Raw genomic sequence first — 72,089 nt, forward strand, 5'->3', positions numbered from 1 at the left:
GGGCATTTCCCTACTTTTAAGGGTTAGCTTTTTGAAATCTAGAGCATTGTAATAGCAAATCAAAATATTATTTCTCTCTTTAGTCCGGATCTGTGGATTATTATTGTTTAGCTACATTCTTCTAATATCACTATACTTAATCATCCATAGAGACATATGCAACGCATGTATCCAAGTTATTAACGCATATATTCATATCTACAAACCATTGTGCCCAAATCCATATATATATATATATATATATATTCCCTCAAAAACCAACAAAGATTAAAGTTCATCCATATATTCTCTACCTCACTTACAAATTCAATTGGTTGACTAAATTCGGGGTAAACAATAACGACACATATCAGAATAGAGGAAACACTTTAAGCACATAGTATCTTTCAATACCGCAATTACATTGCATAAATAATTAGAAACAGTGCGAAGCCATCATTCCTATAAACAATCACCATCCAAAAGTTCGTTGTAAGAAAGACAGCATATACGATATACAGCGTAAGAAAAACAATCACGACTCTTAAGTTGTACTGAAGGAAGAAACTAATGTCGAAAACCAGGATTAGACATTTTTATAGAAAGAAAAAAAACTGTCAGATAAAGCCAACAATCATCAATCTGTGCTTTGCTTGCAAATTGAAACTCTTGTTTAACAAACACTGTCGGAAAGAGAAGACTGCAAACTTTAAAGCTCTGTCTCCGATCTAGACGTCGGAATATGACATACTACAATGTCAATTTGCAATAAAGTGTATAATTTGTACGTCATAAATGACTAAAAAGGAAGAAAATGTGGAGAAAAGGAACAATAACAGAGAAATAAGAAAAAGGAAAATAAAAAAGGACGCACATTATTGTCAAAACGCTTGCTTATAATTTTTAAAAAGGAACTCCGCCACTGCTTCCTTGAAGAAGACATCTTATCATGAAGGAGTTGTTTTACTCTCTTTGCACTGTCATCTGTTGATTACAACCTGAATGTAGAAAAGCATTAACAACATTTCAATCATTTCTAATCTAGATTTCAAAATAGGATAAACCAACTCTTATCTTGATTTGAAATTTTCCAAATAATATAAGATCTAGATGTTCCATTATGACCAGTTGAGTATTTGGTTAATGGGTTACAATAAATGAGTTGAGCAATTGGGAAAATGCTAACTAGGAGGGGGGTTTGTGGTACGCTAGCACGGCATAAACCAGCTGAGCAATAGAGACTAGCAATCCGATAAGTGAGAGTACAAAGACAATGGTGAAGTAGTTAGAGACCCAGGGAGGGCGGTAAAAGCTGTTGATTTCGATTTTTACAGGGCTGAGACTGGTATCAGTTATTTTGTCATTGGGAGCAAGGTCTATAAAAATGGCTGGTAGCTTTTGCGTATACTTGCGGTTTCCTTTTATGATCCCATTGGATACTAGAATTTTGGCATCTTGAGCTGTGCGCACTAAATCGTGCATGAACTGCAAGTACGAGCTCACCTCTTGTAGGCTAGGATCAAGTTTTTGCTCGTACTGTTTGAGACATTCTAGAAGAAGCCGAGTATGAGATCCGACAAACAATTGAGGCAAAGAGAGTTTCGGGTAAATCAAACTGCTTTTGAACCTGATTCCTCTGATCCCTTCTTTTGTGACACGAAAGTGGACCCCTGCTTGTTTCAACTTTATGGCATTCTTTAACTTTTTGTCGTCATCATTATCATCTTCTTTTTGAGCTTTATCTCTAGCAGCACCACCGCATTCCGGACAACCGCTGCCTCCAGCTTGTGCATTATTTGTATCTCCGTTTTTATCGTCAGGTCCTATATTTTTTTCTTCCAGGTCGACATCATCATCGTCGTATTCTTCTTTTTCGGGATCAATTTCTGGCCCAAGGAGGAGTAAGTGGAGACCATGTAGCACATCAGAACATTCTTTCAGCTGTTGCGTCCAATGCATCAATCTTCGCGCGTGTTTTCGCACAGAAGGAACTTTTATGCGACGTTGGGGCTTGTCTAGTGCTGGTGAAAGTAGAAGTCGAAACAAGGCCATTTTAGCCAGATCTGACGAAGGCTCCTTCCACTTGCCATTTTTAACCACTTCTTGAAAGTACCTCTTCTTTAGTAGTACCCTAAGAACCACCAGGGGAATCTGGTTGCCTACATGAAACATAGACTCCACCCATTTGTGCCTGTTGGATAAGCTAATATTTCTCAGATGAGGAAAAGCATCCAACTTGTCGTCTCCGTGGAGAAGAGAGAACGAAAGTTGTAGGAATAAGCAGCTATCCTTTAGCATAGTATCCCGAAAATCTTTATTGGACAGTTTGTCCAGTACGGGGTCGGGGTCATAGGACGCTTTTGCTTTGTTTTCAATTTGTCTAAGGGAGGACATGTAGATCTCGATCACGGCCGCCTCCCTGGATTTGGAGGAGCTGACCACATGCTGCCATGCGTCTTCCTTGGCTTTTTTGACAAAGTCTTCATCCTGTCCGAATAGTGGGCCGAATTTAATGAAAGGGACCGTACCGTTGGATTTGGGATACCTACGTATCAGGCGAGCTGAAGAATTTTTGGGGCGATCATCATCCAAATTGTTGTGACTGCTGGCTGCTGCAGCTGCTGGCTGCTGCTGCTGCTCGAAAACAAGGCGGAAAATTTAATAAGCTGCTGTTGCTAAAGGGTACAAGGCTAACATTGCGGAATATAAGTGGCTACATATTGTCATCGAATACAAAAACGAAAATAAATGCTGCGAAAGGTGTCACCTCGCGTATCGCCCACGAGGGCTCAACAAAAGTGCGACAAAGAGTAGTATTGACAACACTATAAGCATCATAGGCCGACAATGATTAGATAACGCGTGAAGAAGTGAAAACTAACAAGTAGCACAGATATGGTCACGTATCATATACAAGTAAAGTGTAAAGGAATCATGAAATCAACCAAGACATATATAATTAACCAGATGATCAGTCAAATATGAGTGAATGAATGCAATGCAATGCAACGATCCCGCCTCTCTCTCCACTCTCGTACACGCGTTGCGGTGCCTCAAAGCCATGACGGAGACCCGCGAAGTCCTGTACCACTCATGCCTCCCAAGAACCCTATAGTGCTTTCAATCACGAGACAGGTCTTGAGTCTATCTCTCATTTCACTCTCGATCTGGCGGAGTCTAGTCCTCTCAATCTCGGCAAAAACCTCGGAGTCTCTCAATCACCACCACTATCATCACAAGAATAATATGGAAGGCATGTCATACATGATATCGGTCATCAATATCACCAATATACAATCAACAAATACAAGTCATATTAATGTTATCATTCCTTTTCATATAAAGGGAGCTAGCAGAGATACAAAAAGTGATAAGGATAGCAACATAATTGGAATCCACCTCCATTGGCTATATCTATCCCCGTCACTTTCTACAACTACATACGATTCTCTAATCGCAGTCTAACTAAAGTAGACCGTAACCTACCTCAATGCAGAATGCCACGAACTCTCACACCAAGCTTTTCCTGTAGATCAAATATATAACTTACGTTAATTACTAGTCTAAATCCTAACTTAGGATTTAATTCTCATTTTCCACAATTCAAATACCATGGATTTGAAGGTTTTCATATCATTCAATAATATAATCTTTAATTAGTTAGACCCAGTATATAAAGGTTGAAATTGATACATGCTAAACATCCAAAAAAAATTTTGAACCAGAAGCAAAATTCGAAACAGTGACCTACCACAAACAAAAAAATCACGCACATGACCCCTCACAATTCTGAACATAGTACTCTCATTATTGCTTTAGAAATATAGTACTGTCATCGTCATTTTTTTTTTATATAATAATGAGGAAAAGAAAACAAGACAAAGACTTTTCAATTCTCTGTACCCTCATTCTCAATTCCATAAACACCAGAAGCTTTTAACAAGTAGCCATATGTATTATATTATTTTTATAATCACTTGCATCATCATACCTATTTATAGCATAGGTGAGGACATCATTATTCATTATTAGTCAAACGTGGATCATAATACTTGACTTTATGTCATTTTTCTTATTTTGTGAAACTTCTACCAACTACCCTTTCCACTGACTTGCCATTCGGGAATAAGATATCAAGCAATTCAACACGACTGCTTGTGCCATGTGAGCCGCCATCATTATTCATATATTCAATTTTCTTATTAATGGGGACGGGAGGCCTTGAAATTTAGGATTATAATACTATTTTTAACATGGTTTCAAAATATTACTACAACTTTTACTTTCCTGTTTCAAGGAATCAATTATACTACACGAACTAATTTTGAATGGGACGTACCTGATGCCTTAAACTTTTCGTCCACCAAAAATCTTCTAGTTACTGCCGTCACTTGTCAAAGTGCTTCTATTTTCTTTATTTTTCATGCCCACAATATATGAATTATTTTTAAACCCTAGGCTTCTAATATATATGGGTCATAAGAAGTGGGTTAAGCCCCATAACTTAGCCAAATAATTTCTACAATTTACTTACTCACTTGACCTTTATAATAAATATAGTCATTCCATCAAATACTTTAATTACCAACTTAGACCTTATATGTGTGAAAACTCATATTCCTATAAATAACTATTCACACATATTAAATAAATCTATTTCTAAAAAAAATATCCGCCAATTAAATCACCATGCCACCAATTCCCGCAAGTCAAGAATGCCCTTTAAAACTACGAAAAGAGTATTTTAGCGAAAACGAGTTCAAAAGTGCTAAACAACCAAACGGTTCGTTACATGGCTGCTGCCGCTGCCGCTGCTGGCTGCTGCTGCTGCTCGAGCTGCTGCTCGGGCTGCTGCGGCTGTAGTGTGTTTGACGACATAATCTGAACTAAGATTATAATGCGATAGAGGATAGCAGTTGGCTCAGAAGGCTATAGAGAATCCAAGTTATTCAAACTGTAGATAAAAATTATTCATGCGACTGTTCGAAATTATGTAACACGCTTATTTTTATATTTGCACAAGTCAACAATATCAGACAACTGATCAAGGAAAGATTGATTCACTCGAACATTCTAGGGGAAGATATTGCTTGCTCTGCTTATGTTGCACACGAAAATTTTTATAATGGTAGAGACACAAACATAACATGATATGTGAGGAAATTTTTAATTAATATTTTAACTTGGGCAAAGACTTATGTGCTCCCTCTGTCTTCCCTTCTCATCCGTCTTATCTCTCCTCTATCCTCTGTCCTTTTTTTTTTGTCTTTTACTTGTGTCTTCACTCTCCTTTCTCCCTCCTCTTTCCTTTTCTTTTTTATTTTCCTCAGTTTTTATTTTCATCAATTTTAAAATTATTTCTATTTACTCATTGGCAAAAAAATTAAGATATTCTCGATTTCATTATCTATTTTTCAATTTTATCTTAAAAATTCAGTTAAACTCCAAATAAGTTAAAATAAAATAATTGGCGCTTAAAAAAATTAATATAAAAATTGATAGATAAAAATGAACTTAGGATACTTTTGAAAATAAAAACACCTTGAAAATTTATTAGACTACTTTTTTTTTTTTTTTTAACTTTTTCTTTTGGTAAATATTCAATTAAAAGTTTCGACATTATGTACCCTAGAAATTCAAAATTTTAAGTGTCATCAAAGTAAATCCTAAATCTAGGAGTATTAAAAGTTGATTTAACTGATAAACTTAACAAAAAAAAAAAAACTATTATTGGATAACCGATATCGAGTTGTTGGGTAATGATTTTTAAAAAATTTGTAATTTTTTTCTTTGACTGCCAATTCGATTTTTGATTTTCGATTTTTAAATTTACATGAACGATTGGACCGATAACCTAAGGTCTTATTAAAATTGTATTCTTAAGTATATTTCAGTGATATTTTTATGTGAAAGATGTGGAAGGCCAAACCAATTGTGATTGAAGATTTTGCTGGTTTAGTTTATCGATTAAACCAATTTTTAATACTTTTAGATTTAGGATATACTTTGATGACACTTAAAATTTTAGATTTCTAGCATACATTCTAAACTTTGAATTGAATATACGGAAAAGGCTCAAATATGTCATCAAACTATCAGAAATGGCTCATTTATGCCACTCGTCAATAATTTAGATTAATTATGCCATCGAACTATCAGAAATGGCTCATTCATGCCATTTTTCTATAAAGTCGGTTTTACAATACCAGATATGACACTTGGTCACCAATTAGAGGTCCATGTCGTTTAATTAAACCAGCAAAAATTAAATCCTAAATTAAACTAAAATCCGATCCACAAATTTGTGCTGGTTAAATTAAATGGCATGGACCTCTAATTGGAGGTCAAGTGTCATATCTGATATTTAAAACTTGCGTTAATGAAAAATGGCGTGAAAGAGTCATTTCTGATAGGTCAATGGCATAACTTAGCCAAACTTTTGACGAGTGACATAAATGAGTCATTTCCGATAGTTCAACGGCATATCTGAGCCTTTTTCGTTGAATATATACCAAAAGAAAAAGTGCAAAAAGGAAGTCTAATAAATTTCTCATGGTGTTATTACTTTCAGAAGTATCCTAAATTCATTTTTAACTATTAAAATTTAACTTTTTTTAAGGTGTCAATTACTTTCTTTTAAACTTATTCAGAGTTTAACTAAATCTTTAATATAAAATTGAAAAACTAGATAACGAAATCGACAATATCTACATTTTGTTTGCTAAAGTATGAAGTAGAAATAGTTTTAAAATTGATGAAAACAAAAAATGAGGAAAAAAAAAAAAGGAAAGAGGAGAGAGAAAGGAGAGTGAATACACAAGTTAAAAAAAAAAAAAAAAAAAAGGGACAAAGGAAAGAGGAGAGATAAGACGGATGAGAAGGGAAGAGAGAGGGAGCAAAAAGTCTTGGGTTCCATGTTAGGTGTTGGATTGGAGCATAAGTTCTTATAAATTATTTTTAATTTTTTGAGCGTTTTTCCTAAATTCATTTTTAACTTAAAATAAAAAATAATTAAAAAAATAAATTGTAGCTACCCCAACTTATTTTTTTTAACTTATAAGCTTTTTGCAGCTTATAAACTGCTTAAAATAAGTCTATCGAAACAGGCTCTTAAAGTATCAATTAAAAACTTCTTCACATACCAACCTGTACCACTGTAAAAAATTTCTGTTGCAGACATACTGTTGAGACTACATTGCATTTATTTGTTGTGTGTGCTTGATTTAAAAAGGTCAGCAGTCTAAGATTTTTGCTTTGCTTTATCAATAAAAAAAATTACTAACATAATTCTCACACAATTAATTTTATTTTTATTTATATCTAAATTATAATTTTTCATTAAATATTTACTCTATTTATGTATTATCTACAAAATAGAAAAAAAAATAATTATTTATCACAATTACTGAAAATGAGATCTCAAATTATTTATTATTTTAAAAATTTAAGACAATTAATTATTTTTTTCGTTTTATTTTTAGTAAAATATTATGATTGATAAAGATGACATATATAAATATAATGAACGTTTAATATATACTCATCATTACCATGTGATCAATTAGTGATGTCTTGTCAAATTAAAGTCGCCTAAATGAGGTATCACTATTTTGAAATCCAAGCTTTATTTTCCATCAATGTCAGCTGTGTAAACTTTATTTATGTTTGCTAATTACCAAAATGCAGTCACCATTATATTAATTATTTATTAACGACAAAGGGATGGCGAAAGATATAAATTTGCTTTAGCTGAACTGTATTAAGCAAACGGACACCTTAATTAATCAGGATTTTTAATTTTATTCACTAACAATATAAAAAATGCCTACACAATGTAACACTGCATAAAAAGCAATTACAAAGAACCATTTTAAAGTTAGCTTTCACCTTTCAACAATGATAAACATTTTAATTTGTTGTAAATTGGATAAATTTATTTAAATGAGAAATATTGTTTAGTCAACAACACATACTGTTGTCAAACTTTTTTTTTTTTTCTTTTCCTTCTAAAACAATAAAGTCCAAATGTAAATTTGTGCCCACTTTGGCCATTAAGAGATGAATGAATTCATAATGATTTCTTGATGGATAGAAAAGTTTTGGTGCTTGTACAACGCATCTGTTTAATGCATCATTGAAATATTTTTATTTTATTTTAAAGAAATTTTAAAGCTCAGATAACTGATTTTAACAGAGGTGGTTAGCCTAGTCATCGTACAACGCATAAAATTAATGCGCTAAAGATATTTTTGTAACTTATAATATATAAATAGACCCTCAAAATTGGTCTCATTTTTTAAATATGCCCTTCAACTTTGGGTGTGTACAAATAGGCACCTTAACTGGTCTCCACTTTTTCAGTTGAACACTTTAACATACAAAATGATCATTTAGACACCTTCAAAATTATGTGCCACGTCAGTGTCATGTCAATGCCACATCAACATTCGTGCTTATGTATTTAATTTTTTACAAGTTGAGGTGCCTACTTGTGCACACCCAAAGTTGGAGGGTATACTTAAAAAATAAGGCCAAGTTTAAGGACCTACTTATGTATTATGCCTTTTTTTTTTCTTTTCTTTTGATGAGATACTTATGTTACCTTGCTCATATGTGAGTCCGGAACCAAAATGACCCAATAAAAATCAAAGTAAACCAAAATACCCCCGAAATTTTTTTGGAACAAAAGTACCTTTAGCGAAATAAAATATTGAGCTAAAGCATTTAGCCGTGACGGAGCCATTAAGTGCTTATACTGCGCTAAATAAAATTTTCTCTCTCAAGAAAATCCGCCTATAGACGCTTATCTTCCCAAAACAACCTCTTAGTACATTTTCACACTTTTTTACGTATTTTAGCCTCATATTAATTATGCTTTGAGACTCCGAAACTTCAATATTTTATATAGAACCCTACTTATTTTTGTGCGATTAATAAGGTAGGCTCAATACATCAAAGATACGTAAAAGTTCGTATTGTCGTTTTAGTGGCTGAAGTCTATTTTTGTTTGAAGACTTATACTCCTTAGCTTTAAGTTATTTATGTTTTAGGGTTTCGTGTTATTTTTAAATTAATGCTTAACTTTATTTCAAATGTGTCATGTTTTTTTAATTATCAATTTTAGCTTTTGAAACTACAAACAATAATAAAGACTAAGATAATATTTATAAATATAAATAGAAACGCTTTAAATATATAATATTTACTAAAACTGTACAAGATTATTATATGTACTAGTAGGTCCCACATGTAGTATCTTTGGAGACTATCCCTAGGCCTAAGGCTCATACCATCCCCACTGCCCTCGCCATCGTCTCCATCGCCCTTTTTTCTCTTAATAACCGGGCGCTCCGCGACATGATTATCTCCTCTTCCCCTGGCCCGTGCGCCATTGATTAGAACGTACTTCTTTGGGATCTAGTCCCGCCGGCACTCTCAGAACCTCAGGCTAAGCTGGATCTGAAAACCCGACCTTTTCCTTGTCGGGAGTCGCCACCGCAGGCGCCGAAGGATGAACCTAAAAAATATATAATAATTAATATCATTTCTTATTTATTCAATTGAATACATTAACGTTTGTTGAATAATCAAACCTGTGTATCGACGAACGCCTGAGTATGTTCCTGAGGTAGGTCTGTAGGCATCTGAGAAGGGTCTGGTGATGAATATGATGTAGTCTTCGGGACGAGATGTTGTTCGAAGTCCAAATAAAGGTTATAAAAATTAAATAAATATTCACCTTATATTGAATAAAATTGATTTTAAGTAAAAATCTTACCTGTGGCTCGATAGTATCATGAGAAGACACCTCTGTCTAGGCAGGCTCATAAGAAGGCTCCTGAATGGGTCGCTCCTGTGGACCCACTGGCGTCGAATCCTAAAATATGAAAAAACGAAATAATAAGTAACATATATATTTAAAATAAGTACGTTAAATAATCAAATGTGTATTTTAAATACTAACCGGACAAGGGGTATAGTTATGCCTTAAGGCATAACTTCTATAGAGAGACTATGCCTTAGGCATGACAATATCTATATAGAAACTACGGGAAAGGCTCAATTATGCCATCGAACTATCGGAAATGGCTCATTTATGCCACTGGTCAGTAGTTTGGTTCATTTCTGTCATCGTCGTTACCAAAATGGCTCATATATGTATATGTATATGTGTGTGTGTGCGTGTGCGTGTGCGTGTGTGTGCGCGCGCGCGCATAAAAACAATGCAAACTAATAATGTCAAAAAAAAAAAAAAAAGTGTACCCCATATTAAAAAATCAAACAATATTCGTGTAATTTCTAAAGTATTCCATTAAGTCAATAATGATGGATTCATTGCCACATGCGTATCAACCCATTAGTGGGAGCAAATGAAATTATTGTACAGCAAAAAATATGGACCCCATATTATTGTTTTTCTTCAAAACATTAAGTAGCCAAACCATACAATTTTCTTTCTTTTTTTATATTAGCCTGAGATCTAATCTAGATATTGAACTGTTGTATTTGTTATTCCGTCATGTCATTTATTTGTTACGCTTACTAAAATAAATATACTTAAAATATTTATATTTTAAAATAAGATAGAATTTAATTACTTTTTCATTTTTATTCTTACTCTAATAAATGTGAAAAGAGATTAATGTTGTAAAAGAAAAAATAATATCAAATGAAGATCAAATAATGAATAAGGTAAATTAGTCAAATTTTAATTTTAATTGACATTTCCTTAAAAAACCATGCAAAAGATAACATGACTAGTAAAATAAGCTAAACCGAGAATATTTACCATAAATAAAAAAATAGTATTTCTTCGGTTAAATAGAAAATCAAATTTCTACTTTATTTCGTTTTAAACATGTAAAATTAATTAATAATTAGAATTAGAATTATCCAAATCAAAATTTGATAAAAAATAATAAGTATTTTACACCTTTAAATTAATCATATTAAAATTTAAAGTATCAACTGATGCTTAAATATTGCTATTGTTTTATCTCAAAGAGGGGAAAATAGTTTCCTTTTAAACAAGTCTTCTCTTTTAAAAAGTATTAATAAATTTTTGTCGACTTTGTATACACAGCAAACACTAATATAATAAAGTTTTAGATACGGAGCACAAATTAAAATGTTATATTAATCGTGTTTTAAGCATAGTATATATATATATATATATATATATATATATATATATATATATATATATATATATATATATATATATATATATATATATATATATATATATATATATATATATATATGTATATACTATGTATATATATATACTATAATCCAAAGTGTACATTATAATCCATACGTGCATACGCCGTCTAGTAAATAAATAAAGACTATAAAATGGTCGTCATGATGTTAAAATAATTTTCTATATATAATAAGTGCCAAGGAGGGACGAACACAACAGTCCCTCCTTGTACCCACTGCTTTTCAAATTGTACCCACAATGAATATTTGTACCAAAAGCTATATAACTTGTACATTTTATTCAATTATTTTTATATCCTACGTAGACATATGTCATAATACTTAATATTTATTCTCTTCTCATGTATAGACATATGCACTTCAAATTTAATTCTCCGACATATTTATTTCTTCCGTGCACTTTTACTTGTTCACTTTTGACTTTTCGTGTTCTAACTGAATATTTATTCTCTTCTCATGTATAGACATATGCAGTTCAATTTTAATTCTCCTACACAAATTTATTTCCTCGATGCACTTTTACTTATTCACTTTTGGCTTTTTACGTTCTTATAGAAAAAGTACCAAAAGCTATATAACTTATACACTTTATTCAATTATTTTTATATCCCATGTAGACATATGTCATAATACTTAATATTTATTCCCTTATCATGTATAGACGTATGCACTTCAAATTTAATTCTCCGATATATTTATTTTCTCCGTGCACTTTTACTTGTTCACTTTTAACTTTTCATTTTCTAGCTGAATATTTATTCTCTTCTCATGTATAGACATATGCAGTTCAATTTTAATTTCCTACACAAATTTATTTCCTCTATGCACTTTTACTTGTTCACTTTTGACTTTTTACATTCTTAACATATTTATTTCCTCCGTGCACTTTTACTTATTCACTTTTAACTTTTCATGTTCTAGCTGAATATTTATTTTCTTCTCATGTATAGATATATGCAATTCAATTTTAATTCTCCTACACAAATTTATTTTCTCCATGCACTTTTACTTGTTCACTTTTGGCTTTTTACATTTCTATCTATATTATTTTTCTATATATAATAAGCGGCTTGGGGGGGACGAACACGGCTCCCCAAGCTTATACCAATAGACGTCACAAATTTTACATTAAATTCTTGTACCATGAGCTATATAATTTGTACACTTTATCCAACTATTTTTATATCCCATGTAGAAATGTGTCATAGTATTTAATATTTATTCCCTTCTCATGTATAGACGTATGCACTTTAAATTTAATTTTCCGACATATTTATTTCCTCCATATACTTTTACTTGTTCACTTTTGACTTTTCATATTCTAGCTGAATATTTATTTCTTCTCATGTATAGACATATGCAGTTCAATTTTAATTCTCCTACACAAATTTATTTCCTCCATGCACTTTAATTTGTTCACTTTTGACTTTTCACATTCTTTGAGAATTAATAAATCCCACGTGGATATGTGTCATACCAAGATCGAATATTTATTCTCTTCTCATATATACACGTGTGCACTTCTATTTTAATTCTCCGACACATATTTATTTCTTCCGTGCACTTTTACTTGTTCATTTTGACTTTTCACGTTATTTAAGAATTAATAAATGAAGTACTCCTTCCGTCCCATATTACTTGCCCACGTTACTATAATTGACTTTCTACGTTCTTTAAGAATTAATAAAAATGAAGTACTCCCTCCGTCCATATTAATGTGTCATACGAATATTTACATATGTAATAAGTACTTAATATTTAATAAGCGGTCATCTACGTTCTTTAATATTTAATTGGGGGGCACGAACACGGCTCATAAGTGGCTTGGGGTACGAACACAAAATTGCCCAAACTTGTACCAAAAGCTTAACAAATTGTACACGCAATGAATGCTTGTACCATAAGCTATATAACTTGTACACTTTACCCAACTATTTTTTAATCCCACGTGGACATTTCTAATATGTCATAGTACTTAATATTTATTCCATAGACGTATGCATTTCAATTTTAATTCTCCGACACATTTATTTTCTCCGTGCACTTTTACTTGTTCACTCTTGACTTTTCGCGTTCTTGAAAAATATAATATGTGTGTGTCCAAATTACTTATTCATTTATAAAACCAAAATAAAATTAATCCTTTCTAATCAATATTCTTGAAAATAGTCTATTGGAGAGAGACTATGACAAATGTCTAAGTGGATAAAAAAGTAGTTGGTTAAAGTGTGCAATTTATATAACTTTTGGTACAAATTTGCATTGCTATTGTTCGTCCTCTTTTCACGTTTAAAGTATTAAGAAAGAAGGAAAACTCTTTGTCAATACTTTACTTATCTTACTCTCTTTTGCATTCTCTCGATTATTGTTTCTTTACATTTATAAAATGTATTAGTTTATATTTTATTTCGAATTAAAATTTGGTGATTTACGATATAACATATCGCATTTCTAATATGTCATAATACTTAATATTTATTCCATAGACGTATGCACTTCAATTTTAATTATCCGACACATTTATTTCCTCATATTTTTTAATTAATTTAATAAAAATATTTTATTAGTTTTGCTTTTAAAAAAACCAATATATACAACAATGGTTCTTATGTTTGGATCTGAACAGTTAATTAATTGAGATGGATATCAACTTATCAGTATACATATAAGTATTAAACAATTTAAAAGAAAAAATCTAAAATCTAAATATTAATTTTCCCTCACCTTCTTACTAATTTTCTTTTTCACATTGATGAATAACTTTCATTGTCATGATTATGACAAATTTTCAAAAATTATTTACAAAATACAAACATTAAAGACAACCTAATTAAAGTGAATAAATATGTTCGATTCGTGCATCGCACGGGCATATATGGCTAGTAATCTACTATGATTCGATGCCCGCCATGAAAGGACATCCACTTTTCACTTAAATAAAGTTGTTGAATAAATTAGAATTTAATGTGGATGAAGAAGGAGCCACTTGGAGTTGATAAATTAGAAATTTAATGTGGATGAAGAAGGAGCCACTTGGAGTTGATTAAGTCATTTGTTACGTACCGTGAGAGAAGCTAATGAAATTATAAAACGTGTAATATGCTTAGGTGGGATCTTGTTGACCTCACCTACTACATGATTGTAATTTCTAATAAAGATTAGTATTGTATTATTATTTATTCTCCAAAATGTCCTTATTATTTGTTGCCGTCACAAGAAACTTAAGGGTTTCGATTAAAAAAAAAAAATACCGCGGGCTAATCCCTTCCTTCCCAGCTCTCTAATTAAAAAATAGTAAGTATCTTAAAAGTTCAACTTCGACAAGTAAAATTTCATGATATTGGTTAGTTTTCAATTACAATGGTTATTTTTTTGCTGGTCATACTATTCTAAATCTAAAAATGGGAAGACCCTAAGTTGAAAAGTTGATTTACCTAAATGTCCATTAAAAGTTAAATGACATTTTTACCCCTCATCCAAATATTACTCTTATAATATTCTTGTACCAAAAAGTAAATTTATCCTCCAACAAATAATAAATAAATCAATTACTTAAATGGGAATTTAACCACTTGATTAATCAATTCATTATGCTCCAAGCTAAATTTTTGGAGTTGTTAAAAAATAATGTAGACCCGATTCATTTGATCTACTTTAATGGTCTTCTTCATTTGGATGTTTAATGATTCATTAAAGAAAGAAGTTTCAAAAGTCAGAAACGTTTCATGGATTGTAGAAATCGAAAAGTCGTATTCAAGTCTCATTGTTATTCGTTGTTATTTTGCGGTCTTTTTTACTTCACTAATAACATTATAAAACTATTTTAGTCCGGCAAAAAGATGCCAACGTATCCAACCAAACTGTCAAGCACTTTGTCCATGTAACGTTTTCTTCTTTTCTCCTTTTGTGCCTTTTAGTGCATAATTTCTGGGCTGTATGTGTAGAATTTTCAAAGCCTTGGTTGATTTGAGTCACTAGAAAATGTTGTAGCAATTATAGTAGTGTAATTGTTCTCCATTGTTATATAGTGTAAATTGTAATTTTAGTTTTATTTTATTTGATTCTTGATATATATATATATATATATATATATATATATATATATATATATATATATATATATATATATATATATATATATATATGATATATATATTTGTACCTTTTTGAATGAAAATTCAGTTTTATAGATTTTGGAAGCATATTTTGAAGATTTGAACACACACACATATATATATATATATATTTTGAAAACACTTTTTTGAAAATTTCACCAAATGGCCATACTCAAAGCATATTTTGAAGATTTGAAAATGGCCATAATTTTTTGATTGATTTTTTTGGCCTTTTCAAAACTTTTAAAAACCACCCCAAACTTTTATATTTTATAGAAAAAAAACCATCTATTTATTAACCAACTAATTCTATCTACCATGTTCCTCGATTAAAGCCGTATCTATCATGTTTCCACAATTAAAGCAATCTCTTCTATAAAGTTAAGATTGTTCGTACAATGTGGGAAATTATATTAAAGAATAGCTAGTTGCTACCATTTTTTTTTTCTTGCACATATGGATCTTTGTATTGGAATTTGAATTGTCGTAGATAGTAAGTGTGTTATTAGCAATTGTTATTAACATATCATGTTCTACATAATTTGAGATTAGCAAGTATGTATGTTTTGTATGATTGAGTATTCTTGATAGTTTTTAGAATTTATGAGTATTAAGTAATGTTTTATGTTTTCCAAAATAAAAAGTGAAATATGTTTTGAAAAAGGGCTGCCCTTTGAAAAATTATGGCCAAACACATTTTCAAAACCCGAAAAACTTCACCCAAATCAAATTTTTCAAAAAAAATATTGAGAATCTATGGCCAAACGCTAGCTCAGTTGATGATGTTCCATGGATGGTCATGTGAATAAGATTCGCGCTCAGACTATAAATCATAATTGAGTTTTTAATATCTGGGAAAATATGTTATTTTCCTTTACGTTTGATTGATAGTGGAGAACTTCTCCCAGATCAACAAATGAGGAAGAAAAAGGCATTTTGAATTGTTAAAATGACATCATCTAAATGATTTTGTATATTTAGCTATCGGTTTGTGTTTGTATAATGCAATTTTTTCGCTTCTAATTATAGTTTGTTTTCATCAGCCATTTACAACAAGTAGAAGGCACACCTTAATTATATTACTGAGGAGGGTTTTAAATCAAGAGTAAAATAATATAGGTTTTTTGAAGCTTCTTGTTTAAACGTTATGTAATCTGTACATTTGTAGTCAATAAAGCATCTTTGTTAGGCATTTTCCTGGAATTTTCTTGTTTATGTTTATTCCATTTCACATGAATAGCACTTTTGGAAGTTATTATGCACATCTTGTGACAATTGATGTGTACCATACAAGGTACACGTGCTCGAAAACTAGTATGTTGTATATAGTCATAATAAGGGAAAAAGGTTTTATTAGGTACTTAAAAAAATTAAAATTTAATAGAATTGGTCGGGTTGGGCTATGACCCGTTTGTTAGCTCATTTCAGCCCAAAAACTTTTGACCCGCCCATTTATTAACATAGCCCATTTGACCCGCTTAAATTCAGCACAAACCACTCGTTTGACACCTCTAGACTAAACGGCCTATTAGAGAAATTACTCTGCATCCGATCAAATAAGCACTTCTCTCTTTTAAAAAATTATTTAATAATCTATTTTCAACATTCATTGACCTGACTAATTTGGATTCGCGCTGGTAAGCCCACCATAAGAGATCAAACCTCCCCTACCAAGAAATTCTCGATCTGTAAGGCTCAGACCCGAAATCGTTGGTTAACGATTCCCATCATGGGTGGTAAGCCCCGTGTTTTAAGTAGAAACTAGTTTATTTAAGTTTGTATATTAAGTTGTTAGAGAGAGCACACTTTATGTACTTAACTATATGCTCAACAAGCCTCCTTACGTGCGGGCCTGATTCTTTTTTCATGGGCCAAGTACGTGGATATTTTTTATATAATAATGGGTGCTAGTGAGATTCAATCTCACGGGCTTTGTCTGCTCCGATACCATATTGAAGTGTGTGACAATCTAATCTAAAAGCTTAAGCTGTTAGAAAGAGCACATACTTTATTGATGTGGATGTATTTTGCTTTTTAAAATATACTTTATGCATTTAGTATCTGTAACTCGCATGCACGACAATGTCTCTATTTATAAGAATACACGAAGGAATACAAAAGTGGAGCAAAGGGCCAAATATACCCCTAATATATTTGATATAGAGTAAACTTTACCCTCCTTTTTAAATAGCCAGATCTGATGAAAACGGAGACTCCTTTTAGTAGTTCCTTGAGGACCACCTGCAAATTTGGCGTTAGGGTTTGCCTTGATTTTCTTATCATATTTGGATTTTATCTTTTCTTGAAGGAAGGACGAAGAGATTACCATAATTGTTTTTAAATTTTTTTCAAAACGAAAATATAAATCTTTCATCTTTGAATAACCCCGATTCTTGAAGGAAAAGTTTGGACTTCAATGAATTGAAGATCCGTCCTTCCCACTAGAACATAATATAGCATCCACAATGTAATCCCTTAGGGTTAAAGAGTCTTGTTTAGGGGAGATTATTCTCTCATATTTTTGTGCTTTCTTTTATATCAACTTTCTCATTGTAGGGCAATTGGATAAACCACATTAAAATATTATGTTCATTTTAGTAGATTTTTCTTTGTCGTCTGATTTATTGTCGCTAAAGTTTGAAATTATTAGCTTCCACATGATGTCTTCTTATTTTGATTCCAACAAGTGGTATAAGAACCAATGGTTTGGCAAAGTTCAAGGCTGGTTCAGATTAAGTTGCAGCTAATTTGACGATAGTGAAGAATTTTGTCAAAACAATAATGTTGTTAGAATAGTGCTACATGTGGAGACAATTTTCAACCATATCATCAACAATCTTGTTGTTTCATATTTAAAAAATAAAAACCAATTTTAACGTATGCGTTCTTTCAACGCATAGGGATCCAATTTGTAACCATGCAAGACAGCAGTGATGTGTACATATATATATATATATATATATATATATATATATATATATATATATAGATATATATATATATATAGGCGGTTCAAGTTTTGTCAAGAAAATCCAGGCCAAATGGGAGATTTGTTAGGGTTTGTCATGATCTTTTTTACCATATCTGGATTTTACCTTTTCTTGAAGGAAGGACGAAGAGATTACAATAATTGATTCTTACTTAAAAGAAAAATATAAATCTATCATATTTGAATAACTCCTATTTTTAAGAAAAGTTCGGACTTCTATAAATTGAAGATTTGTCCTTCCCACTAGAACATAATAGCATCCACGATGTAGTCCCTTAGGGTTAAAGAGTCTTGTTTAGGGGGAGATTATTATCTCATCTCTCAGTGGAGGATAAGATGCGGGAAGCGAGGCTGCGATGGTTCGGGCATGTGCAGAGGAGATGCACGAATTTCCCAGTGCGGAAGTGTGAGCGGTTGGCTATGAACTGTTTCAGGAGAGGTGGATGTAAGTCGAGAAAGTATTGGAGAAAGGTAATTAGACAGGATATGGTGCAGGTCCAGCTTACCGAGGACATGACCTTAGAGGAGAGGTTATGGAAGACAAGGATTAGGGTAGAAGGGTACTAGGTAGTTGAGCGTTGGCCCATTTATCCTTTTATACTAGTAATCGTAGTATGCTGGTAGTTTCTTGTCCTTCGATTTCTGCTATTATCTGTTGTTTCTTGTACTTCAATTATCGTATTATTTTGTGGTAGTTACGGCTCCTTCTTTTCAGACAGCTTTATCATGCTTGTTATAGTATTTATCCATGGCTTTTATAATGTCTTGAACAACTTGTCCTTGTGTCGAGGGTCTATCGAAAATAACCTCTCTACCTCCCAAGGTAGGGGTAAGGTCTGCGTACACTCTACCATCCCCAGACCGCACTTTGTGGGATTTCACTAGGTATGTTGTTGCTGTTGTTGTCGTTTTGTGCTTTCTTTTATATTAGTTTTCTCATATATATAGGCCAATTGGATAAACAATGTTAAAATATTATGCCATTTTAGGTTTTTTTTTTTTTTTTTTTTTTTTGTCTGATTTATCATCGCTAAGTTTTGCAATGGTTAGCTTTCACATGAGACCTTGTTAATTCATTCTCAACATTTACTCCCTCCGTTCACTTTTATTTGTCCACTTTGGACTTTTCACGCTGTTTAAGAAATAATAAATGAAGTGCATAATTTACCAATGTACCCATATTAATTGGTGCATATTTTTATTGAATTTGAAAAATGATTTGAAGTGAGTAATTAATACTATGGGTAAAACAGGAAAAAATAAATTGTCTTATCTTGATATGCTAAAAGTGATAAATAAAAGTGAAAATCTATTTTTGGAATACTGGACAAGTAAAAGTGAACAGAGGGGAGTAGTTGCCTACGAGAAACATAGACTTCAAAATCAGTTGTGCTTGTTCCATTAACCTTATATTTCTTAGATGAGGAAAATCACACAATTCGTCTTTATCTCGAAGGTGAGAGAACGAAAGTTGGAGGAATAAACAACTTTCAGCATCATCTCCTTAAATCTTTTCCAGTAGGTTCCTCATCTTGTCCAAAGAGTGGACCAAATTTAATGAAAGGAACCTCGTTGTAGAAAAAGTTCTAATCTTCCATTTCTTCACATTGTTTAATGAAAAGAAATTAAATGAGCACTGTAGACAGCGAGATTTTACCGAATTTGAAATAGGACTCTACAAGATGAGTTCAATCCATCTTCAAACTCTAAAGCCGGTTAGGGTTTCTTGGAGACTATTCTACCCTAAACCCTAGATCACGCCTATAAAAGGGGGGTACATATTCCCTTGAAAAGGCATCTCAAATATCCCATAAACTCATGGGTATTCAAAAAGAGGTCAATATGGAAGATCCTTAATATCCTTTCATCGAGATAAAATACATCCCAAGAAAGTCCACACATATTCAAATTTAGATCATCCTACGTTTGAGAAATACGCTACTAACGGTTCTCGAATTGCAGAGAATATTTAGGAGAGAAGAATCAAGAGAATATACAGATTTGTACTCACAATCTTGATAAATGAAATTAATCTTTTTCATTTATTTGTGATTGTAGTTTATTTTATGTATCTTGAGAAAATTTATTGCAAATATCATCATATTAATGGTCATTATATTATTTATTTGTTCTTCATTCCAAGCCTCTAACCCCTTCAAAATTAAATACTCTTATTATTTGTGATGCTGCTTGAAACTAATGACTTGCTAGTTGTCATATTTTGTCTTCTCACGAATATATCCAAGTTTGTTTTTGTCGTGTTTGAATTTCAGCAAGTGTTTACACAGGGGGGGAAAAAAGGCTAACAAAATTGGTTGGTGAGAGTGAAGTGGGATAAGAGGCGAAGGAATTTCAGTTTATGAGTTTTTTATTTTCCTTCAGAGTTATAACTCCACCCTAGTTAGTGCGACAATGAAAAATAAGTGAGTTATGCATCAGTGGAAGAATCTTTACATTATTAATTTATCCACAAATAAGGCTCCATAAAATATAGGAGAAAGTCGTTTTATTTTAAGTGACACACTTATTTTAAAGATTTGTGTATGACAATAATGTCATGCAAGTTGGCTTATTTAATATTAATTCACCTCCGTGACTTCTCTTTCTTTTTTTTTCTTTTTTTCAATAGTCTTTAACATTTGATTTTCCGTGTACTTAAGATTAAATAATTGGTGAAATGTCTTCACTTTAATAGTGGAGAAATTAATAAAATGGATGGCGGAGTTGTGTTCCCATGTGAAATACAATAGAGGAATATAAAATTGTTTGCCCTTCTTCTGAGCAGCGAGGAGTTAAAACTTACAATCAATTAATGTTTTTTTAAAAAAAAAAATGATACCAAGTCATCTTTGTTTAAAAAAATTAATAATAATTTGACTATAAAAAAGGACGTCACGGTATTCAAAAAAATTAGGTAATACTTTCGATGCCAGACATGAGGGTAGCGGGGACATCCACTTTTCACTTAAAATAAAGTTATTGAACAAATCAGATTAATGTTGATAAGAAGCCATTTGGAGTTGATTAAGTAATTTGTACCATGATTGAAGCTAATGAAATTATGAAAAATATAATATATCTTTATAACAATATTATCATCTTACTGACCTACTACATGATTGTAATTGATTAGTATTGTTTTTTACTCTGCAAATTGTCATTATTTGTTGCCATCACATCAAATTTAAGGGCTTAGATAAAAAAATTACGGGTCATTGGCACTTATGACCTATTACGACTTAGTCTTTAATTTTTGTGCTTCATAAACATTTTTTTGCGGGATATAAGTTTATACTTTTGCATCATAATACCACTAGTTATGATCCACGTGATTTTTATACTTAAAAAACTTATGCCCCACTAGGCATAAATTCAATTGCTAAAGGCCAAAAATTAAAGACCGGCACCTTTGAAGGACAAAAATTAAGGGAAAAAACATACAAAGGCCAATTTAAAGTAACATACAAAGGCCAATACAAAGTAATCTATTCGCATTGCCGGCCAGCCCAAAGCCAAAATAAAACGCCTTTTTTTAAAAAAAAAAAAAAAAAAAAGGACTTTTTCGGACGAGACTATTTGTGGCGACTTTAGTCGCCACTAAATATCAATTTTTTTTAATACATATATAGTAGGGATACATATTCTATACAACAATGATACATTTTCTATACATATACAGTAGGGATATATATTCTATACAACAATGAAACATTTTATATACGTATGATACGTTTTCTATACTTATGATACATTTTCTCTCATTTTCGATACATATGTGAATCATTATACATATGTGAATCATTAGTGTATAATCAATGTATAATGTACATACTAATGTATAATATATGTATGATCAGTGAGTATACGTTGATGATACATATTATGTATGGAATATGTATAATATGTGAATATGATACATATTATGTATATGTATACATATGCAATAGTGATACATATTATATACACATATGATGCAGTTTCTATACATATGATACATTAGTACATATATTATACATACTAATATATAATATATATATATATATATATATGATTAGCGAATATACGTTGATGATACCTATTATGTATGGAATATGTATATATGTGAATCATTAGTGTATAATCAATGTATAATGTACATACTAATGCATAATATATGTATGATTAGTGAACATACGTTGATGATACATTTATTATACACAAATTACACAATAATTATAAAAACCTATGATACATTTTCTATACATATACGTTCACGGGTTTGATGATGGTTAAAACCAAGCCAAACCAATTAAGTCGCTTTTTTTTTTAATATTCAAACCAAACCAAACCATTATAGCATAAATATTATCCGTTTCGGTTTTTATGTTTTATATAATACAAAGAACTTTTGAATTAAATGGTAACTAAATACGGCTTTGACGTGATCCATTCAAATCTAAGAATCTTCTTAATTAATTCATTAACTTTATTTAGTATACATATGGTATAGGAATTACGTAAACATAACATCTACTTTTCATGATTCTAGCTACCTTCATACATATAACCTTTTATATTACATATGAATTTTTGTTTTCTAGACTCATCGTGTTTACATATGAAAAGAATACATTAAATTAAAACGAAAAATGATAAATTACAAAGTCATCTACCAAATCTTTTTATATAATGCCATTTTCTTATGTTACGTATAAAATGGTAGTTTATTAGTAGTAATTCAGATGGCATGTAAAAGAGGGAACCATAAAACTAGATAAGGGGAAAATTTTTATTTTACCGTTAGCAAATTTTTATTTTATTTTACCTTAAACTTAAATGGGCTACACTTTTCTTTCTAATTATTTGAATTTATGGAATATGTATATATGTGAAGATATATATATATATATATATATATATATATATATATATATATATATATATATATATATATATATGATACATAGATATTTTAAAATTTAAAAAAATTACAATAATTATAAAAACCTATGTATGATACATTTTCTATACATATACGGTAGGGATACTTATTCTATACAACAATGATACATTTTTTATACGTATGATACATTTTTTATACATAGTTTGATCTACAATGGTTTTTACGAAAAAAAATGAAGTCACAATAAGTCGGTTTTAGTTTATTATGTCGGCTACACTTTGTACCAAAGCTACTAGGTTCGATCGAATTTTCACGCCGAAAGGCTATTTGAACCGCCCCTACATATCAGATGGTGAATGGTACTAAGTCCATTTACAAGAACTTTCAAGTAAACCTCTCTAATTCTTCGATTTTGTGAAAGAAAAAACTGCTCCGTTGGTCAATGTTCTAGCTGTTCACAATCACCCTAGACATGGGACTTTTTAGAGTATATACAAAACACACAATGAAGCCTAAAGTAGGCAAAGCGGTAGTCACAAGGAAAGAAAGTATTTTCAAGCATTTTCTATTTCTCTAACTTGCACGGGATTGAGGCATAGCAGTTGTTTTCACTTGCATCCCGATCTTAGTTTCCAAACATAGAAATAGTGAAATGATACAGGCATGCATTCCCAAGAGAAACAAGATCCTGCAGTTACCAAACAAGTTGTTCTCCAGAAATCTGTTGCAACTAAAATGTATGTGAATGGTACTAAGTCCATTTACAAAAGAAAAATATCAAGATAAATTTGATAGTGTGAAAATATTGTCCCTTGGAAAATGCAGTGGAGGTATTTAGTTACTAACAGACTAAAAAGAATGTGCGTCAAAGCAAATAACAACCATCTCAAGATGAAGGCCGAAGAAATGAGCAACTATCCTCGGCCTAACAACAAACACACCTTACGCCAAAAGGACAGTAGAAATCGAACCAACCAAATAACTTGAAAAAGTACGTGAAAGGGCAATCTCTACCAGTACAACAAGCAATGCAGAATTGAGTTCTAATTGGACGAAGGTAATATACTAGTAAGATTTCCTACTGTTAAATAGGCGTAAACAAGAAAAATTACGGTAGAAGCTGGTAAGTCAAATCATTCTAGACTAGTGAAGTGGCCTAAACTATGTTATTCTGTAACCATCTCCAGAAAAGAATCCATTGAATAACCGAAAACCGCCGAAAACCTAAGGAGATTTTTTTCCGAGTTAAACTGTCAAGTACCACTACCTCTATATTCAAAATCACCTGATACAACTAAACACCAGCTGGTCGCAACGCATACCATGACGTGGACTGCTGTTGGTCTTCATCCCGCAAAAGAACCCTCGTGCCCCTCTGCTTCACCATGAGCCAAATTCTATGTTCTGTCCTACTTAATAAATCCTAGCTAGCATGTATTTATACTACTAGGTCTAATCCTTTTCTAGAAAGGCTCTAAATCCCAATAACGCTCTCAAACCAACAAAGAAAAAAGGTTCCTTTTATTTCTTTCAGCTTTTGAGCAGGAATTGGCTTGAATATCTTCTCAAATTCACAATCTCCACCTTGAGATGAATTTCGAGCTTTCATGTGAACGTTATTCAGTCCAATGTCTCTAAGCCTACGTGAGCTAACTCCGTGTAGGAAACAAGAGACACTAACCGAAACCTTGTACATACTAGTAGCTCTACCTTGCCCTGCCGTTCTCCATCCTGTTGCATCAGTTGATGCGAACTACTGGCAAATTCATACAATGACTGAACTTGACAAGAGGAACCACCTTGGTCAACATATCCGTTGCGTTGTCCTTTGTGTCAACCTTCAAGACCTTAATTGTGCCTTGTTCAACAACATCACGAATAAAATGAAATCTAATATCAATGTGTTTGGTGCGATCATGAAATCTCTGATTTTTTATTAAGTGAATAGCACTTTGGCTATCACATTTTAGAGTTGGTTCATGTTGAACCCTACTCAATTCTAACACCAAAGCTTTCAACTGTATAGCCTCCTTTACTACTTATGTTGCTGCCATATATTCAGCTTCTATTGTGGACAAAGCAACTATAGACTAGAGAGTTGCCTTCTAACTCATGGCACTACCTGCAAGAGTAAAAATATAGCTCGTTGTTGATCTCCTTCTATCAAGATAACTTGCAAAATCAGAATCCACATAACTAAGGACCAAGAAGCCTTCATTTCTCATCCTACAAAAAGTTAGACCAACATTCGAAGAACCTTTAATATATCTCAATATCCACTTAATTGCTTCCCAATGTGTCTTACCCAAATCAGACATGAATGGACTTACCACACTCACTGCTTGAGCAATATCAGGCCGAATGCAAACCATAGCATACATAATGCTACCAACTGCACTAGAATAAGGAACTTTTGACATGTACTCCACCTCTTCCTTTGATTGCGGTGCCATCAAAGAAGAAAGTCTGAATGTTGTGCTAACGGTAAAGTAACGGGTTTACATTTATTCATGCCAAACCTCTGAACTACCTTCTCAATATATTTTTTCTGTGAAAGATGTACCTCACCGTTCTTCCTGTGACTCTCCGTTTTCTTAGCTTCATTAAATCTTTCATGTCAAACTCCTTACTTAGCAGTTTCTTGAAATCATTTATCTCTGTTATACTATTAGCAGCAATAAGCATATCATCAACATATAATAGTAAATAAATATTTGAATTACCAGATACCGTCATGTGATACACGCAGCTATCAAATGCATTTCTCGAGAAACCTTTAGTAATTATAAACGCATCAAATCTCTTATACCACTAGTGGTGACTGCTTCAAACGATACAAAGATTTCTTGAATTGACAAACCTGGTCTTCTTTTCCTTCAATAAGGAAACCCTCGGACTAATTCATGAAGATCACCTCTTCAAGTTCACCATGTAAGAATGCAGTCTTGACATCAAGCTGACGAAGCTTCAAGTCATAATAGGCAACCAAAGCTAGTAACAAATGAATTGAGCTATGCTTTACGACTGGTGAGAAAATCTCATTGTAGTCGATTCCCTCCTTCTGAAAAAAGCCCTTAGCAACCAATATCACTTTGTATCTAGCATCTTCTACACTCGAAATGCCATCCTTTTTTCTGAAGACCTATTTGCAACTAACAGTTTTCTTTCCCTTTAGTAGACACCAAATACCATGTCTGGTTTTTGTGCAGAGACTCCATCTCTTCGGTCATGGCTAAACGTCATTGATCAACTTCACCATATATAGTATCTTTCGTATAGCTTGAGGGTTCCAGATCATTTATTTCCGCCACGGCAGTAGCTAATGCATAGGTCACAAGATTAGCTTGCGAAGGCTGAGGATAATATTTTGAATTAGGCTTCGGAGTTCGTTTGTCCCTTCCAGTAGCTATACTGTATGGTTCACCTTCAAGTTCTACTGTGTGAGCTTTTTCATTATCTGACTCCACCTGAGTCACTTGATCCTCCTGCTCGGTGAGTTTCATATTTTCCTCCACCGTTTCTGTTGTAAGAACTTTCTGTCCTACAAACTCAATAGAAGTCTTTCCAGGATCAAGCATAGAAGCCTTATCAAAAGTAACATCTCTACTGATTACATACTTAAGAGGATCTAAACTCTATATTCTATATGCTTTTACCCCTTCAGCATATCCCATAAATAAACCTTTTCGAGCTCTACGTTCTAGTTTTCCATCACTTACATGATAATATGCGGGATATCCAAAGATTCTTAAGTACGAGTAATCAGACGTTTTACCTGACCATACCTCATTTGGAGTTTTGAAGTCAATCACCGACGCTGGAGAACGATTAACAACATAATCAGCAGTATTTACTGCTTCCGCCCAGAACCCCTTAGGCACCTTGGCATTAGAGAGCATACATCGTGCTTTCTCAAGAACAGTATGGTTCATCCTTTCAGCTACTCCATTCTGTTGTGGTGTATGCCTAACAGTTCTATGTCTCAATACACCATAAATCTTGCAAAAATTGTCAAACTGTTCATTGCAAAAATCCAAGCCATTATCTGTTCGAAGACACTTAATTTTTTTTATCACTCTGATTTTCAATTAATGTCTTCCAGTTTTTGAAATTCTCAAAGATATCACTTTTAGCCTTTAAGAAGTATACCCAAACCTTGCGTGAAAAATCATCACTGAAAGTAAGAAGATACCTCTTTCTACCCTTGGATGGATCCTGAGATGGACCCCATAAATTTGAATGAATGTAGTCAAGTACCCTTTCGGTTTTGTGCTTGCCCATGCTAAAGCTGACCCGTTTCTGCTTTCCAAGGACAGAATGCTCACAAAAATCAAGTGTACTAATCTTCTCACCTTTCAAAATGTTTCGGTTGCTCAAAATTGCCAACCCCCTCTTGTTTATGTGCTTATGCCACATTTTAGCCTTGTCATCATCTGATAACTGTGAGGTTGCAGCATTTGCAGTACCTAGAATGGTGCTGCCCATAAGTACATAAAGACCACCCTCTAATTTGGCCTTTAAAATGACCAGAGAACTCTTGGTCACCTTGCAGATTCCACATTCACCTGCACGCTTATATCCGAGCTTATCAAGAGTACCAAAAGAGATCATATTCTTTTTCATCTCAGGAAGATGTCGAACATTAGACAATGTCCTTATGATGCCGTCATGACACTGTATACGGGCTGAACCAATGCCTGCTATTTCACATACTGCATCGTTACCTATAAGTACAGTCCCACTCGTCTGCTCGTAGCTAATAGACCAATCTTTTCTGAAGCACATGGGAAAGGTACAAGCTGAATCTAAAATCTACTTATGTGTATGAATGTCATCTGTTGAAACAGTTAGCACATAATCTTCTCCAGATGTCTGAGCTACCTGAACCGTAGATGCACTGGCTGTTGTTTTATCAATCTTCTTATTCGGTAAATACCTCTCAAAGTGACCCTTTTGATGACAACCCCAACATTCAGCATCCTTCATACTCACCCTTTTCCATCTGTAACGTGACCGCCTCCTTACTGTACATCATTGAATTAACTACGTCTTTGTATGTCGATGATAATGAAAACAGTTGAGTGCACACTAGTTCTTCATCTCCTACTTTAATATCAGCATCAGTAAGATCCATAGCCAATTTATTAAAAGCATCAAGATGATCCTGTAAAGTTGTACCTGTCTTCATCTTGAAGGTGTGTAAACGCTGCCTTAACAACATTCATGATTTCTTCTGGTAGAGATCTTCAAGTTTCTTCCACAAACTCGCAATTGTTTTCTGCATCGACTTCACATAATACGCTGTCTGATAAGGATAATTGAATTGTCTTTGAATGCATCCATCTCAATCTTCTGCTTCTCGGCCTCTTTCGTATTTTCGGGATACGAGTCGTCCAAAGCATAGACTGATCCTTCTCTCCGTAACAACGTCATGATCTTGATCTTCCAAATGTTGAAGTTATTACTTCGCCCATCAAAATTCGCTACCTCAAACTTCATAGATGTCATAGTCCCCTTGTCTCCTAGATCTCACGACTTGTAGGCTCTGATACCAATTGTTAGCGCGGAAACGATAAAAACTCAATAATTAACGTGGTTCGGATCGATGTGATCCTAGTCCACGGAGAACGGCCAGCAATTTTATTAATATCAAGGAAGAAAGTAAGTTACAAGATTGAATGCTCTTAGGTTCTATGTTCTGTCCTACTTAATAAATCCTAACTAGCATGTATTTATGCTACTAGGTCTAATCCTTTCCTAGAAAGGATCTAAATCCCTAGGTCTAATCCTTTCCTAGAAAGGATCTAAATCCCAATAACACTTAAAAACCAACAAAGAAAAAAATTCCTTTTATTTCTTTCCGCTTTTGAGTAAGAATTGGCTTGAATATCTCGCTTTTGAGTAGGAATTGGCTTGAATATCTTCTCAACTTTACAATAATGCTTGTGTAATTCAATTTTACTGTTGAACCTTAAATATTGAACGAGAAATAAGATGAAACAAAGAAGTAAGGAAAGCTACTGTTGAACCTTAAATATTGAATGAGAAAGAAGATGAAACAAAGAAGTAAGGAAAGCCATCAAACAATTGTGTATAGATTCCATGTTTTGGCAAAGTATGGAACTACACAATCTTTTTTGTAGAAAAAGCTTCAAAATTATAATTGGCAATAATCCTTTATTTGGCATAAGTACCAAGCAAGCCTCTGCATTATCGATTCCACATGCATGGTGCAAACAACACAAAGAATTTTCTTAAGTATTAGGTGTTGGACCAAAAACAAACAATTAGAAAAATGGAAATCTGATAAATAATCATTTTTAAGGGGGCTTAGCACTGTTGGATTCTGATTTTGTTCTTCGTGATATATGATGATTCAACACATTTAACCTTCAATTAATTGAATTGTATGTTTTTAGTCCCTTTACGTAGGAAATATGTTATATTCGGATTATTTTTAGAAGCATATATCCTCAGATATGGAGTAATAGTGCAAACTTAATATAACATGTGTAATTAAATGTTGAACAGTTAATTATTCTTAAACTTTATGAATTCACAAGCAGAGGATCAAAAGTGCATATTTCAATTAATTGAAGGCTAAATATGCTTCGTGGATGACATCACAATGACTAAATTGAAATGATAAAAATTGAAATATTATAGTTTGTTCAGAAAAAACATTTTTTTTAAGAAAAAACATTTCTTTTAGTGTTATATTAAAGTTTAAGACTTGTATCGTATTCTAGAAAGCTCTTGTACTTATGACTTTCAGGTTTTGGGGAGTGTTGACTTGGTATTATCTTTATTAAGCTATTAAGACTATTTCAGTACTTTGGGCGTTTCTTTACTTTCCCGCACTTTATTTAGGTATTCGACTTGTATGTGTTGGCCTACGGGGTTAGGGTAGGTGCCAGCACGGCACAAATAGGATTTTGGGTCGCGACAGAAACTCTCAGGAGGCATTTTTGCTCTACCATTCTTGAGGTATCTGAGTTTTGAAGGATGCCTCCTAGAGGAGTTGCCCTCATCTATCAGCAGCTTGTCATCCTTGGAAGTCCTTGATTTGAGAATCAATGTTATGAATCAGCCTATTGGGCCGAGAAGAAGCAATAGGACCAGAAGGCCTTCACAAAGGTTGATATGGGATCCAGGCCCAATTAGCAATTGGTTAAAAAAAAGGACTAGGTGCTAGAAAGAAGGGATTATGCGTAATATGAAAGAAACTGTCTTTCCTCTCATCCCCTTTCTCTTAGAGTTTTAACTTTTCATCCCTATTCTTATTTCTATTATTAGTTACTTAATTTCAATAATTTTTCATTGTAATTTAGTAGTTTGAGTATTAAAGCTGTAATTTGTCAATCAGTAATTATATATATTTTTGTTGAGAATTCGGGTTTGTTTCATTGGTGCTTTCATCCAGAGGTCTTCAATGGAGGACCAAATATCTCGAACAATCGAAGATTCAATTAAGATCGTGAAAGATTCGTGGTCGAACGAACTTGCTGAAATTCGTTCAATGTTACAGGAGTTGGTTGGAAATCTTGCAACGAATAAAGCTACCCCGTTGGAATTCCAACAATTCTGTGGCAAGAATCCAGAGTTATGGATTTTTTAGGCTCGATGCTACTTTGACTTTTATGAAATTGCAGAAAACCATAAGTTATCTATCGCCTCATCCTATCTCGATGGAGCAGCTTTGACGTGGTACGAATGGCTTTTCCAAAACAAGCAATTGTCAGATTGGGAACATTTTACTGCGAAAGTATTAATTCGCTTTCGTAATTGGCATCTTGAATCGCCGGAAGATCGCTTGGCCAATCTCCGGCAAGTGACCTCGGTGACTGAGTACCAAAGTCGTTTTTGCCACATGTGAGCAATATAACACGTCACCTTTGGCGCAATAAAATGATGAGAAATCTGAATGCAAAAGCGACACTGATGCGCACCAGGTGTTTGATACTTTTCATCACAAGGCCGAGCAAAGTTTTCCAGAATTGTCTCATACGATTGATGTCTTAGAGAATATAGGTCCAGTTCTTAACAAAAATGTTGTGCCCGAGCCAGAATTTTGTGGGAATCCCACTCTTATTATTAGTGACTGTGAACTTCCTTTGGTTATTCCGGATAGAGGGGGTAATGTCACAAAATATGGAGATGAAGAGGACTCCAACACCCATGTAGGACAGGTATTTAATGGCTTTTCTTACGGAGCTGGGCACACTTTGGTTGAGCATGAAGTGTTCGAATCACTCGGGGAAAGGAGTGACTTCTTAATTTTGGCTGGCATCAGATTGATGCATGATCATATATCTATACACCTCCCGTTTGATCCCGGTGAGTCTATTCCTCCATCAATTCCGTTCAAGTGTGGGCTTAGGCAATTCGGTACGCTTTGTAGATATGCAGGTACTCCACTAATTTTGGAAATAGAATTTGTCAACATATTGAGAATAGACTATGTAGCTAGCGTGTTTGAACAAATTGCTTATCGGAATGCTGGCATATTTATTGTCTTTAATAGCTACTTGTCTGAGGATGAAGTGGGCTGGTTCGAGTGTGATTGCTCTGGTCTGCCGTACTTCCTTGCATGTTGCCTTGATCAATGTCTTTCATATCAATTTTCATTTAATCATGGTGTGAATCGCTTTGTTGTCACTGTTCGTGGAACTGCGCCGGATCTTTCCGTATGGGATCCAGGAATATGTTCCAAGTCCATGACTCTAACAGAGTTGGCAAGTAGGGCGGCTGTATTTCCTCGGAGAAGGACACTCCTTGTTTTGTTATTCGCATTGCATAATGAACATAAGGTGCGACACATGGATAAAAATGTGTCACGAAAATGTGTGCTGAAGGTTATAACAGTGTCGTCTCGAAGATATTTGACAGACTATTATTTTAAAGGTATGTCAAGAGCAAGGTATTATGATGAATGTCTTGGGACACTATTTGACTGTGAAGATTCAATGTTTTCTTGTTTTGTCTTGCACTCACCAGAAAATGACTTTGCGTTGGTTCTAACACTAGAAAGAGATGTTTCAGATTCATTGCAGCCAAACTTTCTTATATCACTCGTGTTTGGGCCAATGCACGAGGAATATGCAGGTTCTTCCGATTATTCAGTCTCTAGCTTTGTTGTGTCAGATGCAAAGCTTGATAGTTGTGGCCTGCTATGCTTCACTTTGTTGTTCTTGATTGTAGTAAAAAGAGTGTTTCAACAGCAAAACGAATTAACAGTGCTCACAATGTGTTCAACGGAGATGGTTGAATTTATTCAACTTAAAGTGCATAATGATTATTGGATTGACTATTTTAGAAGACCAATCACTGACGTCTTTGTTGATGCATTAGCCATTACCTTGTATCCTGATGTTGTTCTCGGTGCTGCTGGCAAAATTAACAGAGAAGGAATTGCACAAGTTCTTCACGGTGTCGAAGCTGGGAAAACTTGGGTAAATTTTGTTCAAGTTACTTTTGAAATGATTGTAGACTTTGATCCTGGAGGAAGTACTTGTGGTGTACCAATCCTTGAGACAGAGATGGTGTCCTCGAGATAATATTGGAGGCCATAGCTGATCTGTTTGTGTACACAGTGTCTCTCTCTTTTGACAATGCTGATGATCATCATTTGAAAGCAACTACTAACGATATTACCAATTGCGAATTTGGCTTGTCGCGTTTGGGTTTGTACCTTCTTGAGTCACATTATCCAGATAACATTAGACTTAATGGTGTTCCATGTGAGTTGTGCAGGCAAATGAAAGGCCGTTACAGTAATAACTCCATGGTTTGTTTGAGAATGTTGGAACTCTAGAGCTTTACCCTGCAACTAATGGATAGTCGAAACTATGTTGGGGCGTTTCAGCGCTTTGAGCAGGAAATCAAACGTCCATTTTACCACAATGAACCTAAAGGGTGAACTGCTGGAGAAAAAGGGCTGCCAAGGTAACTTAGTTTCTACATCAATGGGCTGCTATGGTCTACAGGATACCACTATGATTTTTAGAATAACTAAGGTAGCTACGGTGAACATCATTACACACACTGTTGTTGCTAGCAAATATTGGACTGCTGGTTTCTTTTTAGTATGCAGATGGACATGCCAACCAGTGGCCTTTGCCCCTGTGGAAGTCGATATAGCTACAACTAGTTTATCTATAATTTTGTTTGCGATATTTCGTGACTCGAACCTTGAGGACAAGGTTTATTGAGGGAGGGAGTATTGTTATGAATCAGTCTATTGGGCCGAGAAGAAGCAATAGGACCAGAAGGCCTTCACAAAGGTTGATATAGGATCCAGGCCCAATTAGCAATTGGTTAAAAAACTAGATGCTAGAAAGAAGGGATTATGCGTAATATGAAAGAAACTATCTTTCCTCTCATCCCCTTTCTCTTAGAGTCTTAACTTCTCATCCCCATTCTTATCTCTATCATTAGTTATAACTTCTCATCCCCATTCTTATCTCTATCATTAGTTACTTAATTTCAGTATTTTCCATTGTAATTTAGTAGTTTGAGTATTAAAGCTGTAATTTGTCAATCAGTGATTATATATATTTTTGTTGAGAATTCGGGTTTCTTTCAATCAACAATACTTGCATCATTCCAGATGTGTTGCGAAGAATGGGAAGGTTGCAACATTTTTATCTTCCACAAGAATTCAAATCGCAAAATGGGAAAAAACTCTGACTTGACGGATTAGGAGAGCTTCAGACACTAAGGAGCTTCAACTTCAACTTGTGTGAAATTGGCGATCACATCAAATTGACCAAACTCCGAAACCTAGATGTAAAGGTTGAAGAAAGCCTTGAGGACTTTAAGTCAATAACAGACCTTATGAAAACTGATGGACAGATGTGCCTTCGTTCCTCCATCAAAGTAAAAAACTTCGATAGTTATACGGATCCAAAGCATAAAGTCTTTCGGCAGTTATTAGAACTCGGGGCTCCACCAATTGTGTCTTTTGAAAGTTATTTGACCAGCTGCCACCATACAATCTTATCTCTCAAAGTTCACAGAGATTGTCCTTCGTAGCATCAATTGAAGGAAGATCCAATGGCAACATTAGAGAATCTTGCCAAGCTAAGGCGTAAAGTGCTATACGATGTTCTGCTTCTGGTTTTCCAGAGCTCAAACACTAAGAAGTCTCAAGCTTATTCTTTTTCAGGTAATAGAGGGTGGAAAATTCAGCCATGCCCAGGCTTTCTCATCTCAAAATTGAAAACTGCAAGAAACTGGAAACACTCCGAGATGGTTCAGAATTTCGGGATTTTGTTCACGAATTCAAGACGAGAAAGATGTCGAATTTATAGAAAGAATTCGTGAAAGGTATGATAACGTCAAGCATACGCCTTCTCTGATACTGGACGATTGATTATGAGCTTTCTCTAGATCATAGCAATCTAGCAGAGAAAATGGTCTCTATGGACACTATAATTTGAGAATACAAGAAAATAATTTTTTTCAGATCTCTTGTTAAAAATAAAATAAATAAATAAAAAAAAAATTATAAACAAGTTTCTTCTTGTGAAACATAAAATTAATACAGTTGAAGGTATTTTTATTCAAAAAAAAATCGGGTAAAAGAAATTGTTAATACCTTTAAAATATTAGCTAACTAGTGAATTAGCCCGCGCTTCGCGCGGTTATGAGAAATAAAGTATTTTTGTTAATTTTTATTTTAAAAAAATCAATCTTGACCAACCAAACGTCTCTCCGTACTTCTTTAATGAACTATAACAACTGATCAAAGATCTTTTATAACAGGTAAAATATCATTGATGGTGAAACTTTTTACACTTTCATTTTTCAATATATAAGTTAAAATATAATCTTTAAACACCACAATGAAAGGAAAAACTTCAAATATAGGACCTCTAGCTTCATTTCAATAAAACAACTAGGACCTCTAGCTTCATTTCAATAAAACAACTCCCATTACTATCAGAAAGAAAGGTAACACAGGATATATATCGCCTTTAACAGGAAACCAATGCAAGTATTTATCCATACAAAAAGAAAAATTCGTGGAGTAATATACGTATTATACTATTTAAGAAATTAAAATACCTATAAAAAGCTACCCATAAAATAAAAATTTAGCAGATATATAGTACTCCTTGTACTAAAGAAAGCTTTGAGGAATTCTGCTTTAATCATTGTTTCCTTCTCCTTCACCATATCAATTCTGCTGCCGGTTTGGTTCAAAATTCCGTAACAATCATAACTCGGGTCTTTTCACCATAGCAACCGTCCAAAGGAAGAGGAGGACCATCCACAGCGGTGTGAAACCCAAGAATCTGGTGCGCCCCCGGAGACTTTTTGAATATCGGAATAATACCAGGCGATAAAGTGGAGGCCTCCGCTCAACTTTAATTATATCTTAACTGGGACCAACTTTTCTTGCCAACTCTTTTTGTAAGAAAAAAACTCCTGAACAATAAGATAAAGGGAAAAGTAAGATACCGACTTCTTTCCTAATCACGCAAATTCAATTTGATACTACAGATAATCACAACTGATGCAATTTGTTGCAAACCACGTGTTTTATATGATTTCAAGCGGATATCGTTCAACTTATGTTAAAGGAAAGAATCTTTAGGCTATATTATCAAAATTCAGGGAAAATTAGCTCAAGAAATAAATACTACCTTTTGGGTTCACGACATGACACAAACCCTTGTTGCACATAAGGATCAGTTCAAGATGTAAAACCAAATAAATTAAATGCTGCTAAATGATGGCCCCTGAAGCTGTCAAAAGAGCATGAGAGAAAGAGAGAACAATCAATCAATATATTAGTTATGTAACCAAAGAAGTTGTTATACAAAAATTATAATCAGGGGAAAAGTCTAACATAAAACTACAAGAAGAATCATGGATTATAGATAGAGTTGCTTGGACTATCTTTGCATTTTATTGGATGAATATTGATCTAATCCATCGATTAACCTTAAATTTAATTACCTTGAGCTTTTCATTTCTGGATTTTTTGAGATATTAGATTTGGTACTGATCTTAAAGTCTAAAACTTCGGATAAAGATTCAAAATTTTACAGAATAATAGGCATGGCTATTGAATGAGTGATAATTTATGCAAGATCACTGTAAGTGATGTACATGCTGAGCATTTAGACATGCATATTCTATAACAATGTAATAAATTCTACCCCTTCTGATATGTAAGATCTCCAAAACTAACATATTACAAACACAATCATGTATTTACTTGTTTAGGAAGGATCAAAACTGAATATGTTAATAGAGGAAATATTTTGTATCTTGTGTTGCTGTTAATTCCATTCAGCCTTGGAGTTTGGGCATCATTGTATGCTTGTGTTTCTAATTTTTGATAACGACAAATACATTTTCAAGCCAAAAGTATTTTGATGATGGAGCAGAAAAACAGGCATGATTCACGTAACTGGTTGCTTTGAGGCCAGTAAAAATGACATTAAATCGAAATATTGTCACTGTTGCAGATCAATCTTTATTTCTTTAGTCAGCTTTGAGCTATCATGACTTGGTACTGAAGATGCATATTTCACTTGATTTAAGGTTGTTAGTTTCAAGTTATAATTTGATTTTTATAAGACATTTGGAGGTACATATATCATGTTCAGATTGAGTATCCCAAATTGTAATTTTGGTAGCGATGTATGGAATTCTGAAAAATAAAAATAAAAGAAAATAAGGAGATAATAACCCGGAAAATAACTCTCTTGAACAGTCACACAGATGTCATAAAAAAGAGAGTGAAGAGATACCATTGAGGATTTGAAATCAGGTATTGTTTTTCTGAGTCACAATTACTGGAGCATCAAGGGACATACTCAAGACAACCACCTGAAAGACTGACAGAAATTTAATGTGGAGTGAATATAGCATATTCCGAAACACAGGGAAAAACGCCAAAATTCCATCTTCAAGTTTCAATCGAATCCCCAAACCCCAGTTTCAACATAAATTGCTTACAAAATCTATGAATGTGTCGGAAAAAAGAAGGAAAAGGCTGAACTTTAAGGGATAAAATACCTCTTTTACCATTAGAGTTTGACCAACGTAAATTCGATATTTATAAACTTTAGAAAGGTTGTCTCGCGATGGTCCTCAACCGGCGGGAGCGTCCTCATCGCCCTAGTTATCTGTACATATAGATGGAGTTCTTCCATATGTATAAGATCTGAAACGGAATGGTAATAACTTTGAGCATTGCAGTCTAACGAAGAGACAAAAACATGGGAGTGGAGGCGAAAACGTGGGAGAACAATTTCAGAAGGAATTTTTTGTGTTTTTTTAATAGAACATAAATGGGGAAAATAAGAGAAAAGCAAAAAAATTGGGAAAAAAGACAAATGTGAATGCTGGCTAAAGAGAGGCTCTTTTTTGCCAATTTCTGATGGATTGATATATAATGATACAACAGCAAATACACGGATGGATTGGTAAAGAAAGAAACTACTAAATCAACAAACCGAGCAACCTAAATTCAATTTTCTTTTTTAAATGCAAATAAACAACACTTCTTATTCACACCTCACCTTCCTACAAAGTTTAAGAGCCAAATCTTTAGAACCTTACTGTACCCTCGTTAATAGATTTGTTTTAAAACTGACCATTTTCATCAAGATTTTCCAAACATTGTTTTGAAATTACTTTCATTTTCCTTTGACTCCATTTCTCCATATACCATTTGTAGTTAATTCCATAGATCAACAAAGAGTTATTCCAATAGTCCAATAAAGAGCACGAAACAACACATTAAATACATTGACGTAAAAGAAAGAATACATAATCTATGGGGGTAATTGCAAAAGAAAACAAAGTCTAAAGAAAAGATAAAAAAAACACTAAAGAAATTTAACTAATATTAATTTACTAGTAAGAAAGCAATGAACAATTAGTACTATATGTTACCTGGCGATGTCCTAACTTGATCTTGGAGCAAAGCAACAATTTGCGACAATAACCAAAGAATTAATTTAATTATAAACTGACAATAGGGGCAATTTTATACACCAACAACAATAATCCCAATTATTTACTAAAATAAAGAAATTTTTACCACTTTTCAAGACCATCCTCCTAATTTGCAAAAATCAAAGGACACAAAAAGCAGTCAGTTTCTTCGCAGAGGCCGTAGAACATCCACCATCAATGGTCCCTCAAATTCAGATATTCCAGGAGCAATAATTGTTGCTACTAATGGATTTGATGTTCTTGGCGTAACCGATTTCGCACCCGAATAATGAATGTCAGTATATGAACTGACCAATTAAAAGGAAAAAAAGCACTATCCCTAAAAGTAAGAAAAAGCAGGGAAAAGACCTGCGCTTCATCGTCTTCGCACTTCTTGAACACCCATTTGCTGCGATTGTAGAGTCCAAATCTATATAATTGGGAAGGGATTGTCCCATCAGGTTATGGTGCAAGGGTTGTGTAAGTCGTCTTGCTCAGAAGCGTATTCACTGAGTTGAGGAAAACGTTTTCTTTTCCAGTTATGTGGAGAGGCGACCCAATTTGACATGTTTAAACAAAAGCACTGTTTGCGGAGGAAAAGGAAAAACAAAAGCGCCGTTTCGGGAGGCAAAAGGCAAAATAGTAAGGGAAAAGTAAAACATTTTTTAAGTGTTTGGAAAATGGAAAAAAGGCAAAAATTTGTGGAAAAAAATAAATGGGCTTCTTGCACCCATTGTGTTTGGAAAATGGAAAAGGCAAAAATTTGCGCAATCTGGCATTTTTTGGCCTTATATATATATATATATATATATATAATATATATATATAATATTTGATAGCAGATATTAAAAGTGGTCACTAATATTTCTTGATGTTACCACTATTTTGGTTGCGCAAGTCATTGGATCGAAGCTAAAACTAATGGGTAATTCCCCCGATTGCCCTATCTCTGGGTGGTCTTTAAGTTTTTTCCCTCAAATTGTGGGTCTTTAATTTTTATTCTTCGTTAATTTAAGTAATAAAAAAGTGGTCAAAAATACCTCTGAGATTCTGAATTCGAACTCCACCAGAGTTTTTTAAAAAAAAAAAAAAAATCGCAAGGCAAGATTTAGTGACAAACTATGTCTCTATTGTATTTCACAGGGCAATACAACTCCACCATCCGTTTTATTAATTTCTCCAGTATTAAATTGAAGACTTTTCACCAATTCTTTAAGTACACGGAAAATCAAATGTGAAAGACTAGTATTAATTTAAAATAAAACGACTTGCTCTCATATTTTATGAAAGCTTATCTGCGAACCAGAAACTATTCCCTCTGTTTGAATTGTCTTTGATTGTCGTAAACTGCTAAAAAAATAGAAAAAATGGTTCAAAAGTGACATAAATTACTGGTTTTAGTTCCAAAGTTATAGAAGGACTCGAATTGTGCTCATATTATAACAGCAATTGTTGGCAAATTATTTTATTTCAAAAGACAAACTTAATTAAATAATTAATGGGAATTCTTCCCCCTTTTTCCAAAATCATAATGGAATGGGATACTAAACTTTGACGAGAACCAGAACGAATCATGATATTATCAAAAAAAATATTCTTCAAGAGCTGTCCTTCACAGGCTAATTTGTTGATCAACATGTTCAATGTTTTGATATCTGCAGGATATTCTTATCTAGGTGATGAATTTCTCAACTATTCCCTTATTTTTCAAAATGAAATAGTCATACTATCCAAATTATTCCCAACGAATATATATCCAATTTTTTTTTTCACAGTTCGCGTTAAATCTAACAACCAGAGTCTAGTAAATATTTAAAAAGACCAAAAGCGTTCATTTTTGACAAACTTAAATGCCCAAAATTGCTCAAGAATACATTTGAAAAATTATTTTAGACCTATCTCGAAAAGTAAAGAATATTTTTGTCATTTTCTCTTCCTTTTTCACACTAAGAAAAAGACTGCTAATTAAACGTGAACTATTAGTCCCCTGAAATGGTATTGCCTCAAGATGAACAATGTTTGGAATAATAACAAATCTAGCATAACAGAGCAGCGATGACAACAAGTTTCAGCCAGTTCAGACTAGTTCAACTATGAGACCAGCACGCACATGGAGGGTACCTAGATTCTCGCAATGCTCGACTTTTAAGGTCGAAAGTATAGGCATGGCTGTGATTTTGACCTCAAGTCGCTTCAGGGAGGACAAATCCACGAGTTCTAAACGTTTCAGCTGAAGGAAACTTGAAGCAGAGCAGACCATTTCCTTCCCGATATAAGCATAATTAGAGAGGATAAGGATCCCTAAACTAGGGAGCTTCCCCAAGGTTGGCATGGCATCTTCTTTAAGATAAGACTTATTAAGAACCAACTGAGTGATATTCTGGGAGATTTCATCATATGGTGGTAGGCGGCCAATATATCCGTCGAAATGCAAAGTTCGAAGTACTTTACACCCTAAGAATTCTTGTAGAACTGAATGCCACTCCTCTGAATAGCAGTTCAACTCTATGATATCAACGGAGGAATGTAGCCAGTTATTTGAATTAGTTTTCATGTAATTGGTGATCGATTCAAAGTCGTTGAAATTACCTTCCACCTTCGCTGCCAAGTGCCGGAGTTTACAAAGTCTCAAGACATCTTTAGCTCTGCACAACCTTGTATTGAAGTTCACTAGGGTTTCAAGTTCTGTCAAGTCAACAAGTCGCAGTTGTTCATCATTTTGAGTTCCAAACTTCAGTGGAAGGTATAAATGGTTCAGCCACCTCATCTTCCCTAGAGCGTTTGGGATTCTTATTTCAACTAATTCTTCCACTCTCAAATCAAGTACTTGCAAGTACAACAACTTGCTAATAGATGATGGCAACTCATCTAGGACACACCCTTTGAAGCTCAGATACCTCAAGAGCTTAAGATTGAAAATACCGGTCGGTAGTATCTGCTGTGGAAAATCAATACCATCAAAATCAAGAATCCTGAGCACTCTGAACTCCTTAAGTTTAAGCATTATAGTCGGCCAAACCAATTCATTTTCTATTATTTGCTGCTCGTTAGTCGGCCGAACCGATTCATCTATTATTTCCTTCTTGTCTCTAAGAACCACTCGAAGACTACGAATATTTTTAGCAACATTAGGAAAAATGTCAACGTTATGCTTACCTAGATATATCACAAGTCGACGTGGCATATCGCTAGATGAGAGTGAACGGTTCTCTTCTCTTAAATCGATGATTTTGAGAAAACGGGTTTGTTCACAATCTGAGACGCAAAATTTTTCCATTCCCTGAACAATGCGGAAAGGCTTGAGTTTTTTGGTAGTGGCCGGAACTTCCTCTGCTTGCACCTCTACCATGCCCTTAAGTGCTAGTTCTCTCAGATATCGCTCAGTCATGTCCATCATTCTCTCCCCTGTAGCACTTTCTCCTGTTGATAATAAGCCTTCAATCATCCACAAATGGGACAACTTCTCAGGATCGATCTCTTGATCCTCCAGGAAATGACCCAAGTACACAAAGCATGGTTGCAAGTGGTCTGGTAACTCATTATAAACTGGACAAACGAATTTAGATAGACATGCTCGGATATCATTATGCCCCATCTCCCAATCCGTAGTTTCTTTAGATCCCAAGTACAATGCAAGAGCCTTGATGAGCCTCGGTGAGCCATCACAAGATCTCACCATATCGCGCAATGAAGTCGCTGCAAAAATTACATGAGTTAGATATCACAGTAAGGAAAATCTTTGGTTAACATATCGCGCAATGAAGTCGCTGCAAAAATTACATGAGTTAGATATCACAGTAAGGAAAATCTCAAATTACATGACAATCACTAGTAATTATTCTACTTAAGATATCTTTCTTCCTATTCTCGTAACAAAATGAATTATATTTTTCATGCACTGACATTATACACTTACTTTTACACCACCAAAATTATCAAAACCTCATCGAATAGCTAGAGTGGCAGTCCACAGAGTGGAGTAGTTTTTCAGATTTATCCGTCAAGAGATTGCTAGACCATAATGTACTTTCTTTTCCAAGATGTGACTAGATACAATTACACTACATTAACAAAATTATGTGAACTGAATTACAACAACAACAACAATATTTTATACGCCTAAGTCCGAAACAAGTTGGGGTCGGGTATATGAATCCTCACCGTTTCATTTAAGCTCAACTCATATCATCATTTTTGGCGTTTGTTACCTTTTTAAAAAAACTAGTTTCTGAACACGTGCTTTGCACGTCGATATATCTAAATATACACTACATCATGTGCCTATCCTTGATCATTTGAAAGCCGATTACATTTATCTGTTTTCACACTCACTAAACCGTCCAATGTTTAGTAGTTATTGTTTTATATACAACGACAGATAAAACTAAATAAAGGTAAGTTGATCGATTAGCTATTTATAATAACTTCTCTCGCATGGAAAGCAGTTGTATCTCATCTTTTCTGCCAACGGAAGAAGTTGTACAGCCACACGTCTTTCTTTTTCCTATTGTACATAGCAACACATGTTTAAACTTCATGAAACGATACAAGATTATACCTCATGTCCACTAAAGGATCAATAAAATACAAAATATATCACGTTGTGAGATATATTTTGAAATAAAAATTACATGCACCTCATTTCTCTATGCTCGACTTGCGACTATGATTGATAACCCATCTCTGTGCTAGATGTTGCTCGCAATACTTACCAAACCGAGCGTTTTATCACCACAAACAAGGAAGAAGGAAAAAAAAAAAGATAAAAACAACTTAAGCATGGTGAATGGAGCTGGTTATTACATGAAGGGGAAAGGGAGTAGAGAACAATAAAGGAAGAGCACTTGTTGACACCTTCAAACAGAAACCGCTAATACTATTGGAATGGCGAAAAACAGCAACTATATATAATGCAAGGATAGAAATGATCTTAAACAGAGTTCCACAAGAGATGTACTGAGATGCTAGCCTTTAATATTCTTTATTAAATCTACCAAGTTTTCTGATTTTCTAGGACCAAAAAGGGGGAAGAAATAAGATGAACAACACTTGATCAGCTTGTTCTTCAAGCCGGATAATAAAAACTTGTAAACAATCATCTCAACAAAATCAAGATTCCATGAATTTGGTTTGGAATATAAAAAGATATCACTGCAATAACAAATATCTCCACAAATATTTTTCAAATTCTGAAGATATGTCTTTCAATCAAAATGATGTATTCATAGGCCAAAAATCACATCTAAATCATATAGGTATTTACACAGCCAAACTTTAGAAAAGGAAAAGTTAACTCAAATTAAAAGCCTAAAGGTTTATCCACGAGAATAATACTAATTGCACAATTATTAATTCAATTTAAATTAGTCTCTTGAATTGCCTTCATGTTTAGATCACGTAATCAAACTAGTATTAATTGTATATTTGTATTTTGGTGAGTATCTCTATATTTAAGTGGTTTAAAATACAATAATGATAGGTAATTGGGAAAGACTTAAAGACATAATTCGTACGTATTATTTTTACATTTTTAAATTCTATAGAAGCTTCAGTAAGGATTAGGATCGACAGGTATGTTTTTTTTTTTGATTAGCAAAAAAAAAAAAAAAAAAAAAAACAACATACCTGTTTTGTCTTTAAAATTCAAGCTAGGGGCCTTTTAGTCATTGTCACTGTTTCTTATGCTATATCTCACCTTTTGTATCGGCAGTGTTACGTGTCTGCAAATGTTGTCACAATCATTACGTGGGTTTTAATCGGGGGAAATAACTTCTATATACAACCCACACATCTAGTTTGCAGCCAATATGGCCCATATATAGCCCATTGTATCGTTGGTGTATAAGTAATATATATGTTCTGTATAGCTACACAGCTTACGCATCTAGTTTGAATCATTGGTGTATAGATAATATATATGTTTTGTATAACTATATATACACATTACATATACTCTCTATATATAATGTGTATACTTTCTAATTATGGATTAACACACGAAAACTAACTCAAATTGCAGTGTATATATAATGTATTTGTTCTTTATAGCTATATGTAATCATTACATATACTTTATATATATAATGTAAAAACACACAATACCAACTCAAATTACGGTGTATAAATAAAATATATGTTTTATATAGCTATACATAGGTTGCTCAATCTATCTTAATACTCAAAATTCTAAGAAATTACACTCAAGAGTTGAAAACAAACAAAAGATAGATTGAACAACCTATATATAGCCTAGTTAACGAGTTCGGTGATTGATTGATTCTCAATCGTAATTGTAAAACTTCAACCATTTCAGAACTAACTGATATAAAAAGTAATAAACTAAAACAAGAAGCTACGCAAATCAGATTGGTAAAACCAATCAGTGAAAGAAATCGGTAACGTCTGGCACAACATCAATTAGTGATTGGTGAAAAATCAGTCATTACACCATTTTCTAATTTCTACCCAACAAATGGTACATATGAGAGAAACTAGATAGGCGAAGGGCTAGATTTGTTTGGAATAAACCCGCCACAGAAATAATATTCACGGTTTTTACAGCGGAATAATAATGTAGCACCTTGATACGGTTAATCAACAAAAATAAAAAAGAGCGATAATGACACCAAGATTTTTACGTGGAAACCTAAAAGGGAAAAACCATAGGCCAAGAGGAGCAACTCATATCACTATAGCCAGGATTTTTACACTTTATAGGCCTGAGTAAAATACTCCAAAGACCACTACACACTCAAAAGAAATAACCCTCTTTTAAGATTTTTCAGCTCACTACAATATCGCTCACACTCTCTATTTTTCCTCACAGACTATTTTCCTATCTGTGAATGCCTCACTCTTCTCTCTCTTTGGTTGGTGTGTTTACAAATGGAAGAATGGCTCTCCATTTATAGGACCCAAAATTTGTAATCCACAAATTTTCCTTTGGCTCAAGAATTTATCTTTGGCTCCAAGTATTTTCCTTTGGCTCCAAGTTCAATTTGTAGCCAACCAAATTGGCACATGCCAATTACCACCAAATGGGATGGACTTCATCAATCTCCCCCTCCGATCCCATTCACCTGAAGGAGGCAACGCTAGGCTTCTAGTTTGAGTGCATGTTGACAAGTTCCTTGCATAGCTCGAACTTGTCTCTTGGTACCACTTTCGTGAACATATCTGAAGGATTCTAACTTGTAGGGATCTTCTTGACTTGCATAGATCCGTCCTCTATCTTTTCCCAAATCCAGTGATATCTCACATCGATGTGCTTCGTCCTTGCATGGTACATGGAGTTCTTGCTCAAGTCTATTGCACTTTGACTGTCACAATAGACAACATACTCCTCCTGATGCAATCCAAGCTCTTGAAGGAATCGTTTCAGCCATATCATATCCTTTCCAGCTTCTGTAGCGGCAATGTACTCTGCTTTAGTGCGATACAGTTTTGCAACTTTGACTGCCATGATATATCTCCTCCTGAAAATATGAATAGGTATCCAGTAGTAGATTTACGATTATCAAGATCACCTTCCATATCAGCATCTGTGTAACCCTTCAAGACCAGATTAGACCTTCCGAAACACAAACAGTCTCCTGTAGTACCTCTCAGGTACTTGAGTATCCACTTGACTGCTTCCTAGTGTTCTTTTCCAGGATTTTCAAGAAATCTGCTAACAACACCAACAGCATAAGCAATATCAAGTCTAGTGCATACCATTGCATACATCAAGCTTTCGACTGCTAATGAATAAGGAAGTTTGGCCATGCCATCTTTCTCTTCCTTTGTTGTAGGACATATTTGCTTGCTCAGCTTCAATGATCAGAAAGAGGCGTGCTAAGGGGTTTAGCACTTTTCATGTTAAAGCATTCTAGTACACGTTCAATGTACTTTTACGGAGATAGCCATAACTATCTACTTGTTAACTGTCTGCTTGTTCATTCTCGAACAATCTTCATCCCCAGAATTTGTTGTGCTGGGCCTAAGTCCTTCATGTCAAATGACTTGGACAGATCTCCCTTCAACTTGACAATCAGCTCCTTGTCTTGTCCTACAATTAACATGTCATCCACATACAATAACAAAATCATAAAGTTGTTATCAGAAAATCTTTTGGAGTATACACATGGATCAGAATAGGTCTCTGTGTGTAAGTTTGACTTTTCATGAATGAGTCAAATTTCTTATACTGCCCTTGTATTGCTTTCCACCCATAAAGACTCTTATTCAATTTGCACACCATGTGTTTCTTTCCTGATACTTCAAATCCTTCTGGCTGCTCCATGTAAATCTTCTCTTCTAACTCTCCATGAAGAAATGCGGTTTTCACGTCCAACTGGTCCACTTCAAGATCCAGGCTAGCTGCTAAGCTTAAAATGGTTCGAATAGAAGTCATTTTGACAACAGTGAGAAAATTTCGTCAAAATCAATACCTTTCTTTTGTTCGAAGCCTTTTACCACCAATCGAGCTTTGTATCTGACCAGCTTGCCATTTCCGTCTTTCTTGAGTTTGAAGATCCATGCGTTGAGTGGTCTTTTACCTGGAAGTTGACCGGCTTGTACGTGCCATTTTTCTATAGAGAATCTATCTCTTCTTGCATGGCTTTCATCCGGCTCTTTTTCTGGATGGGACGACACCTCGCTTCGGACTTTTACGGCTCCCATCGCTAATGAGGACATGCTACGAGGACGGGTACTTGGATAACTCTACCTTTTGCCTTTCTGATCTCCTCAGAGATTGAGATTGTTCGTCTTCTTCCTGAGTAGGGTACTCCGCTTGCTCGACATAATCATCAAGTAGCTCCCCCTGCTCAACAATCTCACCAGGTTGCTCCCCCTCGTAGGTTGTACTTTCTGCACTTCTGGGATGGTTAGAAATAGAAGAAATGGTAACAAGGTGTTATACCTCGCACTTTCAGAGCATGAGCACGTCATGTACTTCACCGTATTAATGGAGTATTGGAGACATCCCATGAAGTTTTGAAAGGTACAAGCCATGGAAAGTACGTAACAATGAAGTAAAGGATGAATTACGATCTCGTAAGTCGTAACCAGGAAGGACAATCTTGGAACCAAAGGACATGACCATTATCAAGTATGATTAATGATAAATATCATATATGGAGAGTTTCAAAAGACTCCAGGACCAAGCAAATCGAAGAAAATAAGTTTGTCGAGAATTTGAAAAAAGTTGACAGAATTTTGGATAGAAATTTTGGGTCAAATTTAGAGAGGTATATCTCCTAGTATATCAGGAGTTTTGAAGTGAAACAAAAGCCTAAATTGAAGTTCAAGAAGTCTAGTTTCCAACGCAATAAACCGTTCGTCAAAACGACATCGGAGTAGGGAGTTATGGGCATTTCAACATAAGCCTCCAAGCTGCCAAATGGCTCCCCACGGGCCCTACTTGGAAAGTCGGCGGAACCGACCCTTAAGGGGTATGAATACCCTATTATTCCACTTTTTTCATCATTTACACTTCTTGGGAGTTCTAGACACCTCCACACACTTCTCTTAAACATTTATAACCCCTTAAATCAAGAATCCAACAATATTACACCAAACTAGTTCATGAAAAGTGATTGTTCTTGTTTCTACTTGATGTTGTGGTGAGTTTGGTCTTGAAGAAAGTTGGTGTGGCTAAAGTTCTTCAAGTATAAGGTATGTTCTTCATCCTATCTCTTATGTTGAGTTGATTTGAAGGTTTAACAAGTCTTGAAAGTGAAAATAGTTATAGAGGAAAGGTCATAAATTGTTGTATCGTAGTTGTTGAGTTTACGGACTGTTTTGAGCATGTTGTAGCTGTGTTTTTGGGCTGATTTCCATGTATATGGATGGTATCTAATGTTGTTGGTGTGTTGATGAGATTATGCTCTTTGATTGGAAAGAAAGAAAGTGTATATTTTTACTGTATGTTGATAAACATCGTGTGGGATGTTTTATAGAATATTTTGGTATTGATGATGATATTGTTGGTGTTAGTGTTGTTGTTGTTGTATTGGTTGTTGGTATTGTGATTTCGGGCTAAGAATATAAACAGGGAAGATGCTGCCAGAATTTCGGTAGATTTTAAGGGGATTTTGTTTGAAGGCTTAAGACAAACATATGACGATAAGCCTAACAGTAGTATGACTGGTTTTATATGTAAATTACGAGACCACGAATAATTTTATGTAGATTGCAAGACGGGAAGTAAGTTGAAAAGTCAAGAAATAAGCTTCCAGGTATGTTAAGGCTGTTCCTTCTTTTCTTTGGCATGATTTCTACTATTGAGCCACCTTTGACTATTCGCACCAAGATGTGCTATTCATGAAGATTATACTAAGTTTACCATAACCCTAGTATAATAATTCTCTCTAGTTAAGGACAAGTATAAGAATAGTTGGGTTATATAAGATGATAGAATGACAAAAGGAATAACTAGTGTACGTGTTGTTTACAAGCTATTATGTTGCCTTTAAGTTATCATTATATGTTTGTATATGCCTAGCCTATAAGCCATGGAGTTGTTGCCTGGCTTATGAGCCATGGAGTTGAATACACCTAACCTCCAGGTCATGGAGTTGTTACTTGACCTACGGGTCATGAAGTTGATTATACCTGACCTACGGATCATGGAGTTGTTACTTGACCTAGGGGTTATGGAGTTGATTATACCTAACCTACGGGTCGTCATGGGTTAACATACACGACCTCGTGTCATGGAGTTGATTATACCTGGCCTATGAGTCCTGAATTTATCTCTGTCTGACCTTCAAGTCCCGGAGTTATATTTATAGAGTTATGTTATCTATGCCTGACCTTCGAATCACAGAGTTATATTTATAGAACTATGTTATCTTGCCTCAGATGAGAGGCAACCCAGGTAGAGTACCTCCAGATGCTTTCTTGAGATATCCAGAGTACAGTTTGTTCTTTCATTTCGGTTGTTATCTTGCCTTACATACTCGGTACATTATTTCGTACTGACGTCCCTTTTGCTTGGGGGCGTTACGTTCATGCCCGCAGGTTCAGGTAGTCGGACAGACCATCCAGCTCAGTAGGTCTTCCACTCAGCCGCAGTCAGTACGCCTTACTTGGTCCAGAACTGCAGTCCCTTCGTGGTATGATATTTTGACAATTATATACGGATATGACGATGCCATGCCCTGTCCTTTTTACAACTCGTGTTTCCTAAAGGTCTGTGGATAGTTGTATGTTGTTGGGGATGTTATGTAGCCTTGTCGGCTCTCATTTTGTTGTGCGGCATACATAGCGACCTAAATCGGTCGGTGTGTGCTCTCGGATATATATATATATATATATATATATATATATATATATATATATATATATATATATATATATAGATTATAACCTCGCCGGCTTGTTGGTATTGTTTGTGTGCGGTAGGCCTTATTGGTTTAAGTTGGGGTTACTCCCGAGTTGCGGATTTAGAGTGGTTCGCTCGGGCCTAGGGTGGCGTCGAGTGCGCGATCACGCCACTCCGGTTGGGGTGTGACAAACTTGGTATCGAAGCCGATTCTTGTCTGCAGGTCGTACGGACCGCGTCGGTAGGTCTTGTGTATGAGTGTGAAGTGCGCCGCGCATAAACAAGAGGCTACGGGGCATTTAGGAATGATTGATCCTTCCTTCTCAGCTTAGATCATGCCGTAGAGCTAAATTATAGGATGTGATTCCCCTGATTCTAATCCTCAATGTTTTGATTGTGGATGAGCAGTTGATTATGCCGCTATGAGGTATGAGGTAATTGATGAGAATTGAAGTTGTTACTCCGAAAGGTATGCTATTTTGACATGTATATACGGATATGATGGGGCCATGCCCCGTCCTTTCTACAACTCGTGTTTCCTAGAGGTCTGTGGACAGTTGTACGTTGATGTAGCCTTGTCGGCTCTCATATTGTTGTGCAGCATACATGACAGCCTCGTCGGCTTGCTCAGTTGTGTACTTATATTTTGGGTGTGTGTGCCCAGTTCAGACGAGATAGTCAGCATATATATATCCATATTACAGCCTCACCGGCTTGTTGGTATTGTTTGTGTGCAGGTAGGCCTTATTGGTTTAAGTTAGGAGTTACTCCGAGAGTTGCAAATTTAGAGTGGTTCGCTCAGGCCTAGGCTGGCATCGAGTGCCTGTCACGTCACTCCAGATTTGGGGCGTGACACAAGGTTAGGGACTATACCATTCTTGGCCTTCTCTGACAGATCATCAGCAGTTCCAACTTCACTTTCTCGGAAGACTACGTCTCTGCTTCTGATGACCTTCTTCTTTACAAGATCCCATAGTCTGTACCCGAACTCTTCATCTCCATATCCGATGAATATTCAGGGAACATATTTAGCATCTAGCTTTGCTCTCTGTTCCTTCGGTACATGTGCAAAAGCTCTGCAACCGAACACCTTCAGATGCGAGTAGGATACCTCCTTGTTAGTCCAAACTCTCTCTGGGATGTGAAACTCTAATGGAACTGATGGACTTCTATTGATCAGATAATGAGGTACATGCGAGCGCTAGCCGCTCGAAATGACTTAGGCGGTTAGCCATTCTAAACATCTTTCTCACCGCTTCTCCTTGATGGTGCGATTCATTCTCTCGGCTACACCATTGTGTTGTGGGGGTTCGAGCATCTTTTCATGTCGATCCCATGGCGAAACCGGTACTTCAAATTCCTTGAAGTGTACTCATCTCTGTGTATTTGCGGAGGCAGCTGGAAGCTTTCCCGTCTGTCTCAACCATGAAACACGGGAAAACTTGAAACACACGATCTTTGGTTTTCGGGATATAAACCATAATATTCGTGAAGCATCATCAATAAAAGTAACAAAATATTTGTTACCACCACGTCGATTCAATCTCCGTTGGACCACGAATATCCCCAACCAAATTAAGTATATTGATTTTTCTTCGAGACGATGTACGAAATGAGACTATCTTTAACCGAATAAACAGTAGTCACAAGGCTTTATCGTTGTACCTTTGACAAAAGAGATGAGTGATTTCTTGGCAAGAATCTGCAATCCTTTCTCACTCATATGACTCATTTTTCTATGGCACAAATCTGCAACAATCTCATCTTGAGCCGCATTCAATTCACCTCAGCATATTTACGCATTTTGTCCGTACACAACGTGCCACGAGCAACTCCTTTGCAATCACCAATGATCCTTGTTGAGTCTCCCATTTTCGATTCACAAAATAGTTCTCAGGATCCATCCGAGTCCAAAGCGATTCCCGAGGATCAAGTTTAACCTCGAAATCGTGATGGCGCGCGTCCATCCTTCGTAATCCGATGTGCATCGACATTTGTCTTGATACAAATGTCTCCGATCCCATAATCTTTGAGTAAGCGGTGTTACCTATTTTCACGGTGCGAAATCTCTGCGTTTATATATGCAGAAAGAATTCTTTATCGGTGTGGCATGGTAGATGCTACGTGTCAACCACCCATTCCGACTATGAACACCGTTTACGTACCTCTTCCTCGTTTATGAGAACAACATTGTCATTGTTTGGCTAATCGTGGCATTTGTGTTGTCGTCATTCTTCTAGCCACTGCTTTCACCTTTGCCCTTTTTTAGATTGGGACATCTCTTTTGTAGTGACCTGGTTGATCACAATTGTAGCAATTTTTGGCTTTTGACTTGGATCGGATCTTAGACTTCCCACGAGCACCAGATCTACCATAGTTACTCAAACCTCTTTGGTAACTCCTACCTCTACTTTCTGTGATGAGAGCTTGTCCGTGATTTTCAGGTTTCTTTCTCATCTTCTCATTGAGTAGAAGAGCTGATGTGACGTCCTTCAGCTCAATTGAGTCCTTACCATGCAAGATGGTTGTTGCCAAATTGTCATAAGAAGATGGCAATAGGCAATGAGTTCAAAAGCACAATGGCTTTATCTTCCTCCTCAATCTTTACACCGAGGTTGGCCAGCTGCGTGATTAATCCATTAAGCACATTTAGATGTGACAAAAAATTTGTACCTTCACCCATGTGTAGGGTGTACAACTGTTTCTTTAGGTACAATTTATTTGTCAGCGTCTTGGACATGTATAGATTTTCCAATCTTGTCCAAATGCCACATGCACTCTCCTCATCGATGATGTTATTGACCACATCATACGGTAAGTGTAACTTTGATTACTAGCTACCTTTTCATCCATTTCTTCCTAATCCTCAACTTTCATGGATTCAGGCTTTTTGGAATTTCCCACTAGTGCCTTGTGCAATCCTTGTTGGATGAGCAGATCCCTCATCCTTCTCTGTCATGTTGAAAAACCGCTATTAACGTTGAATTTTGCTACCTCGTACTTTACTCCAGACATTTTTTTTTCCGGTATAGTACAAGGACCGCATAAAAAATATTTCTCGTAAACGAGCGAACCGTGCTCGATACTAGTTGTGGGAATAAACTTACGCGTAAATAATATTCATGATTTTACAGCGGAAAAATAATGTAGCACCGGATACGGTTAATCGAATAGAAAAGAAGCGATAATGACACAAGATTTTTACGTGAAACCCAAAAAAAAAAGGAAAAACCACAGGCCAAGAGGAGCAACTCATATCACTATAGCAAGAATTTTTACACTTTGTAGGTCCGAGTAAAATACTCCCAAAAAGCACTATACACTCAAAAGAAATAAACCTCTTTTAAGATTTTCCATTTCCATTACTACAATATCGCTCACACTCTCTATTTTTTCCTCACGGTACTCATTTTCCTATCTATGAATGTCTCACTCTTCTTTCTCTCTTTGGTTGGTGTGTTTACAAATGGAAGAATGGCTCTCCATTTATAGGAGACCAAACTTGGCCTCCAAGCACAAAAAGAAAAAAAAAAAGAAAAGGACCCGAAATTTGTAATCCACAAATTTTCCTTTGACTTCAAGAATTTGTCTTTGGCTCCAAGTATTTTCTTTTGGCTACAAGTTCAATTTGTAGCCAATCAAATTGGCACATGCCAATTACCACCAAATAGGATGGACTTCATCAAGATTGGGTAAGAAAATGATAATTAGGCTAAATCTACTTAACTAGATACCCGAATGGTATCTCCAGGTAATTAATCCTTTTAGCTTTACTGCCACCACATCTTTGTAGGAGATTAGAGAAGCTTCTGGCTTTTCTTTCCGCTTAGCCCTTTGGTTTGTGGTTTGTCCATTTCAACAATGTTTCTCTACTCCATTAACTCAATATCACAGAATAATAATACATTCTTTTCTAGCTTCAGCACATTTTCATTCAATCCTCAATCAAATCGAAACTCACCATAAACTTAGCTCTGTCCCAAGATATATAACAGCTATATATATTCCAATTCATGAAACAAAGTAGCTATCTGACTTAGTGTTGATACTACTAAAAGCTCTTCAAAAACTCTATTAATCCAAAACAGGTTGCTATATTTTTTTTCCTTCCAGTTTTTGGCCCTGATAATTATGTATATTAGATGAATGTTACAACTTTGTCTGTTGTTACATTTGATATGTTGTATCCAGTGGCGGAGCAAGGATTTCCGCCGAGAGAGTTCAAAATATAAAAAAGTAAACATACGAAGAAGCCTAATGGGGTTTAACATCTACTATATATACATAAAAAAATAATTTTAACCTTGTAAAAACAGTATTTTTTTCCGCCGAGGGGGTTCGGATGAACACCCTCGGCATAGTGTGGCTCAGCCACTAGCTGTATCTGCGCAGAGTATTATAGATACATGATTAATATAAAAATTATTTCAGCTATTTTAAAATTGTAAAGCAAAAGCTTGTGATTTTCACTAATTGATGATAAAAAAATATATATTATAATTATGTTCTCCTTAATTTCTTATTCAACATGAGTTTGATTTCTATGACAAGTTATGTTTTTTTAATGTAATCATAGAATGACTACTATTTCCCATCAACCGACTATATTCCGTTCCTATAACTCTTATACAAATGTAATCAATGGGCTGAAATTTTTGCCGCTCACGCTTTCGGATTATGATTTACTTATGGTTTTCTTGATTGCATTTAATTAGTCATGGAAGTCTCTTTGCCAGCATGTTGCATGATATTGCATGTTCTTTAAATCCAGATATTGGAAATATGATCAACATGTGGAGGATGCTTCAAAACTATTTGATTATAAGCTTGTTTAGCTAACGAGAATCTTCACAACGGGGCTAAGAGTTGTGCATAAAGTAAGCTACGTGTGGAATAGGCATGGAGGGCAGTGATACTTTTTTTTCTCCATGCTAAACAGATTTTTAGATCTAGTTGGATGATTTCCCAACTCTGCAAAGACATGCTTAGCGGCAGAGGCGGAGCTAGGATTTGAAGCTTGTGAGTTCGGGGGTTCTAATTCCTTAAAGTTATTGTGTTCTAAATTAATAATTTGTACATATTTGACAAAAAATTTAATACAAATATATAGTTCGGATGAAAGCTACTGGGTTCGGGTGAATCCACACCCGAAGGGCTAGCTCCACCCCTGCTTAGTGGAAGGGAGGGATGCAAACCCATGCAGGAAGGAACTGAAGCATTTGGAGGAGTACCAGTCAGCATTGCAAATAGTTGGGATATGAGAGAAACTAAATATGTTTTTGAAATTTTATGTTCACTTATCTTAATTTATTAGACTTTTAATGTTATGAGCAAACACAAATATTCGCAAGTAACAAGAAAAAATATTTAAAATTCTAAAAATAAGTTCATCTTTTTTGCCGCTTTTATAATTGGGACCCCGTGCGAAGCACAGGCATCCATATCTAGTTTATACATAAATGTTGAAAGGATAATTTTGTTTTAGGAGAAACGTTTAATTGAAAGGTAAAATGGTCGATCAACTATTAATGGGCATATTGATAATTCAACTTTGACTTTGTAGCTTCCCACTTATGATAGAATAGTGTGTGTATATATATATACTAGTTTCTGGATACGTGCGTTGCACGGTCTCATGCAGGAGTGTCTGAATTATTTGGGAAGAAATGCCAAAACTGCATGTCCACTATTCTGTTTTACATGTTCTTTTCATAGCTTAATTAAACCTTGCCTTTTCTTTCTTTTTTCTTTCAAACCTGTCATTTTCTTTTCGACTTCAACCAATTTACCTTAATTTCATTGACAAAGTTTTCTTAACTATGATCCACATGGTTGGATAGTTAATTCATAATTCGAACAAGAAGCGCAAAGTATTAAACTAATTATATGATAAGTCAGAAGCAAGAAGCGGAAAAAACCCCGCAAAAGATTATGCACGAGAGGAGAAAGGAGTTTTGTGCTCTATAATAAAAATGACTCAAACACAATAATTCAACTCAAATATATCAGTCAAAAAGCAATTAAAAAAAGATGAAGACACTCATTCAATATCAAAGAAAATTCTACTAACCTGTTTATTGCATATGTAGCAGGGTCAACACACCAAATTAACAGAACAATGATCTCTAATGAGTAAAGGAAATTTATTTGTCAAACAAATAATGTTTGGCATCGAGAAAAAGAAGGTAAAACGCTAAATTGGAGTGTCAACTAAACATTGTGCACTTTAGTAAAATAACCCAAAGAATTAATCAAAAAAAAAAAAAAAAAACACATACATGAAATGTAAAACGTGTGAAAACCATTCAAAATAGTGTTGGATTGTTAGTCTTGATCTCCTGACCTCATTTGTGCATCTAACTGTTTATCTTCATCCACACTAGACAATGATTAAATTTTATCACAATGAAAAGCTAAATAGTATCTATATCTAATATAAAGCTAGGCATAGACGACATTATGTGGCACCTCTCTATGGCCAAGAAACACAATTATCTTTTTTCTCCTTTTTTTTAACCTTTTCCCTATTTATTTAATTAAATTAAAGATGTGCTATGCTTTTTAAAAATAAAAAAAATAAAAAAAACTGATACTGATCAGTTTTGTCTTTTGACTCTCTTAATCATTTAGCCGTTTCCTGAACCTTCCCTATTCTAAAAACTGGTCATTTTAATTCCCACCATTTCGGTATCTATTTTTGAGGTTTCTATAAACAACACATGCAGAGCATCTTTCACAACGGAGATGAGAATGATAGTCAGTTTTAACAATATGAAACGGTGGCAAAGTCACTTTTTTGTGGAAATGTTAAGAGGGGGTGGGTAAACAGTTAAGCAAAGCATGAGGAGGTTCGGAAGGAGGGGAGGCGATCTGTTCGTGCCTCATCCGAAATGCTTTACCTTGGCAACATGAGCAGCGATTCTTCCTAAATATAATGATCAAAGGGATGTTTAAAGGTACTTATAGTAGATCACCCCTTATTTATTTACATTTTGTACTACATCAACACATAAAGGTCAATAAAAGTAGCATCTGATTCACTCATTACATACTGTGCAGGACAAAATATGTGATTTATTTTTTATTGAAACGGTTTCATAGTTGATAAAATGTTGAGGAAATATATAATATTCCTCTTCCAAGAGCACAATTGTTAGAGTCATATCCAACTCAAGTGTGTAGGAAGACTATCTTCAAGGCACAAGTCACAAACTGTGTGACAATAATGATGCTTCAGGTATATCGGAAACAAAAGGCTGACCATCTAGCAAATTTCTTTATCTTTTCTTTGCCTACCATTTCTAGATTTTATGTTTTTCTTTTTCTTTTTCCTTTTTTGTTCAGACACTTGGTTTACTCTCATCTCAGTAAAAGCACAAAAGGATAAGGCAACACTTAGTAATGCTTCATTTGCATTTGAGGAGCTTAATGATGGGCCTTTAGTAATAGGCGAACAAAATCAACTATGTTAAGAGGATGGTCTCACAAGAAAATTACCTATCAGTAAAGCTTTTTGATTTTCTTTATATCTTTTTTTTTAAAAAAAAAAAATTAAATCTATGAGTCAAAAAGAATTTTTAATATCACTTGTACCATGGAATTGATTTGTTTGTCATTGGTCAAGTGAAGCTTTTAAAGGGAGAATTAAGCATGTCGGTGGACAAACGATTTTTTATGAAACAAGAATAGAGTATTTTTGAAAGTAAATTACATCTTACGTAATATGATACATTTTGCAACTAATTGTTTGATTAGAACTATTAGTATAGTTTTAGGATCGGTTAAATACAGCAACATCTTTTTTTGTTACCTATAGTTTGTTCCTCTTATTGACTCAAAAACCCATAATCTATTGATTTGGACACATCGGATATTTTGAGATTTTTGTTTTAGGCGATCTGTTGTTGCGTATTCATGCTTATTTATTTTCTATTTTCACTTCTTTATTTTAAATAAAATTGAAGGATATGCTTTGAAGATATTTTTTGTGATTCTTTTCAATATAATATTTGAATATCGGAAAAAGTTGAATTATAAATCTAACAAAGTCTTTTTTCACTAGTATGCATATATTTTCTCTCTTTATATAGTGGTGTTCAAATTTAATGATTAACAATCCAGTCAAATTCTGTAATTAAGTGGTGAATGCATGAAATTGTAACTGAAAGAATAGGAAAAAAATATAACTGAAATTTTATGTAATAAAGGAATTAAAGGAGGAGGGGAAATTCATTAGAAGGGAAGAAGAGAAAGAGATTGTGGAAAAAGAGGACTTTGGGGACTATTTCTTTCATTAATGAGGGCATTAAGTAGTATTAAAAAATTATTTAATGGAATGTAATTTTACTTATAGGTGAAGGGTAGAATTGTTGTTTAATATTTTAAGTACATTTTAGTAAATCAACTTTGTACTAAAGGACTTCCAACTTTTAGTATAATATGATGATGTAGAGAAGATGGCATAGATGTATTCATATAGAATATGAATTAAGAGCATAAGCGAATGTAGAGCATTGGTATCGGGGTTCATCTGAACCCAATAATTTCGACGCGAAACACAAAATCCAAGGTGCCGTTTGGCCATAAAAATTATTCACTTTTTTCCGGAAAATTTTTCACTGTTTTCACTTTTGGGCGTTTGGCCATAAATATTCTGAATACAACTTGAAGTTGTATTCCGAAATACCAAAAACTCAAAAAACTTATTTTTTAAAAAAATTTCACTTCTTTCACTTTTTTACAACTACATTTCACCAAAAACTACAATTTCAAAAACTATGACCAAACACAACTCCAACTTCAAAAATTCCAAAAAAAGTGAATTTGTTTTTGGTATCTATGGCCGAACGCCTACTAAGTGTAAGAATCACGAAAATTGCAAGAAATAATAGATATAAACTCATAATTTTAAAAATATAACGAATTTAGTGCTAAGAATCTTAAAAGGTTGAACCCGTCAAACTTAAATTCTAGATCCACATCCGATTAAGAGAGGAAAAACTAAATGAATTACACGTACTTCAATTTGTAGATTGGCTTCGCATGTACAAATAAAAGATATCGTAAATTTAATGGAATTAACACAAAACAGTCGATCAAACAGAATGTGTACCTCTATTATCAGTTTCCATGGCCGATGGCTCCTGTCCTTCAAATCCTGTATCTGTATCTGAAGTAGTGGCTCCATCGGTAAAGAAGGATAATCGAGCACGCCTACTACGGTCACCGTCAGACGGAGATTCTGACACTGTGAGGTTAGCTAGATAAAATAGAAAATGCAAGCAAATAAGGTACTCCTACATTTTACAGGGGGAAAATGACTTACATCAGTAAAAATTAACTAAAATTAACTGACCTGATGGATCCGGGTGAGAGAACACCTTGGTGAACAAATCCCAACTATCGCGCTCGTTCAAGGGCGTCATTGAATGCACAAACTGGTTTTGCGATATGTATTCGGCTACATATCCGACCCGGGTGGTTACAAGTACACAGCTACCCTTGTCTAATTCTACCAATATTCTACACACGGTCTCCCAAGCTTCTGTGGACCGTATGTCATCCAGGACAATTAGGCGCCTCTTAGAATTAAGTATTTTCTTAACTCGTTCATGCAATTGTTCTTCGGAGCTGTATGACACCCAATCATCCCCACGATCAATTATTTGTCCAAGTATGTATCCGATTTCAAACTCGTGGTCGTGGGGAACTTTAATCCATTTGCGAGTTTGAAACTTGGGAACAATGCTTGGGTCTTCGTATACTACTTGAGCAAGAGTACTCTTCCCCGAGCCAACAGCTCCACATATTGTGATGACTGGGACCCTAATGCGAGACGAGGAGGAGGACGACGACGACGACAACACATCATCGGATAACAGAAATTTAAGCACTTGCTTAAGGTCTTCTGTAAATAAGTTCTTGTTGATTTGCTGCAGATCAGGGGAGCTGGCTTTTACAGGAAAATTGCTACATTCGATTTTTTCGATGATGCTCGTGATTTCCGACCTTATCTTCCGGAAAGTGAAACGAAGACGGAACTTTCGCAACCAAATCATTTTGATGCCATTAAGTCCCCATGTCTTTGATGATCTTACCAATACACGAAACGATTCGATGACATCCTCGATTTGATAATTGAGCTCTTCAATTTTCCTCTCGCTGTCTTTGTGTTGTGTACGCCCTCTCAACAATACTTGGATCCGGTTTAGCTGTCGTAGTATCTCATTCAAATCTCCGTTAGCCGATCGATTCAACAGTGCAGTTTCTTCTGCTAACACTAAACTCTGAAGCCTTTCCGCGGTTGACCGGAGCACCATCTGGTCAATGCTTGGTTCAGTATGAAGAAAAAAAAAATGCTAGGTGAAAAAGTCCGCGATTGAAATAATGGAACAAGGCGGCTAAAGCATGAAACCCTAGCGAATTGCCCTTCTTTTGGGCTGGTCTTTAAATTTTACCTGTTATATATCAAATCTTTAAATTTTACCTTTCACCAGAACTCATGGGTTTCAGGTTTGAATCTCCACTCAAATTCAAAAAATTAAAAAAAATTAAAATAGAGTTTAAATTTAGCCATATGCCCACCGCATAAACTTGAAGGAATTATCAAGTTTATGCCGAACTTCGACATATTTATGCCTTATAAGATTTAAGATGTCGGGCCCGCATAACTTGATAATTCTTCATGCCTTTGCGTATTCAAAGATACTTATGAGCAAACTTTTAATGGACAAACTTTGGCCAGTTAAGCCTTAACTAAAAGTCTTTTCCTAATTATGCTTTATACCAGAGACTTTTAATTAAGGTATAACTAAAAGTATGCCTAAAGACAACTTTTCCTTAAGACATAGACTTTGTCTTATAACGCAAATTTTTAGTTATGCCTTAAGGAAAAAGTTCCGCCTTATAGGCATACTTTTACATGTTTCATGGGGCATACTTTTAATTAGTCAGTGTCTTAACTAAAAGTCATTTCTACAAGCGTATAATTCAGAAAAGACTTTTAGCTAAGGCTTAACTAAAAGTTTGCCCATTAAAGTTTGCCCAGTATGTCGTATTCAAGATAAACTTGTTAAGAATTTACCAAAGTTATGCCGACGCATATTTATGCTAAGTCCGCCCATAAGGTATAAGATGCCGGTCCGCATAACTTTGTTAATTTACAAGTGTATGCCGGTCCGCATACACACGACTCCAAAAAACCTTGCCTTGCAATTTTTTTTTTTTTATTTATGCTTGAGGCCGGGGGTTCGAAACCCGTAACCTCGATGATATCTCTGCGTGAACGCTCGTGTTGCAACACGAACTAAAAATTAAAGACACAAAGACAATATGAGGCGTAATTTAAAGACCACAATATGAGAGGCAAAATTTAAAGACCACCCCAAAAGAAGGGCAATCCGCGCAAAAAAATGAAACCGCTACCGGTAATTTTGGGGGGCCCAAATTACGTGTATATATTAAATTGCATGCCTCTCACCCATTTTCACTTGTTAGTTAGTATATTAAAAATAGATATATCTATTTTTATTTGTCTAATTTAAAAAATCAAGATATAATTTAATTTGCCATCTTATAAATATTTTATTCTTATTATTAATTACTCTCTTCGTTCTAATTTATGTGATATAATTTGACTAGACATGCAATTTAAAAAAGAAAGTAAGACTTATGAAACTTGTGCTCTTCCTTTCTCTCTTAACTTCCGCACTTAGTCAAATTATATCACATAAATTATGACGGGAGAGTATTTATTTGACATATTGATGGTTGGGGCTTGTTGTTTATGATATATGAAATTTATGTTTCAAATTTTTTGAAATTCGAAGAAAATAATTCAAACACACATGACTAAAATTTTAGCCAATTTTTACCTGTACTTCAGTAAAAAAATATACGAACTTTATCTTGACAAGTCATACCAAGCTTTATACGAAAACGTCTGATATTTGACCTTCACAAGGCCACACAAGGCCACAATTCATAGGCGGATTGAAGTTGCCAACCTTCAGACGCGGTTGTCTGAAGTTGTACCAAAGGAAATAAACTTGCAAAAACTTTTCAACTACAGTTAAAAATTAATTGGGAGCACTATTCTAGCACCCTTCCTAAAAAGGTTGTCAGAAGCACTCGATGGTGTAATGTCTTATTTGTTAATGATAGTAGTTCACAGTTTATTACCAAAAAATATTTTGGTATAAAAACAATATTGTTTAAGCTAATACATCCAATCAAATATAGGATAAATTTAATAGCAAAATTCAAATAGTGATAATCCTCTAATCTCTCAATTTATATAAATATTTATAATTTAATTTAGACCACAAATTTCAAAAAAGCAAAACAGAAGAAAGTTTATTTTTAACTTGATAAAGTGAAGGAGAAGTTAACTAGTATCCAAAACCGAAAGCTACCAAGTTTTTTTTTTTTTTTTTTTTTTAATAAACTCCATATCAAAATAGCCATCTAGGTAAAGTATGAGCTACGGCGGACCACACAATTCTCTCACCGGCAGCATACATTCACATACACACAAATACACTGGCCATTAGTCATAGGCTCATAGCAGTGGAGTTTACACAAAAAACCCTAACCTTTCACGGTCGTGGTCAGGGGCAGTGGCCGATCCAGAATTTTTCATTTAGGAGTTCAAAAAAATAATAAAAGCTAAATTTAAAAAATAATGTGGTCGATGGGAATCAAATCTAGAACGTTAGACACAATTTGAATATCATGAACCGCTTGAGCTAACCTTTTCTATTTGTTAAGGGTATTCAAAGTTAATATATGTACATAAACACAGATATACACTGTAATTGTTTGCCGAGGGTGTTCGGGTGAACACCCTCTAAATCCGCCCCCAATTAAGGGTGTTAAATATGGCCTAGAAGTTGATGGTCCCCCAACCCGCCCAAAATCTTATGGATTAAACTTAAGATAATTTCGCATTGCGCTGATTTTAGCTCAACCCAATATAACTCATATTAAAGCATTTTTTTTTTTTTTGCGTAATGCCCTTCAAAGGCACTGGTCTTTAATTTTATCCCTCAAATTTGAAATCTTTAATTTTTGGCCTTTGCCTAAAAACCCATGAGTTTCGAGTTCGAACCCCTACTCAGTCAAATATTTTTTTAAAAATCGCAAGGCAGAAGTTTGAATCAAAATTAGGTCTATTTAGGCAGAAATTTACCTTAAGTCAAACTTCTGCCTGAAAAAGTTAGGCCTAAGGCAGAGGTTTGCCTGGCGCCTAATTTTGGGTAAAAGCTTACCTTATGGCAAATCTCTACCTGAATAAGCTTAATTTTGCCACAAACCTCTGCCTTGTGAATTTTTTTTTTTTTTACTAAATCGAGATTCGAACCCAAAACTCCAAAATATTAAGCGAAGGACAAAAATTAAAGACCAACAATTTGAGGTACAAAAATTAAAGACCAGTGCCTTTGAAGGACAATCGTGCAAATGACCCAAGTGATCATTAACTTAGCTCAATGCTAGCCCAATACTAGCCCATTTTTAAGATTTATTTTAATTTGAATTGCCTTTGAAGGACAATCGTATGTTGCTCAATGCTAGCCCAATACTAGCGCATTTTTAAGATTTATTTTAATTTGAATTTATCTTTAAGATTTACTTTATTTTTTTATATGCATTCACCTTTGTTATATCATGTATCTCATAGGGTGTGTTTGATACGAAAGAAAATATTTTCCATGAGACATATTTTTTTAAAAATATTTTCCGCAAAAAAATTTCCCTCAAAAATGTTTTCGTAGAAAATAGACGCTTCAAGAAAATCAACTCCAATTTTAGCCCATTTCAGCCCAAATAAATTTTTGGTCAATCTTAGCTCAACCCATTAATTAGCTCAGACCATTTTGACTTGTCCAGCCTCAATCTCATTTAACTAGCCCATTTTGATGACCCACACCGTGGTAGCTCCCTCAACCACCACCTTCCACCATGACTATAAAATTCATTACACAGACGAAAACAAGAAGAAACATAAGAGCGCGTTAATCCCAATCACAAGACAGTACAAGGAAGAGACAAGGTCCAAAGTATCAGTCACGCAGCAAGCTATGAACAATAACATTAGGTACACCTCTAGGAGAAGGATGACGAAATAGTGCTAAATACAATGCAAGCCAATAGGAGTCTTGATCTTTAGAAAAAGCCAACCAGTAGGAGAATATAGGAAACTGCATCTGATAACACCCACACAACGATCCAGATACAGCCAATGCGTATAGAAACTTCAACGCCAGAACCCCACTGACACAGAGCCTCTGAGAATACTAGCAAAGTGCAAGCAACACCAAAAGAAGGCTTGACGAGAGCTGCAAGGAGGACAAACACTATTAACGAGACAACATTCAGATGAAAACTTGAAAGTTTGACGGAACAAATAGAGTTAATAAAGGAATGCAGTGTAGTCAGTGTAAGCAAGTGAAACATCCTCATTAACCACAACTCCTAAAATAAAATTTTAGCATGCAAGCTTCAGATACTGATAATTTGACATCTAGAAGATAATTTCTCCAGAGTTAATGAGTAATCAAACTAAATTTAAAATCAAGAGAATAGGAAGGGGAAAGAGAGTAAAAGACTTCATTATACAACTTTACACTTCCAAACATGAGACTCACTCATGACAACAACCTCGCTGATGCGCCTCCAACCCACCACTTCTATACTTGGCAAAATGATCAAAGCCAACTCACAATTAGCAAGTTTCAGAAATAGTCATGGGCATAAACTTCATTATGCAAGCACGCGCTTCTCCACATACATAGGAAAAACATACCAGCTCAGTTTGTCCAATTGGCAAAACAGTAAAAGTAGGCTCCTAACAGAATCATGAAGAAAATAGTCGAGGCCTTAAATGCCATTTTCACAGGAACAATACAACAAAAAATTTCAGTTGAATTCTCAGTGTGAGTAATTTTAGGATTGTGGTGAAAGAATAGTCAAATAATTGGAAACTATGAGCCCATAGATCACATTAACCAAAAAAGATGGGGAAAGAGAAACCATAGTACTGAAAATCTAAACTTAATACTATCCATTTTCTTATGAGTAAAAACTTCCTTTTTTGATAAAGAAACACTCACATGTATAAAATCTTCATCACTTACAATTGTGAAGGAAGACGAGCGTTATTTCATTAAGCTTTACTGCTACTATACTGATTCACTCATCAACATCTCATGAACTGTAATATTCCCATCAAAAAAAAAAAATCTGATTTCTCAGAAATTATATTTTGATAATATGTCGTGTCAAAGTTAAGAACCTATTCCTGTAATTTTCTTGATAAACAACTTATTTATGTGCTTTCGTATACTCCCTTCGTCCCATTTTAACTGTCGCTTTAGCTATTTTCACAAAAACAATAAATACAAGGTATAATATACTCCCTCCGTTTCAATTTATGTGAACCCAATTTGACTGGGCACAACATTTAAGAAAGAGTGAAGACTTTTGAAACTTTTGGTTCAAAATAAGTCTTGACTATTTGTGTAGCTATAAATCATTTCATAAAGTAAATTTATTTCCAAATTAGGAAAGAGATCATTCATTTTGGCACGGACTAAATAGTAAATAGGTTCACATAAATTGAAACAGAGGGAGTACTAAGTTACTCCTATAGATGCTTTTTGAGAATTGAAAAATATATATATATATATATATATATATATATATATTTTTTTGATAACCATGGCGTCCGGGCCAGCTTGAGCGCATCTTGACTAATTCCAAGGGATACTTGTCACCTCCCATTAGCAACAACCGGTACCAGGAAAAACTCTATCCACCAAGGCTAGGACAGATGGAAGATATCACCTAGTGTTTTTGTACGAGTTGAGCAATCTTAAAAAGAACTATTTCTTTAAAAGCAAGTACCATCTTTAATCTTGAATTCCTAAATTGACAATTTTTTTGGGACAAAATTTTTAAGCTAAAGCGACAGTTAAAATGAGACGGAGGAAGTATCATTTATTGGAAACTTGATCACATGCTTTTGGCCTTCACAATACTAAATTACCAACATGAATTAATGCTGCTGTCTACAATTAATGTGCTTAACTGATTGAGATTCTTAATTTTAGGACTTCGACACCATAGAAGCCAAGTCCCCCCTCTGGTGAAATGGCGTATTAACTATTAACTTAGTGAAAATAACTATAACATGTTCATGATATTTTTTTTTCCCCCTATTTGATGTAACATATTGTCCTTCACGTTTTTTTTTGGATAATATGTTTATCAAATATTTTCCTTCGAAACACTAAGGTATTTGATATGAAATTAATATCATAATTCTCTTAACAAAATTGTTCTGCGGGAACAAATTTGAGGCATAAATGATCCAGAACCAATTAGTTTCCCATGGATCAAACGAAACCAACGAATTGTAGAAAACTATCATAACCGATTATATTCGAAAAGCACGTCTTAGAAATTGAGATGAGAAATCTTTAAACAGATGAAACTAAAAGATGCATACAAAACATAAGAAAGTAATGGTCTGACCTCTGAAGGAAGAGATTTGACTAGTTGCCATCAGAGATGTCTAGCTTCAATCCAGTGTCACCCGTTTCTTCACGCTCGGCCTCTATCTTCCTGGCAGATTCAACCGCTGTTGTGGTTGTCTTCACCAGTTTCATCATTTGCAGCTTCCCCGTTTTGGCAAGTTCTATAGGGACTTCATTAAGCTTGTCTAAATGACGAAGAACAAGCTTCTCTAACCTCGGGAAGACATGATTAGAAGCTTTCCAGGTAATTAGGTCTGTCTGTTCAATCCACAATACCTTAAGATGAGGAAAACTGTTATCCTTTAACTCCCAACAATCCCCCGTGAATGCGTGTTTTTTCAGTTTGAGGACTTCAAGGGCTGGCAATTTCTCAAGTATAACCATATCAGCCCACTCCAACATGGTACCTGATAAAGTTACCTTCTTCAAACTCGCGGGGAGTATATTTTCTGAAGGAAGATGCAACGTCCCTCCTGCTAAATCATTCACTAGCTTCAATTTTTCAAGGTATTTTAACTTGTTAGCATTCAAGATTAATCGCCCAAGCCCATTGGCTATTTTCCCCCGAATACCCAACTTTTTCAGATTTTGACACCTTGCAAACACATGCTCTGTGCAGCTTTCAGGTTCTATTGTAGTAAGGGTTTGTAAAGCACCATGATTCTTTGTTTCTGCGGCAGCAGAGGGACACAACTTAGCAGAGGCCTTTGTGTGAAGATGCCTAAGTTGTGGCATGTTACATATGTCTGCTCGTATGTCCAGAGTCTCTTGTGCAGTCCAAATTATGAGCGTTTGTAGATTCCACAGGTCCCCTATGAATTTTGGGAGGATATTTAATGAGTCACTTGATAAAGCAATGTATCTCAAATGATATAGCTGAATAAACTGTTTGTGGAAGATCTCTGAGTCATCGAATGAGATGGACTCAATGTCAAACACCCTGAGTAGTGGAAAGGATCTCGGGATCGTCTTGAACTCCAATGCGGGCATCGTAATCTTCTCCTTTTGAGAGGAGAAACATAGGAATGACCGAATGCTGTCACCATAAGGCTTCGTAGAGAAGAATTTTTCAACAGAAGAATCAATGCAAAGGCGGCGGAAGGTAGCTAATTCCTGGTTTCTAGGGAAAGATTGCTCAATGCCTAGTTTTATTTCTTTGAAAAGATTTTCCTCACGAGCTACTAGAGTACAGAACTCATGTACTATGTCATGCATGCGGCATGTTTTTATTTGGCTGTTGGAGGTCCTTTTCGTTACTATCAGTAAGTTCTTGCTGACAAGTTCTTCCAAGTATTCCTCTGCTACAGTCTCAAGGTTTATTTTCATTTGGGCTCCAATGAACCCTTCGGCGATCCACAACCGGACTATCTTCCAAGCAGGGATCTCGAAACCTCTAGGAAAAGCACCGCAATATAAGAAGCAAACCTTCAAGTTGAAAGGCAAACAATCATAACTCAACTTCACCGGGTTATAGGACCCCAGGTGAAAATAACGACCACTAGTGCCTTCACGCATACCTTGACAAACTCTATGCCACTCACTTACTGTCTTGCCTCTCCCGTTTAGGGCTCCTGCAATCACCAAAATTGCAAGGGGTAGCCCCATACATTGCCTAGCTATTTGCTGCCCGAGAAATTCCAAGTCCGGGGGACATGTTTTCTTGTGGAAAACCTTCCTTTGTAGTAACTCCCAACATTCACTTTCTGCTAGGAAACCTAAATAATAAGGGCAATTATTGCTACAACGATCAGCCAATGTGCTGTCTCGAGTGGTCAACAAGACTCCACTACCGTTCTGGTTGTCGGGTAAAACAATTTTGATATCATTCCAAGCTTCAATTGTCCATATATCATCCAAGACAATCAGATATTTTCTTCCCAGCAAATGCTTGCGTACTTTTTCAGCTAGAGCGTCCTCAGTCACGTATCGATATTGTTCAGTGAAACTGGTGAAATAGTCGATAATGTCAAGAAATCGGTCTCTTCGGTTGTAAAATTGAGAGACATATACCCAGATGTGATAGTCGAACGCACATTTAACCCTAGAATCGTTGAAAATCTTATTTGCGAGAGTTGTTTTCCCAAGACCTGCCATCCCCACAATCGGGATAACCTTTAGATCAGCTGATCCTTCACAAAGACGTGTGATTATTTTAGCAGCATCCTCATCAATGCCTACTACATCATCCTCCTCTGGTACGGGAGCCTGAGATGAAAAATGAACAATTGAGATTAGATCTATGAGTTTAAGCAACATTGAAAACCAAGACGCACGTTTTAAAGGAACTAGATAGCAGAGCAAGATATATGATCGTTTACCCAAATTTCTCATACCATTTTTTTGGGTTACATTTCATAGATAACAATCACTTTTTTTTTTTTTCCACCAAGGTCACTTAACTATATTTTCTAACACAAAATCACAAAACTTTGAGCCTATTAACACCAAAAGAAAAAATAAAATTACACCTATTGGAAAACACACCTCAAAACTGATGAGACCAACTATGATGATATGTTTTAATACATAGATGGTGGTGATAGTTTAGATAGGAAAAGGGAACAACGGATAGTTGGGGTGTGAAACTCCGAAAAAAAATGATAGTTGAGGTGTGTTTTTGACCATTATCCTTTGGCCAAGTTGAAACTTGAAACTTGAGTTTTTGAAGTTGTGATTTTTGAAACTTGAAACTGTTCAGTTTTTGGAAAGTTGAGAATTTTTTTAAGACAGATTTTCAATATCTATGGCCAAACAGATTTTTGAAGATAAATTTTCAAAATCTGCTCCAAAAGCTAGCTCAGTCTTAAGCAACAAAGTAAAAGAAGGAAAAGAAAATAGAAAGATGCGTGCGTACCCTTTTAAGCACCGGAGCCCAGCGTTTTGGATCTTCATATTGAAGAGACATAGAAAGGCCATAAGCAGTGTCTCTCTTAGTTTCTTTCAACTTCTCCCTGATGGATTTGATCTCTGCAGAACAGTTCTTAGCTTTTCTAACAAGTGTAACTTGATCCATAACCTTTATTATGCGTCTTTTTTCCTGGTGTAACTTGACCTCAATCAAAAATTTATCTATGGAATTTTCAGCTCCATAGACTGCTGCGATCAACTCTTTAACCAAGAGTTTAAGAATTTCACTGCGGCTACGGCTCTTGCTGGCATCTGTGAGGAAGGCTTTCAAATGCTTCAGATCACCAAGGAGAGACTTCACATCATCCTCTATCATAGCAATTAGATCTGTGTTTTCCCGCAATAGCTGCGTCAAGTAATCTATCACAAAGTCCACCTCTGTATCTGCCATTTTCTCTCTGCCCTTTGTGTTTCTCTACATGTGGAGGAGAAATGATGAAATTTGAGAGAAAAGTAGACCCCAAGGACAGGTTTGCACCTAGAAACAAAAAGACACAAAGACAGGTTTACACGAAAGAAAATACAAGAAAGAAAAAGACAGGTTTACACGAAAGAAAATACGAGAAAGAAAAAGACAGGTTTGCACCCCGCGCTCCTTCCACCAAATACGCAAGTTGGTCCCACTTCACAGGATGTCATTTTTTTTTTTTTTTTTTGAGTTAGGTTGTGAAGAGCATGACTACCAAGGGCAATATTGGAATTTCAGATTTCTTAGATGGTACATGCAGCATCTTCTGGCTGTACATTTGATTCAGTTTACCAAGAAAACCAAGCCCTTTTGAAAGAATTCCTTTTACGTCCAATCTCCTTAATTCAAGTTTACTAGTGTCCTTAAGGGCCTGTTTGGAAAGCCCTCCAGGTAATTGGAATTAGATGTAATTGGGTGTAATTACATGATTTGGTCTGTTTGTTTGACCAGGTAATTCGAGTTAGGTGAAAATTGGGTGTAATTGATAGGGTGTAATTACACTCTCCAATTCTCAAGGGAGGCTGAGAATTGGGTGTAATTACTTTTTTGTAATTACTGATTCTTTTAGTTTATTTTTTTTTATTTTATTTTATTTCTTTTCTTTTTTAATTTATTTTTTATTTTATTTTAATTTCTTTGCTTTTATAATTTATTTTTCTTTGCTTTTCTAATTTATTTTTTTATTTCTATTAATTAATTTATTTTTTATTTTTACTTTTTAATTATTGTTATTTTTTTAAAATATATTCTTTTTATATTATTTATATTTCTTTCTTTTCTTCAATCTTTCTTCTTGCGTATTCCATGTAATTACTCGTATTTTTTATTTTCTTATTTTATTTATTTAGCATATTATTCTAATTTTTGGAACTACATCTCTTAATATTAGAAAGAATGAGTCATTAACAAATTTGGCATATAATGAGTGGCGTTATTAAAGTAGAATTTCGTTGTGAATGTGGTTATAGACTTATATTTTGCCTTTCTTTTGAATTATAGGAGTATTTACTTATATTACGTTGGAACTTACTTATGTAATGTCGGAATTTGACATAAGAGTATTATGTTAAAAAAATTTCTTTTGGATTTGGAATTTAGGTTATATTTTCGACTTTAATTTATTTGCTTTATTACTATTGACTTGTTATTTCACATTACTTGTTGTTTATTTTTCACTTATAATTGATAGAATTTTTTTTTAAACGTTTGAATAATATTGTGGCATTATATTTATAAATATTATTTTTTTCAAAAAATTGATGTTCTCACAAAAAAAAAAGTATTCTTTTAAGTTTTATAATCAATTAAAATAAAAATATTATTAATTTGAAATTATATATCAACTATTTTTTACAATATTAGTTACAAATATATGATTATTAATTAACATTATTTTCAAGAAACAATGTGTTATTAAATAGCGAATTTAATATCATTTATAAAGGCACATATTTTTTAAATATTAATTTTAAATTTTTTATAGTTAAGTTTTATTTTTTAAATTAAACTATTTTATTTTGTTTTCTCTAAATCCCACCCCTTCCTGTAATTACATTATAAAAAATTGTAATTTTAATATGTAATCTTGTTTTGTGTAATTCTTGGGGTAGTAATTACACCAATTTCAATTACTAGGTGGCTTTCAAACAGACCCTAAATGTGTTTCTCAATGAGCCCACTTCTCTTTGTGATTGAGGCTGACAAGTTCGCACATACTAACGTGAGGCTTTTAAAAAAAAAAATGGATTTTTTTAACCCCCCCCCACACACACACAAAATTTTTTTTAAAAAAAATTGATATTTTTTTTTTTTGTTTTCTCACCAGCCCCTTCCTCCTCCCACCCCCTCACTCCCCCCGCCCTAAAAAATTGTTTTTTGAAAAGTCATTCTTTTTGTTATTTTGCACCTACCACACACCCTCTCCAAAAAAAAATGTTTGTTTTAAAAAAAAAGTTTTGTTTGTTTTTTTGCCCCCCCCCCAAACACACATTCTCCAGAAGTTTTGTTTTTTTTTTTTTGGGGTTTAGAAAAAGTTTGGATAAAATTCAGGTTGTTGTTGTTGTGTGTTTGTAGTGAAATAGATGGTTCTTCTGTTATTTTCCTGGTATGGTTCAAGGTTTAGCAAAAGATATCCAACTGATGATTTTTTTGTTCTTATCCTGGTATTTATCTGATTCTGTTTGTAGAAGATAACCAACAGATTTGTAGTTGTTGCAACAAGTTGTACACTTTTTGCAACAAGTAGACAATCTGTTGCAACACCTCATTCATCTATTGGACATAACTTCAATTATTTGGTTACATTTGCGAGAAGATATCCAACATTTATAGTTGTTGTCAATAAAATGCTCCATAGTTGTTAATTGCCTTTGTGTTGTAATAATAGTTATCAGTTGGAACTTTATGACATTTTAATGTTGTTCTTTTTAGAATGGTAATTTATGTTTTTGGTGCTTGTGAACTTGGTTTATATGATATGTTGATCGTCTCCAATCATAAATGCGTGTATTATTGTTAATAAGTTGCTGAACAGTTTCCAACAAGTAGTGAATCTGTTGCAATAGCTCTATAACTTGTTGAGTTTTATCCAACAAGTAGCGGGACTTGTTGCTGACAACTAGTAACTTGTGTTTTATCCATTGCTAAAAGATTTTCAACAAGTAAGCAATCATTTGCAATATAGCAATGACCTTGTTGCCGACAACTAAGTTACATGTTGGG

The 72,089-nt window shown here is 34.6% G+C and overlaps 3 protein-coding genes across 3 annotated transcripts; all 3 read right to left on the reverse strand.

Annotated features, from left to right (window-relative positions):
- Positions 1–1,039: 1,039 nt before the first annotated feature.
- LOC132029358 (uncharacterized) lies at positions 1,040–5,152 on the reverse strand. The gene is made up of 2 exons (XM_059418651.1): positions 4,772–5,152; positions 1,040–2,584 (listed from the first exon to the last, which is right to left on the reverse strand). Exons 1-2 carry the CDS (start codon positions 4,855–4,857, stop codon positions 1,165–1,167), a joined length of 1,506 nt encoding a protein of 501 aa, XP_059274634.1. The 5' UTR covers positions 4,858–5,152; the 3' UTR covers positions 1,040–1,164.
- Positions 5,153–40,226: 35,074 nt separating this feature from the next.
- Positions 40,227–59,776, reverse strand: LOC132032041 (probable disease resistance protein At1g58390). The gene is made up of 3 exons (XM_059421861.1): positions 58,813–59,776; positions 58,570–58,716; positions 40,227–41,845 (listed from the first exon to the last, which is right to left on the reverse strand). Exons 1-3 carry the CDS (start codon positions 59,774–59,776, stop codon positions 40,227–40,229), a joined length of 2,730 nt encoding a protein of 909 aa, XP_059277844.1.
- A 3,673-nt stretch (positions 59,777–63,449) lies between these two features.
- On the reverse strand, positions 63,450–69,387 carry LOC132031232 (putative late blight resistance protein homolog R1B-17). Its single transcript, XM_059421113.1, has 3 exons — positions 68,847–69,387; positions 65,991–68,197; positions 63,450–63,793 (listed from the first exon to the last, which is right to left on the reverse strand). Exons 1-2 carry the CDS (start codon positions 69,288–69,290, stop codon positions 66,011–66,013), a joined length of 2,631 nt encoding a protein of 876 aa, XP_059277096.1. The 5' UTR covers positions 69,291–69,387; the 3' UTR covers positions 63,450–63,793; positions 65,991–66,010.
- Between the last annotated feature and the right edge of the window lie 2,702 nt (positions 69,388–72,089).

This window comes from Lycium ferocissimum, chromosome 9 (assembly GCF_029784015.1).
Source record: "Lycium ferocissimum isolate CSIRO_LF1 chromosome 9, AGI_CSIRO_Lferr_CH_V1, whole genome shotgun sequence".
Lineage (NCBI taxonomy): Eukaryota > Viridiplantae > Streptophyta > Magnoliopsida > Solanales > Solanaceae > Lycium > Lycium ferocissimum.

Bases quoted from the DNA above. Each gene is read 5' to 3' on its own strand.
- LOC132029358 (XM_059418651.1), bottom strand. From the start codon at position 4,857: ATGTCGTCAAACACACTACAGCCGCAGCAGCCCGAGCAGCAGCTCGAG. The intron at 2,585-4,771 runs GTAACGAACCGT...TGCAGCAGCCAG, and splicing joins GCGGCAGCGGCAGCAGCCAT to CAGTCACAACAATTTGGATG.
- LOC132032041 (XM_059421861.1), bottom strand. From the start codon at position 59,776: ATGGTGCTCCGGTCAACCGCGGAAAGGCTTCAGAGTTTAGTGTTAGCA. The intron at 58,717-58,812 runs GTCAGTTAATTT...TATTTTATCTAG, and splicing joins CTCTCACCCGGATCCATCAG to CTAACCTCACAGTGTCAGAA. The intron at 41,846-58,569 runs GTACACATTCTG...TAATTTTTGCAG, and splicing joins CATGGAAACTGATAATAGAG to CGACTTCATTGCGCGATATG.
- LOC132031232 (XM_059421113.1), bottom strand. From the start codon at position 69,290: ATGGCAGATACAGAGGTGGACTTTGTGATAGATTACTTGACGCAGCTA. The intron at 68,198-68,846 runs GTACGCACGCAT...TTTTCATCTCAG, and splicing joins GGGCTCCGGTGCTTAAAAGG to GCTCCCGTACCAGAGGAGGA.